The 72,089-nt window shown below is 43.1% G+C and overlaps 1 long non-coding RNA gene and 1 pseudogene across 1 annotated transcript; both read left to right on the forward strand.

Annotated features, from left to right (window-relative positions):
- The first annotated feature begins 4,687 nt into the window (after positions 1 to 4,687).
- Positions 4,688 to 14,096, forward strand: LOC123366041. Its single transcript, XR_006577893.1, has 4 exons — positions 4,688 to 4,801; positions 5,242 to 5,340; positions 12,346 to 12,420; positions 13,831 to 14,096. It is a non-coding gene; the product is annotated as an uncharacterized LOC123366041 (long non-coding RNA).
- A 35,727-nt stretch (positions 14,097 to 49,823) lies between these two features.
- Positions 49,824 to 55,302, forward strand: LOC123366144 (annotated as a pseudogene).
- Positions 55,303 to 72,089: the final 16,787 nt, after the last annotated feature.

Raw genomic sequence — 72,089 nt, forward strand, 5'->3', positions numbered from 1 at the left:
ATTAAATGAAGGCAATTTAGGGACTTTGGGGTATCATTTGACTAAGTTTTGTACTTGGGGCCCATAGTTTTGAGATTATCCTGCTGGGCAAAGTCTGGACAATGACTGGGTATGGGGTCACACTGATGAAAACTGATGTTTGCCAAGGTGGGGTAAGAGGCCCTGAACAGAACCAGAAGGCAAAAGGAGAAAGATTGCACATTCCTTGCTTGCTGCTGGGTGGTAGGGACTTGGATGGGTTCCCAAGGCCACTGATCCCATTGTATCTGAAAAAGCTGAGCTAAGAGCTGTAATTACCTACATGAGCAGAACTCATCAAAGGTTCCAGTTATCTAGCTGGTGACAAGCAGAGGTCCAGAGCCGGTTGCAGTTCTGTTCACCTGAGCAGCAGGCAAAGCAAAGCAGCAGTTGGGCCCAGTCACAGCCCCCCTCAGGAAGAGCCAAGCAGCAACTGGATTCACCCACAGGCCACAGTATCCAATAGGAGAGCAGTTGCACTACAATTGGAACAGAGGAATTCACAGCAACTGTCTGTGTCAGCCTAGTGACTCTGGTAAGGCCCCCCTGCCATAGCTGCTGAAATCACTATAGCAGAACAGGTGGTGCCCCAGAGCTGCCTATAAAATAGGGAACCTGATTTTCCTGCACTTCCTGGACTCACCAACTGTGACTGAAGAAGCTGGGGAATCCACAACCGAGAGTGGGAGGCTGGGAAGGAAAACAAACCACATCAGACATTCAGGGTCCAATTGTCTGAGACTCTGACTTATGCAGCCTGAGGTAAATGGTGGTAGAAGATGTTAAATTGTAAATATTTGTCCCAGTTCAACCTGGCCTTTCCCTTTTCTCCCCCTCCCCAATACATTTCATTTGTTTGAACCTCCGTACTTAAGAGTGGGTACAGATTTGCCTAGCAAATATGCTCAGCTTGGTTATAGATTCCCAGATTATGGGTGGGGGCTCAAGATAAAAATTAAGAAATTGTAGAAAATCCCCTAAACTAAAAACCTGGCCCATTGCTGCTGATGCTGTTGGCAGGTGGGTTGAAAAGTTATTGGCAAAGATATATACAAATGAGCTTTTTTCTCTTTTATCAGATTTCACTATACAGCTGAGCCCAAATTTCATACCATGTAGAATCTTGGCATCCACATTTCAGAATTCCTATCTTGAACAGGGAAGAGGTAGGTGTTTTTTTTTCCAGATGATGAATAGAGCTACCTGGAGATTTACATCAGATATAGTAAATGTAGAGAATACAGCTGACTCTAGACCATCTTAAAGATTCAGATAAATGCTGGACATAAACACCTCTGACATTATCTTATAGGATACATGTCACTTGGAAATGACAACTCTAATCCTCATCTTTAATACCAGCAGCAGAAGTCCTTGGATTGGGAAAATATCCAAACTGATGTATCCTTTGATTGCTAATTACAACTCCTGTTGCCATAAAAATAATCTTTATGATATGGAAATCATTATACCCTGATCAGCTAATACTCCAAATACTGACCAGTGGGCCCAGTACATATGTTGTTAGACACAGCTAGTGTAAAGTAGTGTCAATAGCAATTTACATATGTGCTACTAAGCTACTTATATATTTTCTTCTATTGCAAAGAAATACTTAGTTACCTTAGTAACTAGGAAATTATATGGGGCTTATTCTCTAGTTGAATCCCAAAATACAGTGTCTCCATAAACTGTACTGTAAAGTGACTGTAAAAATTGCATCATGGAGTTCCATATTTTTTTCTAACTGCCAGCCTTGTAAACTCAACATGGAGTCTGAAAGCTATACTGGGTCCCTTCCATCATCACCATTATGGCTGTTAGACATCGTTCAAATAAAATGAGGTTTTTCTGGTCCAAACCCAGCCTTTTTTCAAAAATGAAAGTTGCACGTTTGTTTTTGTGAAAAATGTTGAGCCTTTTTGGTTGTTTAATATTTTTTAAAAATCAAAACCAAAAATACCAACTTTTCTCATTTACTGACAATTTTTTATTACCACTTCAAATTTTTTTTAATGTTTTTGATAAAAATGTAAAATATTGACAATAAATTATCTTTTTTTTTAAATGAAGAGAAATTGTGCATGTTTTGAACATTCTGGAATAAAAAGAACTTTTTTTTTATGGAAATACATTTTCCTTTTTTGACCTGCTCTAATCACCAGAAATGAAGATTCTGTAGGCCTCAGCTATATATGTAACCCAATGGGCCCTCAATGGGGTCTTGTGTATCAAGGAGACTATAATCTGAAGACTTTACAAATTAGACTGAGACTACAATTTGGCCTGTACAATCATTAATACTAATTATGCTGTGTGAGAAGAAAAGACGACACTCACTGGGGATGTAAATACTGTATTTTCAGTATACAATATATTTTCATAGCTTTGTGTCTCACTTCAGGAAACCGTAAGTTTTCAGCATTTGGTGTGTTATGTAACGTGCAGTTCAGTGATCAGCAACACAGATTATCTCTCCATCCAAAAATACACCTGTGAAGACTAAACCTAAGGAAGGAGAGAAGTTAGGAATTCATAATGTGGAAAAGGCAAGAGCTCTTGTGACATTGACCAAAATCTAACACTTCATGTACTATTTCAAGCTGGAGTCAGAGATGGCATTTATGGCACACCCTTGAATGAAAGAGTTGATAATGGAGATGCTGTCTCACTGATTTTTGCAACTATTTATCACCAGACCTTGTCACAAGTTCCTCTGGAAGGAAACTCCATGGTTTTAAAGAGTTACAATGGAGATATTTTGGTCCCAAAAAGGATGATCCATGTGAAAGTTTAGCTAGATGGACAATCAGTTGTTTTGCCCTTGTATGTGATTGAAAGAAAGTATCCGCCATTATCTAGCAGCTCTTGGCTTGAGGAGCTCAAGAAGAATCGGACTGAGTTCAAAGCGATCACTGAAGCACCTCAAAATCTTCAAGAAATGCTGGACAGATTCTTGAAAAAGAACTTGGACAGATGAGCAACAATGTCAGAGAGGCTCACTGATGTATTTGGATGAAATTCAGGGAACAAAAAAACTGTTGACATCAGCCAAAGTTCTTACACTCTTTGATACTTCACTACCACTTCAATTGGCTTGTGATGGAGGCAGAACTGGAAGACATCAAATTGATTTGTTTCTATAGAAACAGAGATAAATAACGGTGGATGAACCTTTAACATACTGAGAGCTGGATGAACACAGAAAACCATGAATCAATGAATAAAACACCTGATTGCCTCTGCCTCTTTATCCAAGGTCAAGGCTCTGCAGCATATGTGGTATTTAGCATTTGCTTCTACTAATTTATATCTGTTTTTGCTCAGGTCAGAGGAATGAAACCTATTGTATTTTGAAATTCAGGAGTTCACTTAAGGCTGTGGTTACCTCTAGTGCACCCAGCACCTTATGTGCCATTGCTACAACAGCATTGTAGTCTTGGTTGTGCTGCAAATCCATCTGGATTGCTTGGTAAACTGCAAGCAAACAATATGTATTTTAATATGGCTAAACATAAATGTATACATCTAGGAACAAAGAATGTAGGCCATATTTACAGGATGGAGAACTCTATCCTAGAGAACAGTGACTCTGGAATACATTTGGGATTGTGGGGGATAATCAGCTGAACATGAGCTCCCACTATGATGCTGTTGCCAAAAGGGCTAATATGATCGTTGGATGCAAATACAGGGGAATCTTGAGAAAGTATAGAAATGTTATGTTACTTCTGTCTTTAGCAATGGTGCAATCACCAGTTCTGGTGCCCACAATTCAAGACAGATATTGATAAATTGGACAGGGTTCAGGGCAGATTAAAGGATTAGAAAACATGACTTGTAGTGATAGACTCAAAGAGCTCAATCTATTTAGGTTAACAAAGAGAAGTTTAAGAGGTTGATTACAGTCTATAAGTATCTAAATGGGGAAAAATATTTAATAATGGGCTCTTCAATCTGTCAGAGAAAGATATAACATGATCCTATGGCTGGCTAGACAAATTCAGACTGGAAATAAGCTATATATTTTTGACAATGAGGACAGTTGGAACAATTTACTAAGAGTCACTGTGGATTCTCCATCACTGACAATTTTAAAATCAAGATTGGATGTTTATTCCAAAAGATCTGTCTTATGTATTATTTAGTGGAAGTTCTCTGGCCTGTGTTATACAGCAGGTCAGATAAGAGGATCACAAAGGTCTCTCCTCACCTTAGAATCTATATAAGTGCTATATAATGCTTCTTACTTTGTGGAATCAGGTTAGAAATATCACATATTGGATACTCAAAATTAGTGACTATCTTCTACCTTAGTCTCTCTGTCTCTGAGTTACCTATATAGAGAATGGGAATAATAATCATTATCTCATAGGGCTATTGAGAAAATAAATGAATTAATATTTGTGAAGCACAGTAATGAGTTATATAGAAATATTCACCAAGAAGTTAATAGTTCTAGCTTCAGATCAGGGTTTGAATAGTGTCCCATAAATAAGGCACGGGGACACATAATGAATGAGGAAAAAAATATTTCATGAAGTAAGCACCATCCATCCTATGCACTGAATGAGGCAGGGAAAAATAATATGTCATCATGTATTTAAAGACTGCATCACAATGTATATGCATTATGGCATGTATGGGTTTAATGTTTTCAGGTTGCACAGGCAAGGCTCTGCTCCAACAATCTCACAGGGTGATGTTTTGTCTGGGCCAGCAGGAGAAAGGAAACCATTAGCTCCTTTAAGGATTACGTACACATCCTTCCCTCCTTGTGAAGGTGAAGAGGCGAGGGGCAGGATCTGTGACTGATTGGTTGGCTAGAAGGGGGCAGCACAGTGGTGTATTATTGCCTAGGCCAACAAGGCCTAGGCCTAGGGCGGGAAATTTGCTCACACCCCCTCCCCTCTGCCCCTTCCCCAAATCCCCTGCCCGCCTCCTCCCCCAGGTGCGCTGTGCTTCCCTCCTTCCTCCCAGGCTTGCCGCGCAAAAGCGCTGGGAGGGAGGGAGAAGCAAGTTTTGGCATGCTCGGGGGTGACCTGGGGCCGGCAGGCGCGGGGAGTAACTCTTCGGGGGGGGCAGGGGAGGGCAGGGAACCACTATCTCCTTTTTTAATCAATGGTGCTGAAGCCAGAAAGATGTCCATCATTTTTGTGCAGTCTATCTGGGGAGTCAAGAAAGTAATACAGGAACTGACATCTATTCCTTTTCTTATTTTAGGATTGAGGAGAAGATAGGACTGGGCTCCTGACACGTAGCAGGAGCCAGAGATTTTCCCTTACCCCACACAGAAACAGAGGACAGCAGTGACTGGAATGGGTGAGTAGGAAGGGTGATTGCATACCCTGGCTGAGCTCTTCACCCCACCCTCCCCAGAGCTGTGAGGGGCACGAAGGAGAAGTTGGGGAGAGTCAGGGACTTCTCCTGGTCCTGCAGTCACTGACCTGTGGGTAGCTGAAGGTTCCTGTTAAGTGACATTACTGTGATAATTCCCCTGTGTCAGGAGATGTGGAAGTGGGACCTGGAGGAGTAAGGTGGATGGATACCCTGGCTGAGCCCTGCCTGTGACTAGGATAGGACGGATAAGTGGAGGAGAGTTAAGTACTTTCCCAGGATCTGAAATCACTGACTGGTGGAGGGCCAAAATGTCCTTTCTCTTGGGGATGGCCCTGATGCTGTGGTGCCCATAAGGCTTTTTTGGGCAGGGGGTTAGGGGCTCCTCTACACAAAGATCAGGTGTTGGAAGGGTTCCCCTTTTCCCTCGATCCTCCAGGAGTTGGCAGCAGTCTGTACTACAGGCTTCACATATGGTCAGAGTAGGATGGGGTTGTGGATTTCCTGGTCCTAGTGCCCAGCCATTGGGGGGTAAAGTAACACCCTCTGCAGTGGAATCTGGTAATTGAGCTCCTGTACACAATGCATGGGTGCATGATTTGAGTAGTGGCAGCAGACAAAAAAAAGTGTTGGTCCTGCCAGTAGGAAACATCTTTGCATCTGGCTCAGAGACAGGATTTAGGGACAGGAGCCAAGGCCATTGAGAAGGCTCCCCTTGCATGAAGTGTGGTGACAGTTCCAATGTTTCAGTGAGGGCAGGCTTAAATTGGAGTGGCTGCTCCAATCATGGTGTACCATCTCAAAGTCAATAGAGATAATATTTAAAGAACCTTATATAGAAATAATCTCATTGAATAAGGAAAGATGATGGAAGTTGGATGCCTGCTCATCTCTCTCCACCAGGGCAGAGACTGAGATAAGAAGGGCATGGAGGCTAACAGAGTAATTTGGATCTGTGGAAGGAAGCATGCATGTGCCCACCTGATATATCCAGGCACGCTGTTGGATAAATATTCAGATGGCGGCTCATTCAAAATAGTCTGTTGGGCCCACAATACATTTACAGCTATGCAGGGACAATGCTTGAATACTTAGTACAGGGGCATGAAGGTGTAGCAGAACCATTATTGAGGGAGCAAGGATTATACATTATAAATATTATATATACAAATACATTATAGAATGGGGGTAAATAATGATGGTGACAATTTATTTACCTTTTTGGAGCTGGATATGGCTGCTTTTAGGAGCAGAAAATCTGTCATCAACAGACTTCAACAACACGAAGAGACTTCAACAACTTTTTTCAATAGCCATGACAACAAAGTCCGTTAATCTCTCGCTTGTCATGTGGTTCCTGAGGGAATCTTTCACCTGTCAAAACACAAGAATGCAGCACTTTACAGAGGAATACACATACCAATCACATATAATTATGTAGTTTATCAAAGGAAAGTTTATATTTATCCAAAAAAAATTAGCAGCTTCAACAAACTGTCATTCTTGGATTCTTCTCTTCTTCATAGTGTTCAATTACTTTTGGCAAGAGTTTTACCTCAGTCTCCATACTGTCTATATCACATCTGTAGTGTTCCATGAGTAGTTTTAATTCTAGAAAGTCAAGAAAGGTCTTATACTTTGGGTTAAGGCAACTGACTCCAACAACAACGGATTTATTCTTTGAAGTTCTCCATTTATTTGATCAAGCATTGACAAAAAGGCATGTTTCCTGACTCCCCCTGTATCTAAAAGGAGCTGTTCTTCATTTTACACTTCTTCAGTTAAAATGTATTGCTGACGTATTTTAGGCAACTTTTGTATATGACTGTGTACTTCTCAAAGTTCAAGTAGCTTCAAATCATTTTCTGAAGCTGTGGTAACAGCTTCACTCCATATTTCATTCAATGCCTATTCTTAATCTCTCATGTTCAGAAATGCTCTGATTAGCGTGTCCACAGATAAGCATGCCTGAGACAAGTCACACTCAACTCCTTGCTAATAGTCAGATATAACTTTAAGCAATTGAAATTTTTTTGTGAACATGCAAAGAAGGATAATATAGTCAGACTCATTGTGATGCTGTATGGAATATGTGGGGCACTTTATGATATTGTTGATAACAATATTATAAAATTGCAAGGAATCTGACCAGATATACCATGTAAAGTATCTGTGAAAATATTATGATTTGCCAAGTATGATAATCTTGTTTATATGTTTGTAACACCTTTGAATTGTAAGTTATAGATATGTATGATATATCTATGTTTCAAAACTTGTGCTGTGTTTCTGGGTGACACCCCCAGACAGATTGGCATCAGCATTGCCTAGCCTGTTTGATGGCCCATCAAGAGTCATCAACAGTACAATGAACCCACTGAAAGGAATGAGTCAGCATGGCATGTGGTATGCTTGTGGACAGAACAATAAGGCTTTTCCATGCCATGTGCTGTAAAGCTTGTGTTTGGGAACACAAGAAGTACAAACCACATGGCAAATGAATATAAAAGGCAGCTGCATCATCTCCATTTTGTCTTCATTCCTGCTTCTTACCTCTGGAGTAACTTTTCTGCAGACGAAGCTCTGAACTAAGGACTGAATGACCCATCCAAGCTGCAGATGTGTTCCAAGGGGACTTTCAAGCCAGCAAACTCACCAATACTGCTAAGAACCTGATATATGGACTTTATGGTCTTATGTATGTACCTAATTTCTTTACCATTTAACAACTCTCGCCATGTTCATTCATTCTTTTAAAATAAACCTTTAGTTTTAGGTGCTTAAGGATTGGCTGGCAGCGTCGTGTTTTGGGTAAGATCCAGACTAATATTGACCTGGTAATGTGACTGGCCCATTTGGGTCGGAAGAACATTTTGTATAGTGAGCAGAGCTTTTAAAATAACTTCTCACTGCGCCGGACCTAGGTGTCGATTGGGAGCCAGAGAACTGGAATGCAATAAAGGGGGATGTGTGATTTCTTTTTTTAGCTTCTTGATAACCCTACGGGGAATCAGAAGCACAGTGTGTGACTGGTTGGTGAGTGCACTTCAGTGTTAGCCACCAGTCTTGGGAATGCCTATTCTCCCTTTCCAGCCTGCCCCGACCTTGGCATTTTCAGTGAGGCTGCCCTAGGCACACTGGGTCACACTAATACTGAACTAAGGCCTCATCCACCCATTGCCCGGTGACTTCTTGACTTATCTTGAGATAGTACAGTGTCACAAGAATGGATGAAATATCTTTTTCACAGCATTACAAGCCGAAACTTACCACACCCATCCAGTGTCACAGAGCTTCTTCAATTCCAAAACTTTATTTTTGGGTTGTACTTTCTTTTGAATGACTATGAATTTAGTGTATATAGCTGATTCTGAGAGAAAAGGGTACAGTTTCTCCAGGATAGTGAAAATAATGAGTGCATTTGTTTCCTTTGTGTACATCAACAATAACTAAATTTAGTCTGAGGTTGAAACAGTGAATATACAATGTTTGAGGTGCTTTTTCCTGTAGGAGAGCTTAGACAACGTTACACATTTTCACCATCATAGGTCTGGTGCTGATGATATACAGTGCTGTATATCAGTACCACACTGTGACAATGTGTCCTTCACATACTAAAAGAGAACTTTGCACCAAGTGACTTGGCAGGGTGGAAACCAAGAAATATTTCATATACTGTGCCATTCATATATTATCTCAACACAATTGACACTTGCTCTACTGTGCTAATGTCTTTAGTTTCGGTAACCTTTATAGAGAAAACATTATCCTTCTTCACTGCTTGGCTTATGCATTAAAGTACCATTTCTGACATAATCTGAACGATTTCATTTGGTGTTGACAAGTGATTGTATTTTGCATTGTGTGGTACACTTTCAAATTTCTTTCTTACCACACTCTTTTATTTGGCTATTAGAGTCAGGAACTCCAGGAAGTTTCCCTTATCATTGCTGCTGTCACTCTTTTTTCTATTCTTCTTTGAGCAATCATCCCCCAGACTTCGGTGAATCACTGGACATCTGCCATGACTTCAATACATATGCAGTTTTCTTGCACTAGAGCAAAATATGCATCAGTAATTTGCAACTGAACTTAGAGACCATCAACTTTTAACAGAATATTTTTGAATGAAGCCCACACCAATTGACAGCTCTCGCGATTCTGACTATTATCATGCTGTTAGAATCCTGCACTGTTGGCATAACCATGCTGTCCATTTGCTGAAGCCATTAACAATAAACATGGATTTTTCTACAGCAAAGGATTTTGAAAAAAGAAATCTGCACAGGAAGCTGGGTTCATTATTTCGCTATATTTGACTCACTGATATAAACCGAACTATTCTCTTTGTATTTCACTAATCAATTCCACAGTCACAGCTCACATGCCACAGTAAATCTGCTGCTAGTCTACTTCTCCAGTCAGGTGGGGTGGTGAAAGAGGTAGTGGGAAAATATTTCAGGATATTTTTGCCCAATTCCCCTTGATACTCCTTGATGTTATCCCTGGGGCTCTGGCATGGGTCCATTTGGAGGAACTTAAATTGATGACCTGCAATGTATGAGGAACTGAAGCAGAGCCAGGCTGACACTGAAATATGGTAAGAATAGAGAACTTTGGCTCATCCAGTGAGATCCTTTGTACTTATGATGGTTTATAGGTTCCCAAGCAGATAAGCCTGAGTCTTGAATTTAGCAACTATGCTGGGCCTTCAGTGAGGGCACATGTTAATATTCACACAAATACAAATGTGGAAAAGTGTTAAAAACACACACACACTTTTGGAGCACACATTTTCTTTGGCCTCCAGGGGAGGTGACGCTTCATTGGAATGTGGTGGAGGGTAAGTCGGGTGCTCTCCACCTAGGTGCAGGACTGTAAGTGGCAGTGTGGGATTGGCTGTATCTGCTTATGGTGCTATGGGCTCTCCTATGGGCTTACCATGACAAAGGAGAACATAATGTTGGGAGGGGTGTTCAGCAGAACAAAAAACATCACATGAAGGACAGATAGACTGATTCCAGATTTAAAAGTCCTCAGAGGATTGACATCATATAGTAAGAGGCAATATATATATTTTTAAAAGCTCCAGAGCTTTAAGGGTATCAGATTTGCAATTTTTCCTTTTGATACAATTGCCCCCAAAAGATACTGGGGGAAAATTACCTAGAATAATGATCTTTCTCTTATTCTTCCTTTGCCCTGCTGTGAACACGGTGAAGGCTTGCAGGATAGGAATATGGTTAACAGTGAGCAGCTTTCTAGTTTCTCTCAGGCTCTAATCTACCATTTTTTATTACGAGGGTAATACAGCCAAGCCCAGGGCTGCTCATGATTGTGCTCATCCTCTAAAGGCTCAGTATACTGTCAGACTGGATAGTGGTACACAGATTGAGTTTGTGATTTATAGGTTGTGGGCACCTGGATACATTATTATTTGAATCCAGGATGGATTCAAGACAGAATACAAGCCTGTTAGCTGGTAGGTTAGGAGCCAGCAAAAGAAAAAAAAAGAGAGACCCCAACCCCATTAGGCTGGATTTGTCTGGAGACTGAGTTAGGTACAGAGATGGAGACCTCTGCTCACTGGTCCATGTTGGTAATGGCCAGTTCTTCAAGTCACTCAGAGCATGAGGTGGACAGATTTTGAGACTAGGCGCTGGGAGACAGTGAGAAGTAGATATTACTCTGGCTGCAATTAGGAAATGAATTGTTAGCAGTCTGGGAGTTTGGTAGGAGTTGGGGGGAGGCAGATAAGAAAATTGCTGGCATCTCCTGTGGCAGGTGCCCAGTGCAGCTAATTGTTCATTGGAGATCAGGTTCTCTGATAAACTGGAATTGCAAGCAGATTAGGAGAAGGTATCCCATAAAGAGGTAGGGAATGGAGTTGGGCACTGCCCATAGAAGTGGGAGACACCTGTTCAAATCCTTTCTTCTTGGGTCTCCTACATCCCAGGTGAGTGCACTAACCAGTGGGCTAAAAGTTATAAGGTGAGCACCAGCACTATCACCTCTTCATCCTCCTCCTCCTCCTCCTCCTCCCAAAATGGCATAGGTACCTAACTCCAAAGAGGGTTTCTGGCTGTGAACTGCAAGCAGTGATAAACACCTCCCTGCAGCCTGGACATACGTGACTATCTACCTGAGAGGGGCAGGTCTCAGGACACACCCTTCTTGTCCCATTGGCTACCTTAGGCATCTCCTGACCTAGCATGCTGCCTTTTGTGAATCACAGTGTGAAGTAACCATGGACGCATAGCTTGCTGATCACAGAGCGACTTGCTTCCAGCACTCATATCCTCAGAAGAGATCACAGGCAAACCAGAAAAAGAACCAGTTCAGTCAGAAATATTGTCAGATGGACTGGTGTCCAAAGAAGAGTGGAAGTGTTACAACTCTGTCACAACAGCAAAAGATGGAAAGTGGTGGCCAACAACCTCCACATTGAAGACATCACTTGAAGAAGTCTAATGGGCTTCTCTCTTCCCTTCATTGTGTAGGACCTAACTCGGGCCTTGTAAATCATAGTGATTGTCCAGGCTCCTGACTCCTTCTGTGAAACTGGACCTAGTGACTAAGGTCACACAGGAACTCTTCGGCAGAAGTAGGAATTGAACCTAGAGTCTCATGCCCTTACCTTAACCATTAGACCATTCTTCCTAACAAGCTTCTGCAATTCTTTTAAATCTGGGAAGTGCTGCGTAAGAGATGGTGTTATTTTTCTAACTCAAAATATTTACTAAAGTAAAATAAAATTAGTCACTTTTGCCCCAATCCACAAATCTATGTAGACTCCTAATTTTCACTTATTTCAGTAGAAGTTAGGAGCAAAGATACTTTTGTGGATCTGGGCCTTAAACTCTATTCTTCAAGATCAATATCAGATTAATTCATGGTTAATTAATATTTGGAAGTATAAAGCACAATTTAAGTAATTACTAGATGAAAATCAAAAGTGACCATATACTAATATGATTACACTTGTCACAGGTATGTGAAGATCACCTCCCTTTTGTTTTGGCCTCCCTTCATCTCTCTGATTTCGCTGAATCCACGGAAGAAGTTGTGAGTTAAGAACTGTGCAATTGGGTTGCATTCCAAAATCTAGTTCATAGTCTGACATTGATGCTGAAAGTGCCTATGACAAAGCTGAAATAGAATGACCATTTATAGAGATTAACTAGTTTGGTATAGTACCCTGCAAGCTGCAATTTAATGAGCTGGAAAGTCTCATTTTTACAAATACTAAAAAGTAAAAGGACTAAAGGGACAGCAGACTATATTTTATTGATGTTTTTCTAAATAAAAGACATATATCTCATAGAAAATCAGTGTTATCCAATTTATAACATGCCAGCACACCAAATAGCCACTTATTTTGAACATCAGTAGAAGGCGAGATGTCAGAACAGATTTTTTCAGCTTGCTTGTGGTGCTTTCCAAATTTGAATGAATAACTATAATACCAGCCTGTGATACAATTGGAATGATTTACTAATCTCCTTTTTTATAGCATGTGCACCAATATATATATATCTGTACAGCTCTATTCTTTTTTTTTAAACCTTTTTTTGAGCTAATACATAACTTTGGTAATTTTTAGACAAAAAGTACATTTGGCCTCATTCTGGATTCTAGCTGCTGTAAACCAGGAGTAACTGCACTGAGGCCAACAGAGTTACACCAATTTTTAGAAAATGAAACAAGAATCAGGGCCATTGCTCCTCACAATTATTCTGGTGTGCTATTGAGAGCTAGATTGTGAGTAACAATCTACTCTAGCCCTAGGCAAGGGGCAACGGATTGTGGCATTGCCCCTTGAGCTGTCCATGAGGGATATGTCTCCCTCTTGCTTTAGGTAGGGAGTGAATGTGCCGGTCTATAACCAGCACAGCTACAGTGTCTGGTGCATTAGAGGGAGCCAAGACTCTGCTGAGAACCAAAAGGCCTGGGAAAATGAAACAAAGGACTTCTGGCTAGATAAAAATGACTTTTTCTAGGGAAGGCAGCGGTTGTTTGGGAGACAGTAAAGAGCGGTTTGCCTAGCGTCCCTGCCAAGGGATGTGGCAAGCCTCTAGATAAGATAGTGTCTGGTTACCTTGTTAACCACTGGACACAGACTTCTGAAGGGAAGAACCGCAAGTACTGAACCCAGTTGGACTGGCTTGGCAAGCATGATTGACCCACCGGGTACTGCAATCTGGATTCCAACCTAGGAGTGGGAGAATTGTGGGATTCCACCCCAGGATAGGTCCACTGACACCTGGGGGGAGCAGTTGGGAGACAAGGAAGCAGGTAGTCCTGAGCTATGACACTTCTATCTGAGTTATTATGTCTTCCCATGCCTAGATAAAGTAGCCTGTGATAGGTGAATAACTGTAGCCCAATATTAAAAAAGTAAGCACGGAGCAATAACAACAAAAAAACCTCCCTCTAGTGCTCTACAGCACTGTTATTGTTGTTTGTTTATTTTAGGTTGCCCTGAGTGCTTTACTCAGGGTCTGGTCCTAAGCCAGTGTAATGGAACGACTCCAATTTTCTTCAGTGGGCTTTGGATCAGATTTAAGGACCCAAATGTGAGTAAGCTCACTGACTTCAGCAGGATATATGCCAGGGTAAGGTGAGCAAAATCAAACTCTAAACATGAAATACACTTAACTGTCCCCAGGTTAGGGTCTTTTTGACCCCAGAATTAAATTGTGCTGAGACTTGTATAATCCTGTTTAAGCAAGTGACGCCATATAGATACATAATATACATTAGAAGAACATTATTAAGGTTGCAAAATCAAGCACTCAGAATATTGGAAATGCCCCGTGTAACCATAATTCATCTCCATTGTGTGTATATTTTATTGTAAAGAGACAAGGCGGGTGAGGTAGTATCTTTTACTGGACCACCTTCTATTGATAAGAGAGACAACAGATGTTGGTCCAATAAAAGATATTACTTCACCCACCTTGTTTCTCTAATATCTGAGAACCAACACAGCTACAAGACCACCAGATATATTATTATAAAGTATTTAATTACATGATCACATGCTATCTTTTATTCCCTAGGACTCCTGCTTCATAATGCACAAGATGGATGGTACTCACTTAATGAACAGCTATTCAATACTTTGTTTTTCTCCTATTTATTCAGTGTTCCAGATAAGATCCCAGAGTCTCAAGTCAGGTACCCAGCAACAGTCAGGAACTGCTTGGCAGGGACCAAAAGAAAATAAGTTCTCCGGGACAACATTTAGTTGCCTTAACCATGAGGCCATCTTGTCTCTTCCTGCAATCCCCTGCCTCATTCATAATACACATTCTGTCTTCTGTAACAGAGGAAGCAGAAGTTCTACAGACAACAATTTCCTTCACTACCAACCCTTATTCAACCCTAGAGCAAGTCCATGTTGTGCACTGAATGAAGCAAGGGAAAATAATGTGTCACCATATAATTAAAGACTGTATCGTAATTAGATTTGACAGAATCTAATTTTTATTTTTGTATCATTTCCACAGATAATATCACTATATAATTGTAAGTTTTTTTTTCTATATTTATTGATTTAAATTTTCACTGTTGTGCAAAATTATGGTTTTAAGCTTTTTTTTTTTCAAATTTTATTGATTTAGATGTTCACAGTTGTGGGAACTTATGAGGAGAAGATAAATATTTAATTACTGTAGAAGCTAAGTCAAAAAAAGTTAAAGCTTTATTACTGTTGAAATACACATTGGCAACCTCACACATGAAAATATACCAAGTAAAGATCCTTAAATCAAACTTTAAGAAGTTCTTGAGCAGCATTTTTCTAACTTTGCCTTTCTTTAAATTTCCATTGTTAAAGACAGAAATCTTTTTTGTCCATTTCTTGTGTAAGGTGAAATCAATATTTATTGCCATTTACTAATAAAAATCTACTACCACCTAGCCTAATCATAATACATGCACACTAGAGTTGGCTGAAATTAAAAATAAATAAATTAGCCTGGGACAAACACCCAGTATGGAAAATTTTGGCCTGAACAGTTGGCTTGGCAAAGTTATAAGCAAAACAGGATCTTATAGTGAGAAGTACTCAGCAATTTTAATAATAGGCAGTGACACCAGCTCCTTGTATAATATATATGACACCATTTTCTTAAACATATATTGATCACGTCGTGAGATATGGCAAAACTATTATAGATCATACAATTAATATCTCAACCAGCTATGCGTTGTGTCTGATAATCCAAGGGTGTAACGTATGGATGGTTTGTGTATATATTTTGCCAATTTTAGTGACAGCAGAATGACATATCTTTTTTCTTTCTTCTTTGAACAGGTAGAAGATGTTCAATGTTTTCATTATAGAGATGGTAGAGAAAATCTCCCAAAGACATTTCTGGGTTTTCCCAGGACAGGTATCATATCTGGCAGTTGAAAAAAGTGATAACTCTATCATTCATTTCAGTATGCTTCTATTTAACAACTTTTATACAAATGATCAAGTACTTTGAAATGAGAGATAAATTATTGAGTTAATGCTTTGCTGAGTTCAGTGCAACAAGTTTAAATGCTATGTAGAAATGAGCCAAAGTTAGCAAAAAAAAATCTATTACCTAAGAGAATTAACACACTATGTATTCTTTCACATTATTACAGTGAGAGACAATGAGAGGATACAGGATTAGTTGATTTCACATCCACTCAAATGTCCAGAGCAACAAATTGACCTGCTGTGAGAAGACTCATCCAGACTTATCTGATCTTATTTCTGGATCCTGGAAGGCACTAGGCAATTATTGAGTGCTGTCATAGACTTCAGAAGGGACCATTATGATCATCTAGCCTGATCTCCTGCACACTGCAGGAAATCAGTGAGTGAGTCATTGAGTGCTATCAACTCTCACTGATTTTTCAGGAAGGAGGCACTTGGCACATTGCAGGACTGGGCCTGTAATTAGCAAACCATAAATCTTATTTCTCCTTAGCAGTTGTCCTTTGTTTTGTGGTGATCTTATTGTAGACTACATGCTTCAGGACAGGGGATGCAACATACTGTTCATGCCACTTTGCAGAACATGCATATGGTAAAGGATAGAACAGGTATATGTATGGGGGCTGTATAAATATTTATGCTTATTTATTGTTGTCAACTGAATTTAGGGCCAGATCTTTGTGGTAGCTGATTAACCAAGACTTTTATAAAGAAGGAGCATCATTTTATGTGAAGTGGGGGTTCCCAGATCTGAACCTGGGAGGTGCAAAGTATTAGCCTTAAGTAGTTACTTTATAACACATCTGTTACTCTATCATATGTTATGTAGAAGGTTGATTTACTTGAACTTCTTTATTTTAAACTTATTGAACCAACTCATTGCCAGTAGAATTTTGCCACTGACTTCAAGGGAAACAGAGCTAGGCTGAGCACTTTTGGAAATCATAGAATATCAGGGTTGGAAGGGACCTCAGGAGATCATCTAGTCCAGACCCCTGCTCAAAGCAGGACCAATTCCCAGACAGATTTTTACCCCAGTTCCCTAAATGGCCTCATGACCCTGGATTTGGGAGACCAATACTCAAACCACTGAGCTTTCTCTCCCCTCACCCTTCATGCTTGTTTTGTGTTTGTTTTTTCTTTCTCTCCTTTCCTTTATTTTTTAAAGGAAAAATAAAAGGATGCAAGAAAGTTTGGAAAGTAAAGCTGGGGGGAGGGGGGATTGTTTCCAGACATAGGCTAAAGGAAAGAGGCAGTTTTCAATGAGCATTTAGAAATGATGGAGTAATAGATGTATGAGGGTGGCAGAGGTTCTATAAAGAAGCACCACATTTAGAAAGTCATGGAAGAAAACAGAAAGGAGGAGGTGAAGAATGAAGGTGCAAGTGAGATCATTTAAATAGGGGAGATTGAGAACCTATGGACGGGTTGGAAAACCTGGTGGGGAATGCCAAATCAGATTCAGAAATGGATGAGAAATCATTGGAAGCGACAGGCATTGTCTGCACTATGGTGGGTCTTGCTGGCATTTGGGTCACCCTGTAGTTTAGGGTAGGGATTTTGGAAGATTGTAGAAGAGGGATGTATTTTACTGGGAATCGATAAAGCCATGGATAAGAATTTCAGGCAGACTTGAGCTAGAGAAAAAACAAATCCTGACTATTTTTCAGAAGTGATTTTTAGTGGGATTGTAGGCAGGAGAAGTGTGAGAGGAAAATGTAAGTTTAAAATAAGATAGTGTGTACCCTGACCTCTCAAAAGAATGTGCATTTTATAGGCTGACTATTCTCCACTAGTCACCTGTATACTTAGATTTCTTCCTATGTCTCTCCCTCCTTTCCATGCCTCTGGAAAGTAATTTGTTATTTGTATCTCAAACTATTGAAGTATATTAAAATGAGGGATTTATTTGTGGAGTATACCATAAGTATAATTAGTAATGGAACTACAACTTTAGTCTAAGTAAGGAACATCAAATATTCACTATGAAAGCAATTAAAGAGTTTGATGTTCACAATCAAGTACTAATATTAATGTGTGAGAAACTGCATCCAAATAATTTAGAAGTGGTTAAGAAAGGCCCCTGGGAGCATGTCTACACTGCAATTAAAAACCCATGGCTGACCTGTGCCAGCAGGGCTTGTGGGGCTCAGGTTATAGAGCTGTTTAACTGGGGTATGGATGTTTGGGCTCAGGTTGGAACCAGGCTCTAGGACCCTGCAAGGTGGAAGGGTCCCAGAGATTGGGTTGCAGCCCGGGCCTGAACCACAGTTAAACAGCTCCCTTGGCCTGAGCCCTGTGAGCCAGAGTCAGCTAGCATGGGCCAGCCACAGGTTTTTAACTGCAGTGGAGACATACCCTGTGAGTGAAACAGCCATACAAGGCGGTGACAGGATTATAGCATTGCTGGAAAATAATAGAAACAGCTACTCTCCAAGCAGATTCCCCAAGGAAAAAGGGTCTTAATATCTAAATGAGGGCAGTCATAAATGGCAGCTTTTAGGGTTTGATTTGCCTGTTGTAAAACATCATTTTACATTACTAGGTGTCTAACATCTTTGCACTCAGACAGATTGTGGCTTGTTTTCATCAGTGTCTCCAAGTCCCTTTATGGGTGGTAATAATAATGGCATACATGAAACAATGTTGCATGACAGCCAGTTACACCAGGGAGGCATAATTTGGTTTTAACTCAGAATCTGAAGTTGGGAAATCAGGTGATTCTGATTCTGACTTGTTGTGGGCCCTGGGCCAAGTCACTTAACCGCTCTCTATCTCAGTTTCCCCAACTGTAAAAGGGATATAATTTTTTCTGACCTCTCTCACAAAGATTAATCTGTGACAGTTGTAAAGCTCTTAGAAGACATAAGGGGATTTGCAGAAGTTAGATATTTTTATTCGCTGCCTCTGTTCTGGTTGCTTGGAACGGCTGCAGCCAAAGATACCTAGTTTGCAAGAACACTCTTCCAGGGGAACTAAACATTAAAGAAGTGAAAGATCTAAAAAAATGAACAAGTTTCACATCTTTGGCATAAGTTAAATTGTTTATTTCTAAGCACCTGAAGCATGATAGGCAACTAACAGTAATGAATAAAGACCTGATCCCATGCTTGTGTGTGTGCTTAAGCACATGAATAGTTCCAATTACTTGCATGAAGAATTTACAGTCCAACTTTAAGAGTGAGAGTCTAAAACAAACTGAAAATGGGAAAGTTCAATCATTAGCACACAAGAGAATGTATGATCTTTGAAAGGTGAAGAGAAATCAGCGGTTTGGGGACCTATTGTGAAATTCCTGATTTGACATGTACATATCAGATCACTGGTGCTGCTTCATCTATTTTTTCAGGTGATGCCATAAAGGAAGCTTTGGCTTGGGAAAAGAGCAGATGTTTTCAGTGAACAGTTTTCAGCATTGCTTTTTACCATTCAACAAAGTGCCATAGTTGGATAAATTTGGCATGTATTTTAACTGTGCACTGTATGTATGTTGAAATGTGTTTGTATGCAAGAATGTGTACAAGTACATCACTGATGGACAAATCTGTAAGTCAATGGAAGTGGGGAACACCGTTGCTAAGAGAACCGTGAATTACTATAGCAACAGTGCCAAATCTCGATAGGTTGAATAGAAAATTAGCAATGATTTAAAGTACAGTGGGAAAGACTGTACTTCAGCTTAGCAGAACCTCTCACCTTGTCAGCAACAAGTCAATATCAGGCTAATGTCATAGGCCAACAGATAAGTCATTTCTCATACACAAACTTCTAGCTGGAGGAAGAGGTTTGCTGCTTAAATTGTTTATGTAAAGTAAATTAGCTTGCAAATTAAAATCTCTGCAGCCTATGCTGGGTAGGTAATGATTTATATGCATTGTCATTTGTCAACTCACAACAGTTCTATTCTTAAACTATGTGTGATTTTTTTTCAAGGACAATTTTTACTTTGAAATGACATCCTTTATGGACACATTAATATGTGTTTGGCCAACATATTTTAGTTTCCCTTTCTAAAATTAAAGTTATTTTTGTTCCGATAAGGGTTTTCTGCCTCAAATGCCAGTCAACTGTTTAATTTTATAGTAAAACAAATCTTTGCTTCATGTATGCATGAAAATGAGTTTCAAGGTAACCAATTCAAAATGATTGTGCCAATTCTGCTCTCATTTACACTGGCTTTACATCAGTGTTGTTCCATTTACATCAGTGCATTTGCTTCTGATTTGAAATCAGAGTCAGACCTTCTAACACTGCTGTAAAATCAAGCTAGGAGCCAAAGATATAGAAACAGACATGGCAATTACACTGCAGAATGACACCAGTGAATTCCCAGTTCCATACTTTCCTCCATAAATATATGTCCTGTACTGCCCACTCTCTCCTGGACAATGCAAACTCATATAAAATCCATCATTTCATTAATAGAAACTGATATGCACAAATCTTTTTATCTCAAATGAAGTTTCCCAAACACTTCAGTCCAAACACACACTGGTTTAGATAAAACAATACAACTACAGAAAGATAGATTTTAAGTGATTACAAATAATGAGGCATAAAAATCAGAACTGGTTACAAAGCAATAAAAGGTAAAACACATCTAATACCTAATTTAACAAGCTAAGTGAATTCAAAGCAAAGAGTCTCTGCCATCACATTCTGTGGCAGTCTTCCTGGCTCAACTCCTTTCAGCCAAGATCTCTCCCAGTCTAATGATGCTTTCTTTATCCTTCAAGTGTTGTCTATGCCATGAGTAGAGGGAGAGAGATGATTTGGGACCTCTGATCTTCATTTTTATCCTTTTCCTCTTCTTTGAGAATCATCTCCAGCTGGGGTTTAAGTGTCAGAAAGCCTGGGGAGATGGGAATTTCCAGCTGCTTCTTTGCCAAGATTTAATTCTCACTTATACCCTTTTTCCTGCCAAAGAATGGCTGCTTAACCCTTTCATTTAATTTTGTTGACACTTGGCTGAGTCGTCAATTTGTCTTTTGTATTCAAGGACCCAGTTTGTGCCTGCTTTTCTAAACTTGGAATATGTTTTAGTAATGTTATATAGTAAAATCTTATAACTTGACATACAATGTTGCCACACATATTTTAGCAGGACAATAATGATTAGCAAATGATGAGTTTTACCTCACAAGGCATACTTCATACAAAATCTATTATAGTCTTGTAAAAAATGTGAACATACGGATATAGAGTCACAAAGAGTTAGACCGACACTGGGCACTTTTGAAAATCCTACGCTAAAAGTGCAGGTTTGGTCCCAAAATTTTCACATTTAGTAAGAAATAATTAAAAACATATGAATGATAAATGGATTAAAGGTTTTAGTACAATATCTGACTTCCCCCCACCCCGCAAAGGTCAATGGAATTGTTATATTATATTTTATAGTCAGTTTATATTACCCCTTTCATTATATATAATATATAAATTGAATTTTAATGTATTTTTATAGAACTGCATACACTAGGAATTAAAATCTCATACCTGACTCCAGATATGTTTGGCTGGAATCACAAAATCCCCATTGATATCTGGAATCATGTGTGTTCAGATCTGAGGCTTTGATTGAGCCAATTAACCAGAAAGCAGCAGAAAAAGTTAGACTAAGTTTGTCAAGGATTCTTCAACTCAATGGCCCTGACTCAGGAAATCACTTAAACACATATTTAACTTTAAGCATGTGGTTATGCACATGCATAAGTGCTTTCTGAATAAAGATGGTTTCCTGAATTAGGGCCAAAGTGATTAACTCCCTTGAGTAAAGGTTTTCAGGACTGGGTCTGTATTCAGTATATACTAATGTGATCGCTTGGATTAAAATCTTTGTTGTTGACTATAATTCCCTGGAATAACTTCTTAGTGTAGTGTCTGTCCTAATTACAGCATTTTAAACTCCATACATGAAAACAAATGTCCAGCAAACATAATATTAATATCTTCAGATAACAGCAGCCTCTGTGTAATAATTTGGAGTAAGTGATTTTAAGAAGTATAAATGTGGCACTAATAATGTATTTGTCTCATAAAAATCTCAGTCCCTTTAATGTTGGTGAATACAACTCACTGTCACCACTCTTTGCCAGTGATCTCCTGTCCTCTCATTAAGGGTTTAAGAAGTTTCAAGTAAGACAGTTGAAAGCATAAATATTTTAAAGCTGACAGTTAATAGAATGCTTCAGTGAATAATCATTCAATCTTGAGATTAATCAATTATGGACTCATATCTGTCATCACAACCCCTTAAATTCACTTACTCCTCAGGTGCAAACTGGTGATTTGTTGGCCATGCATTTGACTGTGTTTAGGGCAACTTGAAGATTCAAAGCTGTCATTGTTCCATGCTGTATGTTTATACATGCTTACTGTATGTTTCACTTCATGCATCTGATGAAGTGGTTTATAGCCCACGAAAGCTTATGCACAAATAAATGCCACCAGGACTCCTCATTGTTTTTGCTGATACAGACTAACACAGCTACCCCTCTGAAACCTGTCACATTGTTCCATATGTGACTTTAAAATAAAACAACAAAAACCCCTACCCATTAAATAATGAAGGGTCGTGCCAAAGTCCTGGCAACATGGACCTATTGGACCTGATACAAAGCCCTTCAAATTCTATATGAGTTTTTTGCTTATTTCAATAGGCTTTGGATCAGGCCAAAATGCCAGCTCTGCTCAGGAACCCAGAAGCCCAGGTCTGTTCTCAGGTCATGTGTATGTTGGGAAAGTATATAGGCAAACAGGTAATCTCATTTTTCCATGCAGGAACTCATCCACATCAGTGTGCTCTAGAATCCCTGATACCTCTTTTTAGGCCAAGTGGCTAGTTAGTATTCAGAGCCTTGTGCCCTCTGTCTTCTTTTCTCAAGACTAAACATGTCCAGTTTTTTTAACCTTTCCTCAGAGGTCAGGTTTTCTAAACCTTTCATCATTTTTGTTGCTCTCCTCTGAACTCTCTCCAGTTTGTCCACATTTTTTTTAAATGTGGTACTCAGAACTGGACACAGTACTCCATTTGCGGTCTCAACGGTGCCAAGTAGAATGGGACAATTTCCACCCATGTTTTATACATGACATTCTTGTTAATGCAGCCCAGAGCAGTGGTGGGAAACCTGCAGCCCATCAGGGTAATCTGATTGTGGGCTGCGAGACATTTTACTGACATCCACCATCTGCAGGCCCTGCTCCCCACAGATTCCATAGGCCAGGGTTCTCTGTTCCCAGTCAATGGTAGCTGCGGGAAGCAGTGGCCAGCACATCCCTGCTTCCATGCTGATGATGCTCATTAAAAAAATACGTTAATTAAATTTTGACTGAACTCCTTGGAGGAGAACAGTATGTCTCCCGCTCTGTTTTATCCACATTCTGCCATATATTTCATGGTATAGCAGTCTCAGATGATGACCTAGCACATGTTGTTTGTTTTAAGAACACTTTCACTGGAGATGTGACAAAACACAAAGAAGATGTGAGATTTCTAAAGATAGCTACAGCACTGAACCCAAGGTTTAAGAATCTGAAGTGCCTTCCAAAATCTGTTCAGGACAGCCTGTGGAGCATGCTTACAGAAGTCTTAAATGAGCAAAACTCCGATGCGGAAACTACAGCACCCAAACTAGCAAAAAAGAAAATCAACCTTCTGCTGGTGGCATCTGACTCATGATGAAAGTGAACATGTCTCAGTCTGTACTGGTTTGGATCGTTATTGAGCAGAACCTGTCATCAGCATGGATGCATGTCCTCTGTAATGGTGGCTGAAGATGAAGGGACATATGAATCTTTAGCGCATCTGGCACATAAATATTTTGCAATGCCAGCTACAACAGTGCCATGCGAACATCTGTTCTCACTTTCAGGTGACATTGTAAACAAGAAGCTGGCAGCATTATCTCCTGCAAATGTAAACAAACTTGTTTGTCTGAGCGATTGGCTGAACAAGAAGTAGGACTGAGTGGACTTGTAGGCTCTAAAGTTTTACATTGTTTTATTTTTGAATGCAGTTATTTTATGTACATAATTCTACATTTGTAAGTTCAACTTTCATGATAAAGAGATTGCACTACAGTACCTATATCAGGTGAATTGAAAAATACTATTTATTTTGTTTTTTATAGCACAAATATTTGTAATAAAAATAAATATAAAGTGAGCACTGTATACTTTGTATTCTGTACTGTAACTGAAATCAATATATTTGAAAATGTAGAAAACATCAAAACTATTTAAATAAATGGTATTCTATTATTGTTTAACAGTGTGATTAATCACATGATTATTTTTTTTAATTGCTTGACAGCCCTATTGTTAATATTAATTGTGTTAAGTACTTAGGTCACAATTTACTTTTTTAGTGAAGACTGAAGGAAAACAGGCATTAAACACCTCAGTCTTCTTGGTGTCATCAGTTACTAGCTCTCCTTCACTACTACATAGAAGACCTACACTTTTCTTCATCTTTCTCTTACTCCTAATGTATTTATAGAACCTCTTTTTATTGCCTTTTATGCTCCTTGGCAGGTATAACCCATTTTCGCCAGGATTTCATCCTGGAGTTCTAGTCTCGACTGTTCCACCACTGCACTGCAACCTTGGCAGATCACTTAAATATGTCTTTCTGAGTTTGTCCCTCTGTGCTAGTTTTTATACCCCTGCTTCCATAATCACTGACTTTTATTTTTTCAGGTGGATGCTCCACCCCCACTCTGCCCCAAATTCCCGCCCCACTCCACCCCCTCCCTTAAGGCCCCACCCTCACTCCACCTCTTCCTGTCCCTGCTCTGCCCTCTTCCTCGGGGTCCCATGCCAGCTGCCAAACAGCTGAATGGTGGCCCAGCTGAACAGCTGTGGCTGGTGGGTGTTGACCACCCCCACTATTTTTTTCCATGGGTGCTTGAGTGCTGGAGCACCCACAAAGTCGATGCCTATGCCTGATTCTCTCCTCACTTGTAGCAGTGTAAATCAGGAACAACCCCAATGAAATCAATGGAGTTACACTGGTATAAAATTAATGAACCACAGGTGATTCATCAGCCTGGGAAGCAGCCTAATAAGAGGTGCTGTGGTTCACCAGCAAATATTAACCCAATCTGACAAGCCAGAGAAGGCATATCAGACTGGCAGTGCCAGCAGGAATCTGAAACGCACTTCTTGATTTGAAGAGGGTACTAACCCGGGGTTAGTCTAGCTGGGTGAGTCTATACCGGCAAAGGTGCTGTTGTGTAAACAAGGCCTACATTAACCATGGTTTTGGGTAGTTAATTTCCCTTGTTTTTTGAGGAAGAAGTGTCAGGGAGGGAGTATGATTGGAGGGTACCTATGGGAGGGGAATGATCTGCCACTTTAGCTACCAGCTCTGACCTCCTCCTGACCTCCTCCTGAGTGTCTGTTGGGGGGGCAGTTTGGCAGTTTGACTGTGTGCTTGATTGTTTGATTGCTTGTTTGACCAGTTTGATCTGGGAGTGCTTTGTTCCAGCTGGGCCTGACTGTTATAAAAAGGCAGTCAGCTGCGAACCAGCTGAGCAGCGAACAGCAGAGAGGCAAACAGAAGGAGTTTGCCTGGAGAGAGCTCTTAGAAGGAAGAGACCATGGATGCTGAGCAATCCGCCGTTGTGACCTGCACAGGATGCGCCATGTTCGTCTTCCTTCCACAGGAGAGGAGCGACTTTGTCTGTACCAAGTGCAAGCTGATCTCCATCTTGGAAGAGAAGATTCAAGGTCTGGAGAAACGAATAACAACCCTGCATTCCATAAAAGAAAATGAGGATTTCCTGGATAGACGTCAGGATCAGCTGCAGCGGGCACAACCTTCTGAAGATTCAGAGCAGGCTACGCAGCGGGGACAGAAGGCCAGCGAGGATAAGTGGCGGCATGTGACTTCCAGAAGGGGAAAGAGTACCAGAAACATCCACGTCCCAGTAACACAGATACAGGTGAGCAACCGTTTTCATGTTCTCTCCACAGGTATTAGTGCAGAGAGTGGAGTGGATGATGCACCTGAGGGAACAGAGCAGAAGGAGACTCCACTGATTGGAAGGCATGAGATGCACCTTCCTAGGGATGGGGGTTCCACGACCACCACTCCCAAGAGGAGGAGGAGGGTGGTGGTGGTCGGGGACTCTCTCCTCAGGGGGACTGAGTCATCTATCTGCCGCCCTGACCGGGAGAACCGAGAGGTGTGCTGCTTGCCAGGGGCTAGGATTCACGATGTGACGGAGAGACTGCCGAGACTCATCCAGCCCTCGGATCGCTACCCCTTCCTGCTTCTCCACGTGGGCACAAATGATACTGCCAAGAATGACCTTGAGCGTATCACTGCAGACTACGTGGCTCTGGGAAGAAGGATAAAGGAGTTTGAGGCGCAAGTGGTGTTCTCGTCTATCCTCCCTGTAGCAGGAAAAGGCCAGGGTAGAGACCGTCGAATCGTGGAAATCAACGAATGGCTACGCAGATGGTGTCGGAGAGAAGGGTTTGGATTCTTTGACAATGGGATGGTCTTCCAAGAAGAAGGATTGCTAGGCAGAGACGGGCTCCACCTCACAAAGAGAGGGAAGAGCATCTTTGCAAGCAGGCTGGCTAACCTAGTGAGGAGGGCTTTAAACTAGGTTCACCGGGGGAAGGAGACCAAAGCCCCGAGGTAAGTGGGGATGTGGGATACCGGGAGGAAGCACAAGCAGGAGATTACAAGAGGGGAGGACTCCTGTCTCAGACCAAGAAAGCGGGACAATCAGCAGGTTATCTTAAATGCCTATACACTAATGCAAGAAGCCTGGGGAACAAGCAGGGAGAACTAGAAGTCCTGGCACAGTCAGGGAATTATGATGTAATTGGAATAACAGAGACTTGGTGGGATAACTCACATGATTGGAGTACTGTCATGGATGGATATAAACTGTTCAGGAAGGATAGGCAGGGCAGAAAAGGTGGGGGAGCTGCGTTGTATGTAAGAGAGCAGTATGACTGCTCAGAGCTCCAGTATGAAACTGCAGAAAAACCTGAGTGTCTCTGGATTAAATTTAGAAGTATGAACAACAAGGGTAATGTCGTGGTGGGAGTCTGCTACAGACCACCGGACCAGGGGGATGAGGTGGACGAGGCTTTCTTCCAGCAACTAACAGAAGTTGCTAGATCACAGGCCCTGGTTCTCATGGGTGACTTTAATCACCCCGATATCTGCTGGGAGAGCAATACAGCAGTGCACAGACAATCTAGGAAGTTTCTGGAAAGTGTAGGGGACAATTTCCTGGTGCAAGTGCTGGAGGAACCAACTAGGGGAAAAGCTCTTCTTGACCTGCTGCTCACAAACAGGAAAGAAATAGTAGAGGAAGCAATAGTGGATGGGAACCTGGGGGGCAGTGACCATGAGATGGTCGAGTTCAGGATCCTGACACAAGGAAAAAGGGAAAGCAGTAGAACAGAGACCCTGGACTTCAGAAAAGCAGACTTTGACTCCCTCAGGGAACTGATGGGCAAGGTCCCCTGGGAGAATAACATGACGGGGAAAGGAGTCGAGGAAAGCTGGCTGTATTTCAAAGAAACCTTATTGAGGTTGCAGGAACAAACCATCCCGATGTGTAGGAAGAGAAGTAAACATGGCAGGCGACCAGCTTGGCTTAACAGTGAAATCCTTGCTCGTCTTAAACACAAAAGAACAGCTTACAAGAAGTGGAAGATTGGACAAATAACCAGGGAGGAGTATAAAAGTATTGTTCAGGCATGCAGGTGTGAAATCAGGAAGGCCAAATCACACTTGGAGTTGCAGCTAGCCGGAGATGTTAGGAGTAACAAGAAGGGTTTCTTTAGGTATGTTAGCAACAGGAAGAAAGTCAAGGAAAGTGTGGGCCCCTTGCTGAATGAGGGAGGGAACCTAGTGACAGAGGATGTGGAGAAAGCTAGTGTACTCAATGCTTTTTTTGCCTCTGTCTTCACAGACAAGGTCAGCTCCCAGACTGCTGCACTCTGCAGCACGGTATGGGGAGGAGGTGACCAGCTCTCTGTGGAGAAAGAAGTAGTTCGGGGCTATTTAGGAAAGCTGGACGAGCACAAGTCCATGGGGCCGGATGCGCTGCATCCGAGGGTGCTAAAGGAGTTGGCCGATGAGATTGCAGAGCCATTGGCCATTATCTTTGAAAAATCATGGCGATCAGGGGAGGTCCCGGATGACTGGAAAAAAGCTAATGTAGTGCCCATCTTTAAAAAAGGGAAGAAGGAAGATCCAGGGAACTACAGGCCAGTCAGTCTCACCTCAGTCCCTGGAAAAATCATGTAACAGGTCCTCAAGGAATCAATCCTGAACCACTTAAAGGAGGGGAAAGTGATCAGGAACAGTCAGCATGGATTCACCAAGGGCAAGTCATGCCTGACTAACCTAATTGCCTTCTATGACGAGATAACCGGCTCTGTGGATGAGGGGAAAGCAGTGGATGTACTATTTCTGGATTTTAGCAAAGCTTTTGATACAGTCTCCCACAGTATTCTTGCCAGCAAGTTAAAGAAGTCTGGGCTGGATGAATGGACGGTAAGGTGGATAGAAAACTGGCTAGATGGTCGGGCTCAACGGGTAGTGATCAATGGTTCCATGTCTAGATGGCAGCCGGTATCAAGTGGAGTGCCCCAAGGGTCGGTGCTGGGGCCGGTTTTGTTCAATATCTTCATTAACGATCTGGAGGATGGTGTGGACTGCACCCTTAGCAAGTTTGCAGATGACACTAAACTGGGAGGAGTGGTTGATACGCTGGAGGGTAGGGATAGGATACAGAGGGACCTAGACAAATTAGAGGATTGGGCCAAAAGAAATATGATGAGGTTCAACAAGGACAAGTGCAGAGTCCTGCACTTAGGACGGAAGAATCCCATGCACTGCTACAGACTAGGGACCGAATGGCTGGGTAGCAGTTCTGCAGAAAAGGACCTAGGGGTTACGGTGGACGAAAAGCTGAATATGAGTCAACAGTGTGCCCTTGTTGCCAAGAAGGCTAATGGCATTTTGGGTTGTATAAGTAGGGGCATTTCCAGCAGATCAAGGGATGTGATCATCCCCCTCTACTCAGCACTGGTGAGGCCTCATTTGGAGTACTGTGTCCAGTTTTGGGCCCCACACTACAAGAAGGATGTGGATAAATTGGAGAGAGTCCAGCGGAGGGCAACAAAAATGATTAGGGGGCTGGAGCACATGACTTATGAGGAGAGGCTGAGGGAACTGGGATTGTTTAGTCTGCAGAAGAGAAGAATGAGGGGGGGATTTGATAGCTGCTTTCAACTACCTGAAAGGGGGTTCCAAAGAGGATGGATCTAGACTGTTCTCAGTGGTAGAAGATGACAGAACAAGGAGTAATGGTCTCAAGTTGCAGAGGGGAGGTTTAGGTTGGATATTAGGAAAAACTTTTTCACTAGTAGGGTGGTGAAGCACTGGAATGGGTTACCTAGGGAGGTAGTGGAATCTCCTTCCTTAGAGGTTTTTAAGGTCAGGCTTGACAAAGCCCTGGCTGGGATGATTTAGTTGGGTTTGGTCCTGCTTTGAGCAGGGGGTTGGACTAGATGACCTCCTGAGGTCCCTTCCAACCCTGAGATTCTATGATTCTATGATTCTGACCCAACCATGCCACTGGTAGGGCTGGAAGGACCATGGGAAGAAAGGAGGATGGTAACTGATGAGCTGTGAGGAGCACATCTACCAGTTGGAGGCAGCAAGAGGAATAGCAGGGAGCCAGTGTAAGGGAAGGGGCTCTGCAGTACAGGAGTACTGTTGATGTGTGGAATGGCCCAATCATCTCAGTGAGGTGTGCTCAGATGAATTAGGATGCTCCAAAGAGATGAATAGTCTAACACAATAGCTCTGGGTGCTGTGAAATGATCAGTTCATCTCAATGGGAGTTCCCCCTACCTCAATTTCAGTTGTGGAATACCACTGTTCAAGGTAATCTCATTATGCATGTCAGTTTTAGAGCAACTGAAATATTAAAATTTTCTTCTTATTGGGTGGGGGGACACCTGAGGAACACCTGAACCAAATTATTCCAAACTTGCACCATTGCCCCTGTTGTGGAGTACCAATATCCTAGATAATCTCATTATGCATGTGGATTTTAGAGTTCTTTGAAAATTAGAAGAATGCATGGGGAGAACATATGTTGGAAACCTCTTGATCAAATGACCTTAATTTGAACCATACATTCTACCCCAGTCCCTGAATCCCTTTTTAATTATTGCTTCCCCAGAAAGGAAGAGGGTAGGTGGAAATTATTCACGAATGGTCCCAAGAGAGTAATATCAGGATTAGAGCCATAGTTTGAGCCCCAAGTATGTGTAAAAAAAAAAGTTATAAGAAGTATGAAATTTGGATGTTACATGATTATTTTAGTGGGACTGTATCTCACTTAAATGACCTCAAAAATCTTGAATACTAAACCAACCCTGTGGCTATTTTCAAGACAAGATTTTTTTGGGGGACCTCTTTCCCCTAATCAGCTTTCTCTTATCCTAACCTATTGTGCTCCCAGTACTCTGTTCTATATGTACTTGAAACAGTGGAAAGTGATACATTTTCACACCCAGATCCAGTCTTTTGGCCCCACAAAGTCAGTGGTTACCCTGATTTGGGGGAATTAGGAATGTAAGGGATAATTTCCTTTTCAAAGGTGATCTGTAAAGGGGCAATAACTGAGACCGTGCCTTTGTTCGATTTTCACCTGATGTGTAAAGAAGGTATGAAGATTTGGGGACCTAGGTGGTTTGTTTTGTTTGTTTGTATATTTGTTTTAGTTTGTTTTGGGGAGGGAAAACACATTTATGTTGCCTCCTTTTATATTAAAAATCCAGGTCCTGTCTAGCCTGGGGGACGCATGCATCGGCTTTGTCTAGACTAGACAAGCACACCACAAGATCCATTGTCTACAGCCAAGCACTGAGGTACAACCGCATCTGCTCTAACCCCACAGACAGAGACCAACACCTACAAAATCTCCACCAAGCATTCTCAAAACTACAGTACCCGCACGAGGAAATAAGGAGACAGATCAACAGAGCCAGACGTGTACCCAGAAGCCTCCTACTGCAAGACAAACCCAAGAAAGAAACCAACAGGACTCCACTGGCCATCACATACAGTCCCCAGCTCAAACCCCTCCAGCGCATCATCAGGGATCTACAACCCATCCTGGAGAATGATCCCACACTTTCACAGGCCTTGGGTGGCAGGCCAGTCCTCGCCCACAGACAACCTGCCAACCTGAAGCATATTCTCACCAGTAACTGCACACCGCACCATAGTAACTCCAGCTCAGGAACCAACCCATGCAACAAACCTCGATGCCAACTCTGCCCACATATCTACACCAGCAACACCATCACAGGACCTAACCAGATCAGCCACACCATCACTGGTTCATTCACCTGCACGTCCACCAATGTAATATATGCCATCATATGCCAGCAGTGCCCCTCTGCTATGTACATCGGCCAAACTGGACAGTCTCTAAGGAAAAGGATAAATGGACACAAATCAGATATTAGGAATGGCAATATACAAAAACCTGTAGGAGAACACTTCAACCTCCCTGGCCACACAATAGCAGATCTTAAGGTGGCCATCCTGCAGCAAAAAAACTTCAGGACCAGACTTCAAAGAGAAACTGCTGAGCTCCAGTTCATCTGCAAATTTGACACCATCAGCTCAGGATTAAACAAAGACTGTGAATGGCTTGCCAATTACAGAACCAGTTTCTCCTCCCTTGGTTTTCACACCTCAACTGCTAGAACAGGGCCCCATCCTCCCTGATTGATCTAACCTCGTTATCTCTAGCTTGCTTCTTGCTTGCATATATAAACCTGCCCCTGGAAATTTCCACCACTTGCATCTGAAGAAGTGGGTATTCACCCACGAAAGCTCATGCTGCAAAAGTCTGTTAGTCTATAAGGTGCCACAGGATTCTTTGTTGCTTTTAGACTAGAGTTGGTGGTCCTGTTATAATCTGAGCTAATTGATCGTAAATGCTAATTGTGTTGATAACAGGCTCTGCACAAATGTTTGTTCTGGGACACAACATTTTGTGGTTTGCTTGAGGCTGAGCCACCATGTCCTGATACTTTGCAAATGTTTGTGTTTAGATTAGCATTTACAGTCACTTAACAAGCAATTGGCCATCAGCTATAACAAGGGGACATATGCTAGTCCAGACAAAACCTATGATAACATGAGAACTAGTTAAATGATGACATCACAGGAGTCAAGTGACAGAAAATTGAGCAATGGAGAGGGGAAGGGATTTTAAATCACACACTGAAAAACTCTGTTTTGTCTGATTTTGTTAACACCTATTTAACTTCAGTGCCAAATGGGTATTTTGGATTAAGAATGCATGGGTGAAAGGGAAGGATAAGAGAGACACATTTTCCCCCAGATTTTTACTATCCCGGGGGGCCAGGACAGTCCCGCCCTCTTCCTCCCCTAAATGGCACCTCTAAGGACAGACACTTCCCCACTAGGCAGAGCAGAGCAGCGTGGCAGTGACTCTGAATACCCCCCGCCCCCACAAACTGCACCCATGATGGACTCCCCTCCCCCTCTCCTGACACTGCAGCAGTCCCCTCGGCCCAGCTCCCTCTGCCTGAAACAGGACTCCCCTAGTGCTGCCTGCAGTTGGAGCCGGCTGGGAGCTGGAGCTTGCCCAGGAGATCTAGTAGCAGGCGAGGCAACCCAGGTGAGCAGGGTCTCACCGCTGCTGATCAGACTGGGCTTCTGCAGAGTAGAGGGAGCCCTGTGCTCCCCCCTCACCCACCCCTAACCCTGGCTGGAGCAGTGGAGCAGCTCCCCGAGGCTGCTGGAGGAGGAGCCCCATCGGGGCCCACCCCCCGCCGAGGGCTGAAGCAGGGCTGGGTCAGCCTCTGCTGCAGCAAGCCCAGGGGCTACAAAAGTTGAACAGCTCAGAGGTGATTAACACAGACATCTACTAGCTGATTGGTGGGGGCGGGGCTGCCCAGGAACTACTGATCCCTGGCTGGGGCTGCAACTCTATTGCCCTTGGGTGCGAAGCAACTGCTATTTTTTTTCCCCTGGCTGCTCCTGGAGCACCCACAGAGTCGGTGCCTACGCCTCCTTAGCCATTTGTGCATGTTTCCACTTTTGGTAGGATTCTTTCTGATTTTCAGGCCATTAAAGAGTTCCCAATGGAGTCATATTGGCCTCTTACTATTCTTCCTGTCTGTCCTTCTCATTGGGATAGTTCGTACCTTTAATATTGTCTCTTTGAGAAACCGCCAGCTCTTCTAAACTCCATTATGCCTTCGATTTTCTTTCCATGGGAGCTTAGCTACTACTTCTCTGAGTTTGATGAAGTCCCTTATTCAGTGCGTGCACTATCCCCCTCTTGGTGTTGAATTTTGAATGTGCTTTAAATTTATATAGCTAAACATACTCCAATAAACTGCTTCTGGCATATAGAGGTTATTCAGTGGCTATGGAGTTCATGTTTTAATGCATCTCAAATTTCACTTCAGCCTCCAAATGTGAGTGATTAAGGATAGCTCAGTGGTTTGTGCATTGGCCTGCTAAACCCAGGGTTGTGAGTTTAATCCTTCAGGGGGGCATTTAGGAAACTGGGGTAAAAATCTGTCTGGGGATTGGTCCTGCTTTGAACAGGGAGTTGGACTAGATGCTCTCCTGAGGTCCCTTCCAGCCCTGATATGTTATGAAATCATGCTGAAAACTTTAAAATCATCCCCAAAGACAGTGCTACTGACTTTGGCAAGGATGAATTTCATGTTGATGGTAATGTGCTGTTCTGTACTGTATGCAGCAAGGCTGTAGCTTGCATTGGAAGGCAGATAATTGTAGAACACATGGAAAGTGCGACACAAAAACTGAATGAAAAGAAGCAAAACAAGAGGCTGAAACAGCAGGGCCAGTGACAACAATAAAGGAACAATGCATTGTGACTGGGTCATTTCAGTGCTTTCCAACTGCCAAAGAACAGCGTGATACTGTCACTTCAGATTTTGTTCTATTGTGTGTAAAAGCAGACATTCCTCTGCAGAGAATGAATTTATCTATTGTCAGAGATTTTTTTGAGCAAGCATGTTAAGGGAGGCGGTGCCATTCCCAAATCAGATTAATTGTGTTCCCATTTATTACCAACACTTTTTTGAAGAGGAAAAACAGCACCTTCTCAATGATCTGGATGAAAACTCCATTGCTGTGATCACCGATGAAACAACCGGTTTACAAAATAGACCAGTTATTAACTTTTGTTTTAGGTGCTCAAGGTACCGGTAGATCCTCCTAAGCATGCTGACATTACTGCACCACAGCTTGTAAAGACGGCATACCTTGGAAAAGTTAATCATGTCGCCAGTCTTGATTTCTTGTATGGTGGAATTCAGCAGCCCAGTAGATTGACTATTAGCATTTGTAACAGCCAGTGCGAGCTACATTGCAAGGCTTGTAATGATGTACTTTGAAACCTGTGGTCAAACTGTGTACATATTCATTGCTGTCCACATATAGTCGCTCTGCCAGGAAATACTTGGCAAGATACCATGGGCAGCACGTGAACCCCTCAGTCAGGGAGGCTAGCCCCCTGCCCAAGGCCCTGCCCCCATTCGGCCCCCGCCCCCCCCCCCCTGCTCTTGCCCACCAAGGCCAGATGAGCCCCAAGCCTTGGACTGCAGCAGGAGGAGCCCTTGCTAGCCTGGCCAAGCAGCCTCAAGCCCTGGACGGCCTGCCTGAGCTGCCCCACCCACCTGAGCCTCCCCAAGCCCCAGCCCACCTGAATGGCCCACCCACCCAAGTTGCCCCAAACTCCAGCCACAACTTGGCCCTGGGACAGGCAGCATTAGCAGAGGCTTAGCCTCCCCCAGCCTCCTTTACGCACCAGCCATGCGAGATACCTTTAAGCAAGTGTATTGCTTTGTTGCTTTAATGAAGTCACTTTTAGTGAAAGCTCCAGCTCGTTGTGCACTGTTATTGAGATACCTGAATGAACAGAGTGTTGATTCGCCAACACATCCACCCAAACCAGTTGTGACCAGGGAAACACATAGTTCAATTATGTAAAGTACCATGCACAGTACTACCTGTTCTATCATGGGTTTGTGGATCATGAGCAAATGGAATGTGGGGATATATCTGTTCTGTGGAACTAGCCAGCCTGTTAGTGATAGAAGATGTGCACGCTAGCCTGAAATACTTTGCAGAGAACTGGATGCCTGGTGACAGTACTGGACATTTTACAGTCCCCAAAACACCAAATACACAGTGTGCCACATTGTCCTGGATTTAATTTCATGGCTGGAGCATCTTGCATCAACTGATAATGTGAATGGATTTGCAGCGGCTCAAAGCGCTGCTGATAAACTGAGACAGTGCAACCTAAAAAATAAACCACCAGCAATTGATTTTCTCCATGCTATTCGTGCACTGGATCCTAAACAAGTAGGTGCTGCTTGTACAGATTATGAAACTGTAAAACCACAAGTAAAGCTGTCTGAGGAATGCAACATGGACTGGCCAGTGTATTTAGGGATTGCCAAAGACATGTTTGGAGACTTTGAAGATCCCATTTACTTCTGGATGTCTGTTGAAGATCATGTTCCCAACCTGGCAAAACAGTGGTTCTCCTCCAACTGACTGTAAATTCAGCTGACTTGGAAAGAAGTTTCATCAAACTTGGGGTTCTTTTCTGAGCTCAGCACCAAAGTCTGAAAGAGAAAAATGTGGATGGAATCCTGCAACTCTATTTTGACAACCAGGACTAACTCAGAAAGTGAGTAATGTTAATATAAAAGCAATTTTCACTTTATTTTTTGAGCATTTAAAAAAACCAACAATTTTCTGGAAATACAGAATATAGACATAGAAGAAATGTAAGAAATACAAATTGCAACTGTATAATTTTTATTTTATTATAATGATGGCACTAGTAGGCTTTGAAGATGCTTAAATTTTAAATATATCAATAAAACATTGTGTTCAACTGATACCTATATATATTGTGGAAACTAGAGTTCAGTGTTTCATTTTAATTGGGGGAAAATGCAGCTTTTTATGTTTTTTTTAATCTGAGAATTTTTTTAGCATGGAAAACTAGGAGCCCTGTCTGTCACACACATTGTGTTGTCTTCTAGGGTTTTCTTAATGCTTTTAAAAATATAAATGTCTGATTATCAGAAAGGTTCTAAGGTAACGAATGCCACAGAGATGCTTATAAATGAATATAAATACATATAAAATTGCAGTGGTGTCTTATGTGTTTGTGCATGTTGATAGATTTGAGGGAACAATGCCAGGTAAGAAGGCAGGACAGGACTAGTGAGTGTGTCATTTCTATTCAGAAGGCTCTGTCATATGCCCCACATCTCTAGTTATATCATAAAAGAATGAATGGGTTATGTTCTTAATGAGCTATAGCTAAAGCTTTATCAATCTTTTCAGTTTTACAAGGCAGTGTCCTTGACTGAAAATAGCAGGACTTTTTATTAGTTGATTTTTTCACCAAATGGCATTGTTTACTTTTCTATACTATACTGAGTGGTCCTGCCTAGTCATTGTTAGCCGAGACCCTTTTGTTTACTCTGTACAATTACCGGCTGCTTATTTTGGAACTGTACGTACTCTTCTTCTCGAGTAGTCAGAAACGGTAAAGTGAATAGGCCAACTTCAACCTTTATTTTATTAAATGCAATCATGTGGCATTGACTGCCTTAAGTTTAGCACAGTTTCCATTAACATTATACTATTCAATGTATAGCAAGACAAGCACAAATGAAACATATTGTCTCTTTCTCTTTCATTTCCTACAAATGTTACTGGAAGAGTATAATGCTGCTTTTATGTGATGAAGGCATAGGCTTATCGCTTCCTTTTGTTAATGACAAAATTTGCTGGCTAATATCACAATTATATACATCAAATTATATGCAAGGAAATACTACAGCCTGGAATGTGGACTAGAACTAATTCATTATAAATATGTTTGAAAGAATGTTCTTGGCTCAGGTATAGAAAGTTCCCATAATAGAAAATATAAAACTGAAATTTATTAAAAAAACAACAACACACCATGGCTAATTAGGCCTGGGAGTCAAGACTGCTGGGATGAAATTTAGGACTCATTGAATTCAATAAGTTGAACACCATTAACACCAACATGGCCAGGATTTCATCCTGGGGTTCTATTCTTGACTATTCCACCAACTCGCACTGCAACCTTGGCAGGTCACTTAAATATGGCCAGTTTCTGTATTTGTAAAATGGGTTTGTGAAGAATCATTTTACTGGTGATGTCTGTCTCATGTGAGATGTAGATCTTTATTAATTAGTTAATGATTGCAAAGTGCTTTGAGATCCTTAGATGAAAGGCGTTTCCCACAATTTTTTCCTCCAAACCTCACTTATCCCAAACCCTCTTTTCTCAGAGACAGATTCACATGCACTCATCATTTTAAATTAAACCCCTTTTCAGATTAATGAAGTTTGATGTGTCGAAACATCCTACATTATTATAATATTCTGGTAGTGCCTAGGGGCAGAGCCCTTATCTGAGGTTATGCCCATTTGTGCTAGGAGCTGCACGAACATACAAGAAAGGCTGCCTCCAGGAGCTTATTTTAAGACAAGATGCAACAAATGACTGTAGCCAGCAATAGGAGAGAAGGGTAAGGGAGGACAAGGATAACAATAATAAGCTAACTCTCTCACATCCAGCTCAGTAGGAGTAAGGCATGCCTGGTAAAATGAAAGCAGTGCTGGCTGGTGGTCTGTAATCACAACTCTCAGTTCTGCAGGCGCCCAAACCTCAGTGCAGACCGTAATGCCTGCAATGCTGGCAGCCCCTATTATCTGATCACCCTAAGGTTTCAGGTGTTCCCAGAGACCTCTGAATAATTGAGCTTTTGCTGTATGTAAGTGCAAAGTGCATTAGGAGAGCTGAAGAAAGCAGAATTTTATCAAAAAAGAAACAAACATGAACTGAAAAGCTTAGAGTGGGGACTAAAAAGATCCCCCCCAGGGGTGCAGATGATGGCAAATAAGTATTTTAAAGCATGCAGTCCCCGTAAGCTCACTGCTTCACAGTCAATCATCAGAACAGGCCCTAGGCATGTTAGCTTGGCCAGACATTTGTTTCAAGGCTGTCATTACAGTGAGTCTTTAGTCCTCTGTGCCTGATTCAATAGCTTCTTCAGTTATCATTGCACATCATTCATCACTGCCCCACTGCATCAAAGAACTTACCGTTGGCAACAGCAGGATGATTGGATTGAGAACAAAAAAGTTTCTGCATTAATTTTAAGGACAGCAAATTATTCAGCACTCTTTGCACTCACTTGTTCTATAGTTATCTACTGTGCAAACAAGAGCATAAACTTGTATTCTCATGGGGCAGTCAAATGTCCTGAAGGGTTATAAAGCTTTGGGTTGGCCATCTGAGATAAAAACAAAGAATCTCCCCACAAATCTGCGAGGCAGGTACTTTATGGAAGAGACGTGAGGAGGAAAAGAAGTAGTTAGAAGAATAGTAATTAGTATTATTGGTTGCACTGCTGTAGCATCTAGAGGCCCCCAGATGAGACTGGGGCTTCATTGTGCTAGGCATGATACAGACATATAGTGGGAGATAGTCCTGCCCCCAAAAGTTAACAATTCAAGGCACCATGCGGACGGACTGCTGAAAACTGCCCCCCACTACAGAAAGGATGTGGACAAATTGGAGGGAGTCCAATGCAGGGCAATGAAAATGATTAGGGGGCTGGGGCACATGACTTATGAAGAGAAACTGAGCTTATTGGTCTGCAGAAGAGAAGAGTGAGGAGGGATTTGATAGCCTTCAACTACGTGAATGGGGGTTCCAAAGAGGATGGAGCTAGGCTGTTCTCAGTGGTGGCAGATGACAGAACAAGAAGCAAAGATCTCAAGTTGCAGTGGGAGAGGTCTAGGATGGGTATTAGGAAAAATTATTTCACTAGGAGGGTGGTGAAGCACTGGAATGGGTTACCTAGGGTGGTGGTGGTGGAATCTCCACCCTTAGAGGTTTCCAAGGCCCAGCTTGACAAAGCCCGGGCTGGGATAATTTAGTTGGGGTTTGTCCTGCTTTGAGCAGGAGGTTGGAATAGATGACCTCCTGAGGTCTCTTCCAACCCTAATTTTCTATGAACATTGGTCTATATAGGGTGTTCCTGTATCTTTCCTATTGAATCAGTTGCACTGTGGATAAATCAGTAAGAGAAAGAGAGAGACCATGAGTGAGCACAAATATGAGAATGACTCCATAGCCTGGTGGTCAGCCCACTCATTCAGGATGTGGGAGACTCAGGATCCAGTGCCCCTACTCCAATGATTCATTCATAATTGATCCACATTGCAAAAGTTTCAACAGGTGAGAGTCATCCCCTAAATCAGAATATCCGTAGACCAATGGTTAGACGGATCTGCCACCTTTCAGATGATAGATCCCTGTTCCCCTCAGGTAGGGAGGGACTTGGAGTGTGTGTGTGTGTGGGGGTCTCTCACCTCCCCGATGAGAAACAGTGACCAGGTGCCTGGAGGGACCACATTGAGAACACCACACTTAGGGCAAACTGCAAGGAATAGGGCAGTAGCACTCACCACTCCGGCACCTCCTCAGCCTGTCCTTGGAATTAGCTCTGCAGTTGAGTGCGCCCCCTGCAATTGCAAGTGCATTGCCACCATGACTCCCGCTCTTGGACCCATGTCTCTTCCAGGACCGCGGCATCCTCTTCAGCAACAGAGCCGTCTGGCTGTGCGGCACACGTTGTGTTCCCCTCTTCTAGGGTACCTGTAGTCTGCTGTTCAGCCTCTTCTGTCAGTAGTGAACTGCAGTCCATGGTCTAGCCCAGGGGGAACTGCAGTCCACGGAATAGCCCAGGGGTAGGCAACCTATGGCATGGGTGCCAAAGGCGGCACGCAAGCTGATTTTCAGTGGCACTCACACTGCCCGGGTCCCGGTCACTGGTCTGAGGGGCTCTGCATTTTAATTTAATTTTAAATGAAGCTTTTTAAACATTTTAAAAACCTTATTTACTTTACATACAACAATAGTTTAGTTATATATTATAGACTTATAGGAGACCTTCTAAAAACGTTAAAATGTATTACTGGCACGCGAAACCTTAAATTAGAGTGAAGAAATGAAGACTTGGCACACCACTTCTGAAAGGTTGCCGACCCCTGGTCTAGCCACTTCCCACCCAGCTCCGGCACCCTCTTAACCCTTGTATCAGGGCCTCAGTCTGCAACCCCCACCCAGCAGCCAGCCAGGAGCCATCTCTGGCTTCCTCAGCCCCTGTTTGCAGCACTGCTCTGTCCAGGGTGCTGGCAGTTCTCTTGTCTCGACAGACAGACAGTTCTCCCTGGGTTTCTAGCAGAAAACTACCTTCCTCTGCCTTGCAGTTCCCTTTTCATATGGGCCTACTTGGCCCTGATTGCCAAGTAGTCCCTTCAGCCCTCCTCTTATTGTCTGCCTCCGGCACATCGTCCCTATGGCTGCTTTTAACCCCTTTTTTGCCAGTGAGGGGCAGCTTCCCCATCACAGGCAGACAATCCCTAAAACTGGTGGTTTATTCTATAATTAGATTCACCTAGCCAGTAACCAAACTACTTCTGTAATACACTGGCTACCAAGAAGTCACATACAGTCCCCTTTAAGATATTTCAGCCCTTGGTTCCCAGCCAGACAAATTGGTCTCATATAGTGAGAAGTTATTGAAAACCCTATTCACCATATTTAAAGTTCTACCAATCCCAAAGGATCAGACACTTACTCTCAGGACAATCTAAATACCGTATCTTACCCACATGTCCGTAAACTAACTAAAGATTTATTAAGAAAAAAAAAGAGAGTTCTTAAATGGTGAAGGAAGCATACACATACAAGTGATTTTCAGTGTTCCTACATCAGGATCATAGTAGTGATGTTAAGTATCAGAGGGGTAGCCGTGTTAGTCTGGTTCTGTAGAAGCAGCAAAGAATCCTGTGGCACCTTATAGACTAACAGACGTTTTGCAGCATGAGCTTTCGTGGGTGAATACCCACTTCTTCGGATGCAAGAAGAAGTAGTGATGTTATATCTCTGGGCTTGAAAAAATTTTCTTTGGAATTATCCCAACAGATCAGAATCCAAAGGCAGCTTAGATATAGAGTCTGTTAGAGTCTTTCCATACATTTGGCAGCATATTCCAGTAACTACTTGAAAGATCTCAGTCCCCTGGCTTGAACTTTCCCTGTTCAAAGTTCAGCAGCCTAGAGATGAAAGGACCATGCCCAGCCTGCTCACAGAAATTGTCACAGCAGGAAGCATAGGCAATACAGATAGTTTGTGGACCTTTGATTGACTCTAAATTAATCTTCTATTTCCTGTGCCTACACGGGTAAACTAGTTACACTAATTTACATAAGACAATTAGCCAGTCCTCCATTATAATAGAGCTGAAGACAATGTAGATAATGTTATTAGTTTCCTGCAGTGTCTCACATCTTTGATCTTAAAGTTAACTGAACACAGACACATATATAATTGGTAAACTTCTAACAAGATAGGTAAACACAGAGAAATACATTAAGCAACTATTCTTTGATTCTTATCAATACAAAGTGAATGAGCTGGGGATTGCTAGCCTAATTTACATTTATTTGATACCCATACATAAGCGACAGGTTACGGAGTGGTAGCCATGTTAGTCTGTTTCAGCAAAAACAACGAGGAGTCCTTGTGGCACCTTAGAGACTAACACATTTATTTGGGCATAAGCTTTCATGGGCTAGAACCCACTTCGTTCAATGCATGCAGTGAAAAATACAGGAGCAAGTATAAATACATGAAAGGATGGGGGTTGCTTTACCAAGTGTGAGGTCAGTCTATTGAGATAAATCAATTAACAGCAGGCTAGCAAAGAAAAATAGCTTTTGAAGTGGTAAGAGAGTGGCCCATTACAGACAGTTGACAAGAAGGTGTGAGTAACAGTAGGGAGAAATTAGTATTGGGGAAATTAAGTTTAGGTTTTGTAATGACCCAACTACTCCCAGTCTTTATTCAGGCCTAATCTGGTGGTATCAAGTTTCCAAATTAATTCCAGTTCTGCAGCTTCACATTGGAGTCTGTTTTTGAAGTTTTTTTGTTGAAGAATTGCCACTTTTAGGTCTGTTATTGACTGACCAGAGAAATTGAAGTGTTCTCCTCCTGGTTTTTGAATGTTATGATTCCTGATGTCAGATTTGTGTCCAGTTATTCTTTTGTGTAGAGACTGTCCAGTGGATTGTCTTAATTACAATTGCAATGCCTCTTGTTAAGTCGTTATGGGTCATACACTGGTTAGCTGGTCTGCCAGTGTCACAGTAACCTTACCACTGAGATGAAAGCCCAGGCTGTTTTGTGTAATCTCACCTATGGAGGATGATCTGATAGACAGCCTCTGAGCATACCTACTAGAGTGGGTCCCTTAGGTGAGTTACGCAGTTGAACACTTATCTTCCCCAGCTTTGTGAACCGCTCTGAGGCTTAGGCAGGAGATAGGCATCTGGATGCCAGAGTGAGGCAGCAGTGTGTATGCCCAAAGGCAGAAACATAGGTGCCCAGGAAACTTTGATTGAAAAGACTTAGGCACCGAGTGAGCATAGGCATCTACAGGGTTTCAGCAGAAGCTTTGTGCATTTCAGTGGTCCCAAAACTGAGATTTAGAGGCTTAAAACAGGAACTTAGGCATTTAACTCCTTCTTAGCCTTTAGCCCAAAGTGACTTAGGCACTGCAACACTGAGCGGTGCAACACCTGACTCCTAGGTGCCCTGTAGCTTAGTGGAATCATCAGACCCACATTGGACTCCTACCTCCTCTTAGAATGCATGGGAAGAGTTAGACACCTAAGAAAGGGATCCTCAGAAGCCAGCAAGCTGAGTGAGAAGCTACCTAAGCCTGTCGGAGGTAAGATACAGAGGAATGGCATGGGGCATTGGCCTACATCCTCAAATATATTTAGGTGCCTAACTCTGATTGATCTGGGCCTTTGGTAGCTGAGTAGCTCACTAGGGATAGCTGCTTCCCTCTGCTTGGGATTCTCAGCTGTGAGCCCTCTCTTGGAGTTAGGCACCTAACCCCGCTCAGCCACTTAGGGAGCCTGTATTCTGGCAGTCTCAACCTACACCTTTCTCTTGGAAAAAAAGAGTCCCCTGTACAGCCAGTAGCTCTGTGGGTAGGGTACTCACATAGGATGTAGGAAACCAGATTTTAACTCCAATCCCTGCCTGATTTGGAGCAGCAATTTGAACCCACTTCCAAGGATAGCGCCCTAACTACTGATCCATACAGTCATTCACTCTCCCTGGCCTAATGACCATTTAATATTGTTGTGGTTTGTGCTAAACATCATTGGAGCTGATGAGTGTAGCCACCCCTCAGTTAGGATGACTGTGGAAACATGGTTCTTTATAGCAGTTGTCACCAAGTATAAAGAAATATGTGAGTTGAGGGATTTACTGGGTGTTGTTTGACCAGCTTTGTGTGTGTGAGTGAGAAAGAGAACAAGCTGAAGCCACACAGAGAGCAGAAGCAGTGAAAGAAAGCCAGGTAGACAGGAACACAAGGCTGATAATGCAGAAAAAATCTAACAGAAAACTTTTTTTGGGTACAGAGTGCTGGCTGGGAATGCAGGCTTGGAACAGTGAACAAAGGAACTGTCTCCTGCTGTTTGTCTCCTACTGTGTTCAGGGAAATAGACTTTGTAAATAAACAAAATTGTATGAAAGAAATACCTGACTCTCACCAATTTCTTCTGTTAACTGGAACAGCCTACAAAAGCTTGAATTTTTGGCTAACTGCTCAGGTCAAAAACAAAGTAGAACAGCTTCAACAAGAGCAATTGAGAGAGACCCACTCCAGAATAGCCAACAGCTTTGTGATTAGGGCACTCACACACACACACAAAAATTCCCAACCTGCTTGCTCCCAGCGGCCTTTGTGACAAGTATCATGTCTAAAAACACCTACAGGATCAGGTCCTGTTGGGTTGATGGTGGGGAGATCACCTAGTTTAAGCTCTGCTTCAGGCTGCCAGGACTTCAACTTGAGCAAGGGATCCAAGCAGCTTGCCAGGGAAGGGGGCAGAGAGAGGTGTCAGTGCTTAGATTCATAGATTCTAGGACTGGAAGGGACCTCGAGAGGTCATCGAGTCCAGTCCCCTGCCCTCATGGCAGGATTAAATACTGTCTAGACCATCCCTGATAGAAATGTATCTAACCTACTCTTAAATATCTCCAGAGATGGAGTTTCCACAACCTCCCTGGGCAATTGATTCCAGTGTTTAACCACCCTGACAGTTAGGAATTTTTTCCTAATGTCCAACCTAAACCTCCCTTGCTGCAGTTTAAGCCCATTACTTCTTGTTCTATCCTTAGAGGCTAAGGTGAACAAGTTTTCTCCCTCCTCCTTATGACACCCTTTTAGATACCTGAAAACTGCTATCATGTCCCCTCTCAGTCTTCTCTTTTCCAAACTAAACAAACCCAATTCTTTCAGCCTTCCTTCATAGGTCATGTTCTCAAGATCTTTAATCATTTTTGTTGCTCTTTTCTGGACCCTCTCCAATTTCACCACATCTTTCTTGAAATGCGGTGCCCAGAACTGGACACAATACTCCAGCTGAGGCCTAACCAGCGCAGAGTAGAGCGGAAGAATGACTTCTTGTGTCTTGCTCACAACACACCTGTTAATGCATCCCAGAATCACGTTTGCTTTTTTTGCAACAGCATCACACTGTTGACTCATATTTAGCTTGTGGTCCACAATAACCCCTAGATCCCTTTCTGCCGTACTCCTTCCTAGACAGTCTCTTCCCATTCTGTATGTGTGAAACTGATTTTTCCTTCCTAAATGGAGCACTTTGCATTTGTCTTTGTTAAACTTCATCCTGTTTACCTCAGACCATTTCTCCAATTTGTCTAGATGATTTTGAATTATGACCCTATCCTCCAAAGCAGTTGCAATCCCTCCCAGTTTGGTATCATCTGCAAACTTAATAAGTGTACTTTCTATGCCAAAATCTAAGTCGTTGATGAAGATATTGAACAGAGCCAGTCCCAAAACAGACCCCTGCTGAACCCCACTCATTATACCTTTCCAGCAGGATTGAGAACCATTAATAACTACTCTCTGAGTACGGTTATCCAGCCAGTTATGCACCCACCTTATAGTAGCCCCATCTAAATTGTATTTGCCTAGTTTATCGATAAGAATATCATGTGAGACCGTATCAAATGCCTTACTAAAGTCTAGGTATACCACATCCACCACTTCTCTCTTATCCACAAGACTCGTTATCCTATCAAAGAAAGCTATCAGATTGGTTTGACATGATTTGTTCTTTACAAATGCATGCTGGCTATTCCCCATCACCTTACCACCTTCCAAATGTTTGCAGATGATTTCCTTAATTCCTTGCTCCATTATCTTCCCTGGCACAGAAGTTAAACTAACTGGTCTGTAGTTTCCTGGGTTGTTTTTATTTCCCTTTTTATAGATGAGCACTATATTTGCCCTTTTCCAGTCTTCTGGAATCTCTCCTGTCTCCCATGATTTTCCAAAGATATTAGCTAGAGGCTCAGATACTTCCTCTATTAGCTCCTTGAGTATTCTAGGATGCATTTCATCAGGCCCTGGTGACTTGCAAGCATCTAACTTTTCTAAGTGATTTTTAACTTGTTCTTTTTTTATTTTATCTTCTAAACAAACCCCCATCCCATTAGCATTCACTATGTTAGGCATTCCTTCAGACTTCTCTGTGAAGACCGAAACAAAGAAGTCATTAAGCATCTCTGCCATTTCCAAGTTTCCTGTTACTGTTTCTCCCTCCTCACTTTGCAAATGCTGACTGGTGGCAAATTAGGTGCCTTGGGGACTTAGGTGCTTATGGAGGTAGGTAGCAAGTGAATGGTGGTTTTGACGATGTCCATGGCATCTAAACAGTGGACTTAAGCACCTAAATAGTTAGTTAGGCATCTAAATACTGTGGCAGAGCTCTGACCTTACTCCTGTGGGTCCTGCACTTCTAGGTGGTTTATGCTAGCCTCAGTGGCTCACTGTGACACTCCACATAGCCCTTCTCTCTCTAGGGCCAGGGTTACAGTCTACTGAGCCCTTTTCATCATAGGCCTGCAAGGAGGTTGGTGAGAGAACTCCCACAGTCTCTGTTCAGCCTCCTGTCCTGACAGGGACCTGACTTCCCCTTCCAGGAGATGTTCCTGTAGTGGTGGGTTGGGGGGAACCCAGGCCCGCCCTCTACTCCGGGTTCCAGCCCAGGGACCCTAATGGTAGCAGTTGTTGGCAGCCACCCTTTCACTGCCAGAGTTGCTACATTTCCCTGGGCCACTTCCCCACAGCTCTCCTGCTTCTCCCTTCTTCACCCTTACCTTAGGGCTCCTTTAAAGATGGTTTTAGGGTGTCTTCAGTAACCAGTCCTTCAGCCACACTTCCTCTCCTCTGGCTCCCTGGCTCCCCTGCCTGACTGGAGTGAGCCCTTTTTATAGTATCAGCAGTGCCTTAATTAGAGTCAGGTGGTCACATTAACTGAATGGCCTCACCTGACTCTTTACAGGTTAATTAGAGTCAGGTGTTCTCATTAGCCTGGAGCAGCCCCTGCTCTGGTCAGTCAGGGAACAGAAAACTGTTAATCCAGTGGCCAGTAGATCTGCCTTCTGCTATTCTGCTGTACCCAACTGGTCTGGGTCTATCACAATACCTTTGTGGATCTGGTACTAAGTCATTTTTGAAAATGGGAGTTAGGGTCATAAAGCACGTTTGAAAATTTTACCCTGGTGACTGTGACTGGGTGTCCACTCCACACATGGCAGAATAGGTTAAATTAGGTCAATTAACCCAATATGCTGCACCTGGAGGAGAGCCAGGGCTCAGTAAAGCCTAATGGAAGATGAAAGGCAGCTGGGAAGGAGCAGGTTGGGTCTGTATAAAGAGATGAAGCTGAGCCAAGAAGAGGGCTGGCCATTGTAGCTTTTCTGTATAAGTAGACACAAAGATGGACTATGTGCATTCTGTAAGGTGGAAGAAACTGTTGATAACCTTTTGTGGGTATGTAAGAGCTTTGATAAAGAAAGAGAAAAGCTTTCTGAGGAATTCAAATGTCTTAAGGTAACAAATTACATTGTTTAGTAAAAACATGAGGGAAGTGGAGTACTACTAAAAGGTGTTGTGTGAAGGGCAGAGCAAGAGACTATAAAATGCTAAGTATTGAAGAACTATAGTTGGTGGTGAGTACAGAGTTGGGAGTTGGTGACTATAGAGTAAACAATAAGACAATACTGGTCAGCTTTCCTGGTGTTGGTCTTATCATGCTGAAGCTTAACTTTTGTCAATTTTTTTTGTATGCATCATCGCAAAGAAGAGTTTGAAGGAGGGTAATGAGTTAGCTTTGTGAGTGTTTATCTGGCTTTGTTAACAAGAATTACTGAATCTTGCTGTTTTCATATTTTTAGTTAGCTTTCTGCAGAACAAATTATGTCTCCCCCTAGTCATTGTTTCTCCAGAATAAACACTCCTGGTTCTTCTCCTTTTTGCATAGGACTTGTCTTTTTCTACTTTTTTTTTTGTTTACTATTTTTCACTTCCTCCCAATTTCTGCATAAAAGGGATTTAGGTATCCTAAACTCTTAACACCTTTGCAGTGTGTGAATCGAGTTTTGATTGTTCTGGTGCCTTTCTTGAATTAGTTCTGTAGAAATTTCCAAAATTGCTGCTGCTTCTAATAGGGCGTCTCTCTTCTTATTGCTCTCAAATACTGTGTCCTATTTGTTTGGGAGATATAATTGTGACACTGCACCCCATATTCTTCACAGTAGTATTATTATTATATGATTATGACATAATCAGAATGTGTTTTATTTGAGAAGTCGTGAGGTGCCATTGGAAAGGTTGTGATTTACTGAATATGATTATCCTATTTGTATGCATGTATCATGTGTGTATCAAGTAAGTCAATTTTCCTGTGTATCTATATTACAAATGTGTTTACATCTGGGGAACGCCCCATAGGCAAAAGGGTCTTAGTCTAGATCAGGGATTGGCAACCAGAACATCCCTCGGCCCGCACTACTTCCCGCAGCCCTCATTGGCCTGGAGTGGCAAACTGTGGCCAGTGGGAGCTGCGATCAGCCAAACCTGTGGACGCGGTAGGTAAACAAACCAGCCCGGCCCGCCAGGGGGCTTACCCTGGTGGGCCATGTGCCAAAGGTTGCCGATCCCTGGTCTAGATGGCTGGCTGGGAAGGACCCATTCAGTTTAATGAGCCATTAGGAGAAAACAATAGGCCTTAGAGGAGCTTATCTCCCACTGGGGAGCCTCTCTGAAGACCCTACAGACAGCCTCTGAATTATGGCCACTGTGACACTACAGGGACATGTGACCAGGTCCCCTGGTGCTGGACTCCATCTTGGAATACCAGTGTTTTTCCACTGGCTGGTGTGGGAACCAAGCTTTGAAACAAAGGGTTCTCACCATATGCAAAAGCCATTTAAAGCATGGGAGTGACCTCATTGTGGCTTTTCACTGACTCCCTAAAGAGACTCTTGGAAACACCTAAGGAACAGACTGAACTGCAGGGAAGTTCTGGAATCAGGCTAAAGGATTTTTACCCTGTGACTAAAACACCAGGGGATTTTAAGCTGTAAGGAAGTGCAGCTGGCCCCTCAAGAATCTGCAGCCTGCTTGTATCATCGGACTTGTTGAAGTAGCTCGGAATTTACTTAGCTGGAGCTTTCCCGTGCACAGCTGATCTCAGCATCTGCATGTAACTGCAGATGGGTGTGTCCCTACCTGTATGTGTGCTGGTGAAAGTGCAGGCTGGAGCTTGGGAGAGGGTGTTGATTGCCCTCTCAAAGCCTGCAACCCTGGATTGCCATTGCTGGAAATATATGTTGGGGTGTGGGGTGGGAGGAGCTGCCAACTAGCTATGAAAGGCCATGAAACATGTCCTGCTACACAGGATTGTGACTGAGCAATATGCAGGAAATAGATTCAAATAAATGGGCTCAACCCTGCTTCTGAGAACACCAACTGAAAAGGGTGGTGGATCACCGGGGAAGTTTGAGACATTGAAACTGGATGGCCAATAAAGACTCATGATGCTTGCATCTTTAGGAATAGAGAAAATCTTGAAATGCTGCAAGAAGGGTCACTTTCCCCAGATCAGCATATTCACATTGGTGGGGTTGAATTGCTAATTGTGATTCTTAGGACCTCAGTCTGTGGGATTAGAATGTGAGATACTGAGCTGATTATGCTGGGAGTTGTGTGTGAAGGACTGGCCTTGGGCTTGTTCTCATTAGCCAGTTAATTGTAAATAGGATACAGGTGTGTAGGATAATTACCCTATGGGTTATAGCTGCAGCTGTGTTGATTTGATTAATCAATTAGTAATTGATTGTCTACCATATTGTATATAAGAGCATGCTGGGAAATGAATAAACAGAGATGTATACACACACACGCTGTCTCTCTCTGCTTGGGTTCTGTTCCTGCTCGAGTGCGATGCAACAAATGGTGGAGAAGCTGCGGGCAATAGTCTCGGTGGCCTGAGAAGAAGAAGAAGAAGGAAAAAAAAAAAAAAAAAAGGCGCACGGCTTTCACGAGCGAGCAGCTGCTGGAGCTGGAGAAGGAATTCCACTGCAAGAAGTACCTGAGCCTGACGGAGCACTCGCAGATCGCTCACGCCCTCAAGCTCAGCGTGGTACAGGTCAAGATCTGGTTCCAGAACCGCCGCGCCAAGTGGGAACGCATCAAAGCTGGGAGCTGCAGGGCGTCCGAGAAAGGAGGCGTGCCTGAGTCTCTGTGTCAAGTGGCTGGGAGCCGCAGGGAATCAAGGAGGCGTGCTTGACAAGCGGCTGGGAGCCGCAGGGTGTTCGAGCGAGTGGCTGGGAAGCTGCAGGGCGTCTGAAAAGGGAGGCACACCCGAACCCAGAGGTGAGCAGCTAATATGGGAACCACTGTGTCAGCAGATCTGATACGCATCACGGAGCGGCGGGAAGAAAAGTTCCCCTCGTTATCCCACCTGTTGCGGTGGGGACGAGGAAGGGGACTTTCCGTTCAACCAAGTATAATATTTGATAAAACTGTTTGGGAGCGGCTGGGCCGTGAGCTTTGGAAATCGGTGGCTCAGGGCGATAAGGAGGTTTTCTCCCTGAATCCAGTATGGCTCACCGCGCAGAGAAGACTGGAGGAGTTTGAAGATGAGAGAAAACAACTGCAGAAAATGGCTGATTTTGCAGTAACACTGGAACAGGTTAAATTGATTCTGCATCAGCAAGATCTGCAGTTTGAATCTTTACAGCAAGAGCATCTAGTGCTCATGAAGCAGCTCACCTTAACCCAAGAATCATTGCACACCAAAGAGCAGTCCCTAAATGACCTACAGACTCAATATGATGAGCTGGTGGCCAGGTTAGAGGAATTCCAGGGTGATGTTATTTCCAAGGATGACACGATCCAATATTTGCAGAATGAGAAGATTGTCCTAGAGGTAGCTCTGCAGGTAGCAAAAGCAAGCAAAGAAGAACTTGATGAAGGAGCAAACTTCTTAGGTGAAAGTACTGAGGCAGCATCAGAAATCTTGGCACAATTGAGCCAGGTGGAAAATCTGCAACAGGAAAGTGTCAGCCTGAAGAAACAAACCCAAAAAGTAAAGGAGCAGTTCCTACAGCAAAAGGTAATGGTGGAAGCTTATCGAAGAGATGCAAGTTCACAGGACCAGCTGATTAGTTAATTGAAATCTACAAAGAAGCGGCTGGATTTGGAAGTGAAAGAATTAAAACGGGAGCTACTGAAACTTCAAAGTGAAAAGCAGTCCATTGATGTTGAATGCTCAAGACTTCAGAAGGAAGTATGCCAGGTTCACCAGCAGATGGTGGAGTTAGAAAGCCACCTCCAGTCAGTACAAAAAGAACGGGATGACATGGAGATACAGCTACAGTCTTTGCAGATTGATAAAGAACAAATAACATCTCTTGCTGAGGTGAATGAGGTATTAAAACTACAGGTAGAACACATGCAAGAGGAAGCCAAAAAGGCCATCACTGAACAGAAACAAAAAATGAAGCGTCTGGGGTTAGATCTGACCAGTGCACAGAAAGAAATGAAGGCAAAACATAAAGCCTATGAGAATGCAGTTGGCATTCTTAGCCGCCGGCTGCAGGAAGCCCTCACTGCAAAGGAATCTTCTGAACTAGAGCTGAGCAAACTAAAAGCACAAATCGCTGATGGAGGAAATAACCAGGCTTCCCATGAAAGGATTCAAGCTTTGGAGATAGAGCTGCAGGCTGTTAGCCACAGTAAGATGATGTCGGAGAAAGAGCTGCAAGAAGTAATTTCACTCACCAGCCAGGAGCTTCAAGAATCTAGAGGTTTCAGGAGGAAGATAAAACGTTTGGAAGAAATAAACAAGAAGTTGGCCCTCGAACTGGAACATGAACGGGGGAAGCTCACTGGTCTTGGTCAGTCTAACACTGTTTTGCGAGAGTATAGCAACACCCCTGAAACAGTACTAGCAGAAAGAGAGGCAGACCTGGTGCAGCTGAATCTCCGGGTTCAAGCAGTCCTAAATATTCAAGCTTTACAGACTGCCTTAGAAAGAGAAAAGTCAAAAGTTAATAACCTTAAAAAGCAGGTTGCGGCAGCCAAAGTAGATGCAGCACATAACCGTCGTCATTATAGAGCTGCTGTTCTTGAGCTGAGTGAAATTAAGAAGGAGCTACAAGCCAAAGAACTGCTTGTCCAAACCCTTCAGGCTGAAGCAGACAAACTACAAGCTATTATTGAACGTGCTCACGCCTCTTTTAAGGCGCTCCTCTTAAGACAGAAAGGGGGGATTTGCAGTGAGCGGGCAGACGCCTTGGATAAGACGCCTGCCGCTCGGTTGCTGAAAGCTCTTTACGTGCTTAATTGGTTACATCTTGGTAAAAACAGCCAGGTGCCCCCCGCAATTAAACATGTCAGCGGGATGACTGGGGAAGAGCAGGGTGTGGCCTCCCGACCCTCGGTCAAATGGTTTGATTATCAGCAGCAAATATGGAAAGGACCAGTTGACTTGCTAACGTGGGGCAGGGGTTATGTGTGTGTTGCCACTGATGCGGGTCCCAAGTGGATGCCAGCGAGGTGGGTCCGGCCTTGGCTGCGTCCTCCGGAGCGACGGTAGGCAGATATGGAGGAGCCTTACGAGACGCGCCCAGGCGCCGTGGAACCAGAGCCCATGGAGGAGAACTGTTTATTAGCTCTGCCAGGACTTTTCCTGTTTGATCCTCCGTGAATGAGTTACTTGTTTGAAATGATTTTTGCTGTGCCTGAAAGAAATTGTGTTGGCTGTATAGCATTTAGTATTTATGTCTTGTGTTTTTGTTATGTTTCGTGTTGTTTGTTTTCTGGCCAGAATTGTTGTTGTGTTGTTATGTGGTTTGATGTGTCTAGGATCTCCCCCCACCCTCAGTGTCAGTTTGATCGCCTGACATCTGAGGGATACTCTGGTAACAGCACAAGTTGGTGTGCAACAGAGAGGGGGGAATCCTGCAGAATTTATATCATTTGTTTGTTGTGTTTTTGTTTGTTATAGAATTTGAGTGTTGAAGCACCCTTCTGAATAGGGAACTTGAACTATTTTTTTAAGGTTGTCTAAGGTGCAAGGCAGAGTTTGGACTATTCTGTTTACTGTTCTGCACTACAAAATAGAGTAACTCTTGAAAACAGGTATAAAATTTTAATTTTGATTTGTGATAGGTTATAGTGTTATGCTGTTATGAGTTGGAAATGTTTTCTTCTTCTCTTTCTTTTCCCCTCTCCTTTTGATTTTTGAATACAGGGGGGAGGTGTGGGAAAAGAAATGTGAGATAAGTTAGACAGGTGTGCAGGATAATAATTATCCCACAAGGTTACAGCTGTGCTTGTGCTAAATTAATTAACCAATTAGTTATTGCCTGATTTGATTGTATATAAGAGCCTGCTGGAGTGGAATAAAGATACTCTACAGATTATTTAGTGGTTGTGTATTGTGATCTTATTTGAAGGTTCTGAGGCAGATCATCAGCTGGTGTTACTTTACACCAGCTGAGGACCTGCACCTATTTGTTTCCATCATAATATTTATTATGATAATTTAAACTTCTTGGACAAGACTAAGATAGATTGTGGTGTTATGTTGTTATAAGTTGGAAATGTTTTGTGAATGTTTTTTATCCTCTTTTCCTTTCCCTCTTCTTTATTTTGAATAGAGGGGGGAGATGTGGGATTAGAATGTGAGATACTGAGCTGATTATGCTGGGAGTTGTGTGTGAAGGACTGGCCTTGGGCTTGTTCTCATTAGCCAGTTAATTGTAAATAGGATACAGGTGTGTAGGATAATTACCCTATGGGTTATAGCTGCAGCTGTGTTGATTTGATTAATCAATTAGTAATTGATTGTCTACCATATTGTATATAAGAGCATGCTGGGAAATGAATAAACAGAGATGTATACACACACACGCTGTCTCTCTCTGCTTGGGTTCTGTTCCTGCTCGAGTGCGATGCAACATCAGTCCACCATTTTCTTCCCTGGCTCATGAAGTCATACACATGGGCACCTGGACAGGAGCAAGGAAAGATTTAACTATCCACTGTGCAGGTGTATATGACTGGATTGTGCATTTGGCATATCAAAGGGCCAATAGAGATGTCTTATGACTAGGCTGGATCTGAGTGAGCCAAATATTCCTACCATTGTTGGTGTGTGTGTTGCATAATATTTTTGAGTTCAGTGGGGAAATGTAACTGACAGGGAGGTGGGGCGAAGTGGAAAGACTACTGACTTTTTTGTGTGGTTTGATACAAGGGTAATGACCACAGTCCAGTGTATGGATGAGAAAGGCCATTCAAGCGCACTTTGACAGCATGCCATAACCAGTGTGTTTCTTTGTGTTACTTTATGAATATTCAGTGCATGGCCATTAATTTTTATGAATCTGAGACATTAATTTGGGGGGCTATGTCTATATTGTGAAACAAAGAAATGGCTTTCACAAAATAGAACTTTATTGTGTGGTAATGAACAACAAACTACTAACAAAAGCATGCAGTGTGTTGGCTGCTCTGGGTTGTAATGCAGGTTACTGTATGTGTAATTCATAGCAGTTCTCCACTTGGATTGAGTGCATGGATATTGTGGTAGGGTGCGGAGATGTTTATGGCTGCTGGAGCGTAGGCCTTTGGATGTTTTACTCCGTAAGACACTGTAGCATCTGAGTTTGTTGTCTGAGGAGTTGCAGGATGCACCTCTCAGGCCTGGTCCACACTGGGGGGCAGTGTCGAGGTAAGATACGCAACTTCAGCTACGGGAATACCATAGCTGAAGTCGAAGTATCTTATCCCGACTTATCTCCCGTCCTCACCGCTCGGGATCGACGTCCGCGGCTCCCCCGTCGACTCCGCTACCGCCACTCGCTCCAGCGGAGTTCCGGAGTCGACGGGAGCGCATTTGGGGATCGATATATCGCGTCTAGATGAGATGCGATATATCGATCCCCGCAAAATCGATCGCTACCCGCCGATTCGGCGGGTAGTCTGGACGTATCCTCAGTCCTTCTGCCGTTCCTCCAGCGTGTGTTCCTGCCATTCCCTGGTCTCACAGGCTCTGGACTTGGCACTCTCGAGCAGCTCCAAAAACACATCTTGCCTTGTTGGTCTTTATTTCTTGGTTATCATGATCAGTCTTTCAGCAAGTATGGCTCTCAAGGATACCTCAGCAGGGGCACTAGAATGGGGGGGCCCAGAGCCATGAGGGGGGAGGGAGGGCAGTGCAGGGGATGGTGCCACAGTTTGGGCACCTGTGGGCCCCCCATTTTTAGAGAGCTTCCATCACTCCTGTACCTCAGCTGAGGTAACTGATAAACAACCAGGCAGCCAGCCATTTAGTTTAAAGGGTTAGCAGACATCAAAAGAGAAGTGTCACAATTCCCTACAATTTTTCTCATTCAGATCTGTGAACAAATATGAACAGTCACACTCACTACTGCTTGCTTCAGAGTCATCTATTGGCAGACAGCACAGAGATGGGGTTAAGATGGGGTTAAGAGTTTGAAAACTATTCTCCCTCTCCCAGAGAGAGGGTGTGGGAGTCCCGGATAAGTGTAGGAGTAGTTTAGTAAACACTGCTAAACTTACTCCAGATGATGGTGATCTTCTCAGATATCCTCACTCATGAGGATGCCAAAGGCCCAGAGATGTCAGTTGCTCAAGACGGAGGTTGCTTGGGTCCATATGCTGATGGGTTCCTCACAACAGTGGCATCCTGGAGCTTATTGCAGAGTGGCATGGGAAGGAATCTATCTGTAGCAGATAAAAGGTGGCTGCTCTTCCTAGAAATGGGCAGGCGAGGGCCAAACAACTTCAGTGAAATCATGCCAAAGGACAAAAGGATATTTGAGCCGAAGTAAACTAGAAATCTGCACGTGGACAAGATTTGGAGTAGTGGTCTAGTTCTGTGAGCCAGTCCAGGCCATGCACCCTGAACCACTAGCAGTTTCTAATGGCTTTCCTGATTCTAAGAACCGCATGCAAGTAATTTTGTTCTCTGCTTGGACTTTCACACTTAAGAACCAAATTCTTGTGTTTTAGATTACACAACCTCCATCCAGTAAGTTTACAATGTCATTTAGAAAATCATGTAGTCTGAATATCCAGTTACAGGACTGCTTGCAAGCATTCTTTTGTATTTTTGATATATTTAATTTGAATGTTCAGATATTGATTTGAACGTATTCATTTGTTCAGTTCTGAATTAATTGAAATATGCTTGGATTGTTTTTTACCAGAAATCTTTTCTACATGCAAGAGGTTTTTTTACTTGAAATGCATCACAGACTTTTGCTAAAGTGCATCTTTAAAGTATGCTTTCTCTAACTTTTTGCCTATTACTTCCCAGTACATGCTCTTAAAATAAACTGACTACTTTAAAACAGAATTCGGTTGTTCCCTGCCTGTGCATGGTTGGCCACCATTTTGAGAAGGGGTTTGAAGTGTTGCGGGGCTGTGCAAAAAGGAGTACAGTCCACTAAAAGGGACAGTAAATTACATCTACCCGAGTCCCTTCCCATTCCTTATTAGGGCCTCTCTGGCCTCAATGGGGTCTCAGAGATCCTGTCCACGGGCTCTGCATCCACTACATTCCCCTCCTCAATAAGCTCTGTCACTGAACAGTTCTGGGGAGCCTTCTAGGAGTGAAGTAAGCTCTACCAACAAAAGCACTTATCTGCCAGTATTACTGCATCTACACTGGAATGTTAGCTGGCACAGCTATGTTTAAAGAAAACAAAAACCCAACCCCTACCTAACCAATATAGCTATGCTGGCAACAGATTCTAGTGTAGCATTGCCCTGAGACAAAGACAGGCTAATGTTGTGACATTCCCCAGGGTACAGTCTGGACAGTTAAACAGCTATCCCCTCAATTCTCCAACCTGGTGTGGCTTTTATGCTGCTTCGCTGTGAGAGCCACCTAGCATGCTCACATACAGTCTCTCGCATGTAAATTAGGCCCAGCTGAGTTATGAGTGTTCTTAGCCAGGCATTTTCTGAATTATATTAGTCACACCAGCAAATTCCCAGTCCCAGACTTGTGCTCAGAAATGTGCATCTTGTACTGTCCAGTTCTTTCCTTCTGGATGATACAAGCTGATAGAAAGTCCGTCATTTAGTTAATAGAAAATGATATGCACAAATCCATGTATCTCAAATGTATTTCCCGAACACATTAATCCAAACACTCCAGTTTTGATAAAATAATAAAACAAGTTTAAACTACAGTAAAATAGATTTTTGGTGTTTACAAGTAACAAGGCATAAGTCAGAATTGGTTACAAAGAAATCAAAGGTAAAACCCAATTACTAGCTAACTTAACAAGCCAAAGTGAATTCAGAGCATGGGATCTTTTACCACATGTTCTAGCAGTCTTACTGGCTGGATGCCTTTCAGTCAGGATCGCTCCCCAGTGCAATGATGCTTCCTTTTTCTTTTAAGTGTCATTGATGACATAAGTAGAGATGAAGGGAGAGATGATCTGTGTCCTCTGTTCCTTATTCTTCCATTGTTTCCTCCTTTTTGAGAATAATTTCCAGGAGCCAGTCTGTTTACATGGGAACCTCTAGCTATTCCATTGTCAAGCAGTACATTTCTGACTCTTGCCCTTTTTCCTTCCAAAGAATGCCCACTTATTCAGGTGATAATCCATTTGATTATGCTAACACCTGGCTGAGGTGCTGACTAGCCTTTTGTCTCTGGAGAATTGGTTTCAAGCAGTTTCTCTAGATTTGAAACAAGTCTTGTATAGTAGAATTTTATAATTTTACATTAACAATATTGCCACACATTTTACCAGGACAGTAATGTTCAGCAGACTGAGCTTTCAAATTATACCTCACAAGGCATTCTTTGTACAAGATTGATCATAGTTTTATGAAAGTGGTGAACATAAGAATACAGATCATCACAGATGTCATTCCTAGTCTGAGAATAGGAATTGAGCCCCACCTCAGTACAGTGCCTTAACCTTAACCAGTGCCTGAAGTCATCTGTCATACCAGGAGGAGGAAGCTGGATGGTGGCAGGGGGGTGCTCTGTGACTGTGGCCTATTTGTTGTCCCCTCTCCAATCATGCCTCTGGGCAGAGTTCCTCTGGGCAGCGTCCACTGCTTCCCTAGAAACCTTTTGAAGAGCAGTGGGTGCTGTCAGGTGTTCTCTGCTTAGTGTACCCCTCAAGATCCCTGATTTTCAACCATTGATCTCAAACCCACTCCTATCTTTTCATTTGCTGTTCCTAGAAATCAATGGTAGCATAGGCTTAGTGGTCCCTCCTTGTTAGCCGAGAGGGCAGCCTTTTGGTTCTGGGTAGGCCTAGACCCACCTACCCCAGTACTAAAAATAGTTCACACCTTCCAACTTCCTCAACAAATGAGGGGTGGGGGGGGTCCTAATGACATCCGTTTCCTGTACTATAAAATCCTGATTCATCACTGGACCAGGTCCATCCTGTTCACTGAATGAGGCAAAGGTCCGGTGGAGGAAAAATAAGTACATGATCATGGAATTAAAGATTGTATCATAATGCATGCACAGGGAGAAAAGGGGAGGCAAAATTAGGTTGCACAGGCATCTAATTCAGGCACTTGCTAATTTTCAACTGCTTAACTTTGCAACCTTAATGTTTTTAGCATTGGTGTGTGTGTAATTTCCTAGAATTTTTTTTTTAAATAAAAAAGCCTCCTCCTACATGCTAGGATCCTATGTGCATGACAAGTAGAGGTGGCAAGTCCTGCAGTGTGATCCTCAGGAAGTGCAGCACTTGTAGTGCTGCTACTGGCAACTCCCTGCCTTCAGACCCACTGAGTGTTTTTAAAGGAAAATATACTGTGAGGTGACAAATTAATTAAAACAGCTGAGTGGTATGATGGGTTCAGTCCCTTGAGACTGTCACCAGACATGCTGACATTACCTCTGAGCCTGTTTTACCTGCAAGCTTGGGACTCCACAACCCTGTCTTGTTAAGCCAGACACGCTAGCCTGCTGCAACACAGACCCAGGGTCTGGGCCACACCCTCTGTGATTAATGAAGTTGCGTGTGGTGGTGGGGAGCTCCCTTTTATGTCAAGTATCGGCAGGTAGCAGTGTTAGTCTGTATGCACAAAAACGACAAGGAGTCTGGTGGCACCTTAAGACTAACAGATTTATTTGGGCATAAGCTTTTGTGGCTGAAAAGAATCTTCAGATGCATGGAGTGAAAATATTCTAGTTAGCTGTAAAATCCTCTTGGTATCTGTTTTCTGCTTCCTTTACCGGTAAAGAATTAACAAGCCAACAGGTAAAAGAAAAGGAGTGGGCACCTGACCAAAAGAGCCAAGGGGAAGGTTAAAACTTTTTTAAATGGGGGGAGAGGACTTCCCCTTAAACCCACAGGTAAAGCAAGCAGAGAACAGACACCAAGAGGTATTTTACAGCTAGCTGGGTGTCCATAAAAGGGAGCTACCACCCTCCCTTCATTTATCACAGCCCTAAAGCTGCAGGCTTTAAGTGAAAACAGTTTAGCAGGTTACCTGTCTCCAGCACCCAGACATCCAGCTCCCAATGGGATCCAAACCCCAAATAAATCTGTTTTACCCTGTATAAGCTTTATACAGGGTAAACTCATAAATTGTCCATCATCTATGTTACTGAGAGAGAGAGAGAGAGAGAGAGATGGATAGCTATTTGCTCCCCCAGGTATTAATCACTTACTCTGGGTTCATTAATAAACAAAGGTGATTTAATTAAGTATAAAAAGTAGGATTTAAGTGGTTTCAAGTAATAACAGACAGAACAAAGTAAGTCACCAAGCAAAATAAAGCAAAAACACACAAGTCTAAGCCTAATATGTTAAGAAACTGATTACAGGTAAAATCTCGCCCTCAGAGATGTTCCAATAAGCTTCTTTCATGGACTAGACTCCATTCTGGTCTGGGCCCAATCCTTTCCCATGGATTAAGTCCTTGTTAGTTCCAGCAGACATCTTAGGTGGAAAGCGTGGTGTTCTCATGACTGACAGCCCCCTTTGTTCTGCTCCACCCCCTTTTATAGCTTTGGCACAAAGCGGGAATCTTTTGTCTCTCTGGGTCCCCACCCCTCCTTCTACATGGAAAAGTACCAGATTTAAGATGGATTTCATTATCAGGTGACATGGTCACATGTCCTGTGAGATCCCAGCATCCATTCTTCCAGGGTCACACGTACACAGGAAGGTTTGCAAGTAAACAGAGCCATTTATAGTTCATTGATTCTGAAGCACCCTTAATATCCACTTAATATGTTTACATCAGTAATACAAGTTTATATCTTATTCTCCTAACTTTAGACATAGAAATAGTACATGAAAACAAATAGGATGATTACACTCAGTAGGTGATAAGCTTTGTAATGATACCTTACAAGAGACCTTTTGCATAAAGCATATTCAAGTTACATCATAGTCGCATTCATAAGCATATTTTCATAATGCATATGGAGTGCAATGTCACATGGTCCATTCTGTAAAGCTTTCAGGGCAATAAAAGACAAGGAATCAGACATATACTTCCTCTTACCTTGCCATTTTATTTCAGCCAATTGTTTTATCCAAAAGTCACTGTAATAAGTGAACTCATGACCTGTCATTGTATCTACACTGGGGTAGCTTTTGATGTGAAAGCTCATAGCACAAAGCTTACATCCCAGACCTGAAAAAGAGATCTGTGTGTGGCTCAAAAGCTTCTCTCACCAACGGAAGTTGGTGCAATAAAAGATATTCCCTCACTACCCTTGTATCTCATGCATGTTAGAGGTCACTCTTGAAGCAGGACAGAGGAAGAGAGGGGAGCAGGACTTATAGGGTGACCAGACAGCAAGTGTGAAAAATCAGGATGGGGGTGGGGGATAATAGGCACCTATATAAGAAAAATCCCCAAATATCAGGACTGACCCTATAAAATAGGGACATTTGGTCACCCTAAGGGCTTATGCTATTTGAGAAGCAGGCAGTGACTTTTCTTTCCCTTGGGGGTTTAATCTTTACTTTTGAATCTTGAAAGCTAGTGGAGCTGTGTGCTGAAACCCATTGCAGAGCAATTATCCTTCCTGCTCCAGCTCCCTTGCAATTCTTTCCGTGGGAGCTGATGATATACAGAACTATGAATCAAGTATCACTCACCTTGAAGCCAGCCATTCATCTATTTAGATGAGTTAAAAGTCAACATTTTGAGAACTGTCCTGGCACTAAATGACAATGAAAACAAACAGTTCAGTTTTCGGCTCATTCAAAACTAACTGCAGTTGAGCAAACTGACTTGTCAAAACAAAGCCAAACAAAAGCTTGTTGGCTAAATTGATGACCTGTCACTGAAGTGTCAGGGAAAGAGCTGTTGTTCTGAATGCCCATAATAAAAGCCGTAATATTTGATAGGCTTCACTCTTGAAGGGTGGGAGGCGGAAAGGTCTCATGCTATCTGACACATGAGCAGAGAGATTCCATTATACCGCTGGGGTTTTATCTATTCTTTTGAATCCCGAAAGCAAGTGGAGCTGAGTGCTGAAATCTATTACAGAGCAATTGTCCTTGCTGCTCAAGCTCTTACTGTTATCTTCATGGGAAGCTCATGTGACTAGGTCTGACACAGGGTGGTGAATAAAGGAGCTCTTCCTGGACCCATTTTAATGCTTCCACGCCCCTACCTGCTTAGACGGGCTTGACATTCACATGTCAAGCCCATCTACTGCATACTTAAAACAAGAGTCTTTTAACTAGCTATTCATATGAGAGATTCCTCTATTCAAGAGATTCTGTAATCCAAAGAAGATTTGGACATTAATTATTTATGGTTAAAATTGTCATTATTGCAACTATGTAGTTGTATTAAAAATCTCTCAGGCAAAACAGTAACACAACAGCTATACAGAGTTTGGAAAATGCATACAGAAGCCGCAAAGGATTCTTAAAGAGGGATATGAAGGGGAAAATATCTCAAGGACAAATAAATATAGCTGCAGAACACTTGTCAATTGAGTACAATGCTATTTGGTACAGAGAACTGAAATATGTGAAATTGCTTGACTAGGTCTTAAAAAATGTTAGTTTCAGGGAAAGAAGTTCCTGAAAGGTAGAAACTGTGAATATTTGAACTTGTGCATAAGGAGACATTGGTGGACATAGATCATACCTCAAGATCAGAAGTATATAGGGTAATTGACATGCATAGATTATATGGTGTAATACCATGCTTTCTCCTTCACATGCTCAGCTGATACTGTATTTGCATATCGTAAGAGAAATGTGCATCCAAATGATATTTTTGATTCTGATCTATGTCAGGGTAAGGTGCAATCCCTGGCTAAAAACATAATAGTGTTTTAAAATATTTAAATGGTGGTTAAAAGGCTCATCTTTCACAACTATCATTAGGTATTAACCAGGTCCTTGTTATAATTATGAAGTCAACTTCTGTAGAATCTTTTGTCCATGCACCTCAAATCACTTTACAATGGAGGCCGAAATCTTCTTTATATTTAGTCTGGCTAAGTAGCAATTACTCATATGAGCAGTCTCATTGTGTACAATGGAACTGTGTGAATAACTACTTCTCAGCAGGAGAGAGACTAGCAGAATAGAACCCTTATTAATGAAACCTACAATTCCCTTTTGTAGGTAGGTATTTTCTTATACCCAACTTGCAGATGGATAAATTTAGATACAGAATTAAGTGACTTGAGCAGGGTTATATAGCAAATCAGTGGAACATCTGGGAATAGAGTGCAAGAGTTCTGACTTCCAGTTTTATGGTGTAGACACTAAATCCCTTCAATGCTGTATGATTGCAAGCACGCAAAAGTAGTCACTAAATATCAGGTGACAATGAATGAATTACTTTTCACTCCAGAAACAGTCCTTTTCTGCCAGTCCATGCTTCTTAAAATTTATCTCATATTTTAGATTCTATTTTACTTTTGGGTTTCTGAGGAAACATTTAACTAGGGGGGGTTTGGGGTTTTTTTTGTTTGGTTGTTTGTTTTTAAGGCTGTTTTCTTTTTAATTTGTGATGGTGAATGAATTATCAATGTGGTGTTTTTTGTGGCAGGGTTAAGCAAGTTGATTGGGCAGACATTCCCCTTGCACTGTTTTAGTGAAAGAGTTAAGAACATAAGAATGGCCATACTGGGCCAGACCACATGTCTATCTAGCTTAGTATCCTGTCTTCCAACAGTAGCCAACGCCAGGTGCCCTACAGGGAATGAACAGATAATCATCAAGTACCTGGACATTGTACTCCATAATGCTTTATGGAAATATGCTAATGAGTGTGACTATAATGTAACTGGAATATGCTTTATGAAAAAGGTTTCTTGTAAGGTATCATTACAAATCTTATCTACTGAGTGTGTTCATCCTATTTGTATGAATGTATCATTCTTGTATCTGAAACTAGGAATATGAAGTATTACTGTAAGGTCCTATTGTAATTATGCAAAGTGTGGGCCATTAATGGTGGTTTGGAAGCTTGATGGCTCCCATTGACTCGGACAATTGGTTGTAAATGGTCTGTTTACTTGCAAGCCTTCCTGGGTGCATGTGGGCCAGCCCTGGAAGAATGCAGGCTGGGGATCTCACAGGACATGTGAACAAGTCACCTGATACTGGAATCCATCTTAAACCTGGTGCTTTTCCCTTTAGAAGGAAGGGTGGGGACCCAGAGAGACAAATGGTTGCAGCCTTGTGCCAAAACTATAAAAAGGGGTGGAGCAGAACAAAGGGGGCTGTCGGTCATGAACACCACTGCTTTCCACCTAAGATGTCTGCTGGAACTAACAAGGACTTAATCCATGGGAAAGGACTGGGACCAGACCAGAATGGAATCTAGTCCATGAAAGAAGCTTATTGGAACATCTCTGATGGTGAGATTTTACCTGTAATCAGATTCTTAATGTATTAGGCTTAGACTTGCGTGTTTTTGCTTTATCTTTCTTGGTGACTTACTTTATTCTGTCTGTTATTACTTGAAACCACTTAAATCCTACTTTTTATACTTAATAAAATCACCTTTGTTTATTAATTAACCCAGAGTAAGTGATCAATACCTGGGGGAGCAAACAGCTGTACATATCTCTTTATCAGTGTCATAGAGGGCAGACGATTTGATTTTACCCTGCATAAGCTTTATGCAGGGTAAAACAGATTTATTTGGGGTTTGGATCCCATTGGGAACTGGGTGGTTGGGTGCTGGAGATAGGTGACCTGCTGAGCAGTTTTTGGCTAAAGTCTGCAGCTTTGGGGGCATGGACCATATCTGGGTCTGTGTTGCAGCAGGCTAGCATGTCTGGCTCAACAAGGCAGGGTTCTGGAATCCCAAGCTTGCAGGGAAAACGGGCTCAGAGGTCATTCCAGCACATCAAGCGACAGTCCCAAGCAGGTCTCTGTGACCAAACCTGTCACACATTCCTTATCACTCATTCCCAGCTTCTGGCAAACAGAGGCTAGGGACAGCATCCTTGCCTATCCTGGCTAATAACCATTGATGGACCTATCCTGCATGAATTTATCTAGTTCTTTTTTTTTTCAAAGAACCATATGCAAGGACAAAGTGGGGAATATAAAAATATTGCTCAGGCATGCTGGAGTGAAATCAGGAAGGCCAAATCACAGCTGGAGTTGCAGCTAGCAAGGGATGTTAAGAGTAACAAGAAGGATTTCTAGAGGCATGCTAGCAACAAGAAAAAGGTCAGGGAAAGTGTGGGCTCCTTACTGAATGAGGGAGGCAACCTAGCGACAGAGGATGTGGAAAAAGCTAAGGTACTCAATGCTTTTTTTGCCTCTGTCTTCACGAACAAGGTCAGCTCCCAGACTACTGCACTGGGCAGCACAGTATGGGGAGGAGGTGACTAGCCCTCTGTGGAGAAAGAAGTGGTTCAGGATTATTTTTAGAAAAGCTGGACAAGCACAAGTCCATGGGGCCAGATGCACTGCATCTGAAGGTGCTAAAGGAGTTGGCTGATGTGATTGCAGAGCCATTGGCCATTATCTTTGAAAACACATGGTGATCGGGAGATGTCTCAGATGACTGGGAAAAGGCTAATATAGTGCCCATCTTTAAAAAAGGGAAGAAGGAGGATCCAGGGAGCTACAGACCGGTCAGCCTCACCTCAGTCCCTGGAAAAATCATGGAGCAGGTTCTCAAGGAATCAATTTTGAAGCACTTAGAGGAGAGGAAAGTGATCAGGAACAGTCAGCATGGATTCACCTAATTGCCTTCTATGGTGAGATAACTGGGTCTGTGGATGAGAGGAAAGCCATGGACGTGTTATTCCTCGACTTTAGAAAAGCTTTTGATACGGTCTCCCACAGTATTCGTGCCGGCAATTTAAAGAAGTATGGGCTGGATGAATGGACTATAAGGTGGATAGAAAGCTAGCTAGATCATCAGGCTCAATGGGTAGTGATCAAGGGCTCCATGTCTAGTTGGCAGCCGGTATCAAGTGGAATGCTCCACGGGTCGGTCCTGGAGCCAGTTTTATTCAAAATCTTCATTAATCTGGAGGATGGAGTGGATTGCACCCTCAGCAAGTTTGCAGATGACACTAAACTGGGAGGAGTGGTAGATACGCTGGAGGATAGGGATAGTGAACAGAGGGACCTAGACAAATTAGAGGATTGGGCCAAAAGAAACCTGATGAGGTTCAACAAGGACAAGTGCAGAGTCCTGCATTTAGGAAGGAAGAATCCCATGCACTGCTACAGACTAGGGACCGAGTGGCTAGGCAGCTGTTCTGCAGAAAATGACCTAGGGGTTTCGGTGGACAAGAAGCTGGATATGAGCTGACAGTGTGCCCTTGTTGCCAAGAAGGCTAAAGGCATTTTGGGCTGTATAAGTAAAAGCATTTCCAGCAGATGGAGGAACGTGATCATTCCCCTCTGTTCAGCATTGGTGAGGCCTCATCTGGAGTATTATGTCCAGTTTTGGGCCCCACACTACAAGAAGGATGTATTAAAAATGGAGAGAGTCCAGCAGAGGGCAACAAAAATGGTTAGAGGGCTGGGGCAAATGACTTATGAGGAGAGGCTGAGGGAACAGGGCTTATATAGTCTGCAGAAGAGTGAGGGAGGATTTGATAGTAGCCTTCAACTACATGAAAGAGGGTTCCAAAGAGGATGGAGCTAGGCTGTTCTCAGTGGTGGCAGATGACAGAACAAGAAGCAATGGTCTCAAATTACAGTGGGGGAGGTCTAGGTTGAATATTGGGAAACACTATTTCACTAGGAGGGTGGTGAAGCACTGGAATAGGTTACCTATGTGGTGGAATCTCCTTCCTTAGAGGTTTTTAAAGCCTGGCTTGACAAAGACCTGGCTGGGATGATTTAGTTGAGGATTGGTCCTGCTTTGAGCAGGAGGTTGGATTAGATGACCTCCTGAGATCCCTTCCGACCCTGATATTCTATGATTCTAAAAGGCAAGGACTCCTTTGTTAACTACGGAGGATCTTTGCATATTCCTGGCACTTTTTTCGCCCATGTAAAACTCCATTAATCCCTACAATGAAACGATGCATGGCTAATAAGTAGATCACCACCTTCTTTAATCCTTCCATTATTTCCATGCAAGGATAAAAAGAGTGGTCTGCCAAGCATTGTTAGGTGCAAGGGTTAAGCAAGAGACTATTTGCAGGGGCAATGCTATTTCAATAGTCAAAATCCTGGTATGGTTCTTTTATTTATGTTTGGTCTTTTGGAAAACAGGACTAATCCTTGACTGTGTCTTCACACATGATTCTTGCACTTTTTCTGGCATGGGTAAATCAATGCACCCCTTCAATGCATTTGCTAGAGCTACAAAACTGCCTATAATATAACCATGAAAAACATTAAGGACCAAATCATGGCCCTCTGAATATTAGGTTAGAGGGAGCAAAGAGGAAGATGTTCTGCTTCCAGCAATACTGTGGGATGCATGACAGAGAGACATGCTGCAGCTTAAAGATATACACTGTGGTGCCTACAGTACCACCCAGCCAGCACACACTGGTTTGTAGGCTGGGCATGCTACCAGCTTCATTATCCATCCTGCACCTCTTGCAATCCCAGCCACATTGTGGCTGTCATCTTGAGGGTTTGCTGGGAGGGAAGAGGAAGGGGCTCCCCCACTCTAATGCACTTGGGGCCCAATTATCACTTACACTAGGGCCCCTTTATACTACCTAAAGTGGGTGTAAATGTGACTTACTTTAAGGTCCCTTTACTGTCAGAGGAGTGTAAAGTAGCCTTTGTTCATAGGCCTGTCATGAGTCTGTCTGTAGAGTGCTCCCTCTAGGACCTACATGGGAAGTACACACCCGAGTCCAATTATCCCCACACTAGCAGGTGTTACAGGGCATCTTTCTAACAGGCCAGCCCTCAACCCTATGGCTGAGGCCTCTGGAGTCTGGTCCCCTCACAAGGTCCCAGGTGAAGCCACAAAATAGCCTGCAGTCAGTAAATGGGGCTAAACAAAACAGGGCGGGGGGGACCCTGTTGGCAGCTTTCTCCAGAATATGGCCCTCGCTTACTTCAGAGGGGCCATGAGGCTATCACCGTCCATTAGGGTTTCAGTGAAAGTAAATATCAGTCCTCTTTCTCCTTCATATAAGGGGTCCTGCACCTTACTTCTGCAAGGGCCAGAGCTTTGCAAGCTCCCAGTCCTCTTCAGGGTTAGAGAGGTTCAAAAAACTGTTTCCTTCCCAGGGTTGGCCAGATCTGAAAAACATTCTGTCCCTTTTAACTCTTCCTTCAGTCCTGACATAACTCGCACATGTGGAGGAGTGAGGCCTTTCTGGCCCAAGGCATCTCCTTAACCACTTGCATACTAGTCCAGGGTTTATATACCCCATCACAAGGCCTCTGCAGTGTATTATAAATGCTGAAATGGCATTAAAAGAAGATTAAAAATCCCTTCCAAAGCCCAGGTGTTGCTGGTAAAAAAACAAAACAAAACAAAAAAACCATCACAAGATAAAATAAAACACATTTGTGACACAAGTGATGAATCAAGAGGATCTGACCTGACAGGGAAATCAGATAATGGGTTCTACAAAGGTGCCTCTGTTCCTAGACAAGAAGACTAATACTTTTAAGTGGAAATGAGGTCCATGAGTGTTGGGTTATTTGAGGTATCAACTGTGAGCTGTAGTGATGTGAGAAATATTTGTTCTGGCAGAAAAGATTAAAATAAGTTTAAAAAACTACAACCATGTATAAAACATTCCCTTCTATCCTTGGAGCCCAGTGAAGAAACAGATAAATAGAACATCTTAGGAAAGATTCACATCTAGTCTTGACAACCTATTAGCATTGCTCAAGAGCAAGTTGTCCCTGTTGTCTTTGAGGATTAGGGTGATGGAGGGACTATGCTTATGAGATGATGCACAGAACACAGGGATGTTTCAATGCCAGCAAACAGTCACACACACTCCTGCAATATTTATAGCATAACTTCATTGGGCTAAAAAGCATATTTTCATATGGACCCTCTAATATAAACTTGCAAGTGCAAATGATGTATGGTAATGCTATTGGTTGCTGTTATAATCAACTTTCATCCTTTTATACTGTATGTCAGACCAACTGTTTCTCTTATCATCCATAAGTCTGCTATTAAGTTACAAAGTTTTTTAAAAGTACATAATGTCTTGTCTTATTCCTGGCTTAGAGATTTCTTAATTTATTTCTCTGTTCATCTCTCTTTCCCTTCCCCACCATACAGGCAGATACTGCACAGGTTTTGTTTAACACCTCATATTAGACATAAAGAATTGCATTGTTCCACTCTTAACTTGGATGCCTGCTTATCTGAAAAAAGCAGTAAATCTCATGAATAACAACTCCAATGCTACGGATATATTTATAACAGATCCCAAGTAATATTCTTCAATCACATTTTTTTCTGGAAACATTGCACCTATGATTGTTTCAAATAATCCATAAGATTAGTATAACTGAAATAAATTAGTCAGGGATGGGGATTAAGGGCAGGGATTTTCTATTTTTAGTTTGTTTTTCTTTTATGTATTTGAAAGCATTTTTGGTTTTAGTTAGTTTCACTGTTTTCCCTGCATAGTCAGGTACAGTGAAATTCATCATTGGTCAAATTCTGGACCTCTACACAATCTGCCAGTTACCAACTAAACCCTATTACGTGGACCTTTAAACAGACTACAGTGATGCATATGCAATGTGGCTAATTCTAGCCACTTGGATTGCAAATTTTATGATAGGTGGTATTTGTCTTGACCCCCAGCTCTGGTAATCTTGTGACTGCGAGATTCTCAGCATTCTTTAAAAAAACAAACAAATACTTGTAGCCCTTCTGGTTGCTGAGGAAAGCTGAAAATGTAGAATCAGAGGGTACGTCCAGACTACCCGCCGGATTGGCGGGTAGCGATCGATTTATCGGGGATCAATATATCGTGTCTCATCTAGACACAATATATCAAGACCCGAATGCACTCCCGTTGACTCCGGAACTCCACCAGAGCAAGCAGTGGTAGCGGAATTGACAGGGGAGCTGTGGCCATCGATCCCGTGCCGTGAGGACGGGACCACAATAGCACGCTATGGCAACAAGTACGGATATAGTGAGTCTGGAGTCCATTCTGAACATAAAGAGAATTTTGTGCATGGCTGTATGCGCACACGCACGCATACACACACGTAAACACACACAAGGGCCCAGAGCCCTGAAGATATTTAGTCATTGGTTGGCTCAGCATTGCACCACCTTACTCTGTACACAGGGTTAGAAGAGACTGCAAGGGTCATCCATTCTAACCCCCATAGCTTGCTGACCAGTGGAATTCTCAGCCCTGTGTTAAGTACTCAGGCTCCCCATAGAGTGTATGGGGAGAGTTAGATGTCAAAGGAAGTGATCTTCAGAAACTGGCCATGTGAGCAGGATGCCACCTAGGCTAGCCAGGAGTGAAATGGTGAGGAGAGGGGCTTAGGCACCTAAATGGCTGATATGTGTACCTGGTTAATGGGCCAAAGACAGGTGCCTCCCTCCACACAGGATCTTCAGCTGTGAACCCTCTTCTGGAGTCAGACCCCGTCTACACTGCGGCTTTCTGTGCTGTAACTCCTGAGGTGTACAAACTGCCACTTAGTGCACAGAAACTGTGCAGATGCAGCGCTCTTAAAAAAAAAAAACACCGATGAGAGGCGTAGAGGTTTCTGCACTGGGGCTACAGCGCTGCGGGGCCAGTGTAAACACCGTGGTGATTACAGTGCTGCGATTGGTGTCCCATAATGCCTGTTCTCACCTCTCTGGTCATCGGTTTGCACTCTACTGCCCTGCCCTCAGGTGACCAACCATCATCTGCATCCCGTAAATGCCTTTGCAAATTTGAAAGGCCCCTTCCTGTTTGCTCGGTGATGTGTGCAGTGGTCTCAGCACATCTTTCCAGGTGGCCTTGCCTGCTCCACGCAACAGGCAATCTCCCACTTGGAGCAATGCCAATCTGCTGGACCTCATCAGCATTTGGGGAGAGGAAGCTGTGCAGTCCCAGCTGAACTCCAGCCGTAGGAATTATGATACCTACAGACGGATTTCATGATAGAAAGGGGCCATGACTGGGACACATTGCTGTGTAGGGTAAAAGTGAAGGAGTTGCGGAACGCCTACCACAAGGCGCGGGAGGCAAATTGCTGCTCCGGTGCTGCACCCACAAACTGCCGGTTCTACAGAGAACTGGATGCTATACTTGGTGGCGACCCCTCATCCACTGCGAAGGCTCTTGTGGATACTTCATTGGCTCACATGCCAGTTGAGAGTGGACCAAACCAGGAGGAGGAAATCTTGGACAAAAATGGGGAGGGGAATGCAGAGGCAGAGGATGGCTCGGAGACCAGAGATGCATGCAGTCAAGATCTCTTTTCTACCCCAGAGGAGCCTGGACAGTCACAGCAGTCGGATCTTGGTGAAGCGCAAACAGGAGAGGAGGCCTCTGGTAAGTGGATCTGATTTTGGGGAATTGCTGAAGCAATTTGTTGGGGGCAGGAGGGTTGCAGAAAGCAGGCTTGTCTCCAGGGCCGGTGCAAGGATGTTTCGCGCCCTAGGCGAAACTGCCACCTTGCGCCCCCCCGCACTCCCACCCTGAGGTGCCCCTCTGCCCCCGTGGCAGCTCCCCCCCCCGCCCTGAGATGCCCCCTTGCGGCAGCTCCCCACCCTCCACCCTCCGCCCTGAGGCACCCCCCCACCCCAGCTCACCCCTGCTCCACGCACGAGCACCCCGAGCTGCTTCACTTCTCCCACCTCCCAGGCTTGTGGCACCTAAACTGGTTGATGCAACAAGCCTGGGAGGCGGGAGAAGTGAAGCAGTCACAGCGTGCTCAGGGAGGAGGCGGGGCAGGGGTGAGCTGGGGCGGGGAGTTCCTCTGTGTGCCGCACCCCCCTTACTTGCTGCAGGCAGCCCTCCCCGCGCTCCCCTGCCCCAGCTCCCTCTGCCTAAATGCCAGCGGCGACCGGGGCGGCCGAAGATCCGGCTGCCGCAGTCGCTGCCGAAGAAAATGGCGCCCTCCAAATCCCAGCACCCTAGGTGACCGCCTAGGTCGCCTAAATGGTTGCAGCGGCCCTGCTTGTCTCCCTCCACATGCCTAGTCTGAGCTACGGAACAGGCTGTTGATCGACTTCCTCACTTCATGGAAATTTCCCTCAGAGATCTCCAGGAAACTCTTGGTGAGATACTGGGCAATCCACTGCTGCAGGTTCCTCGGCAGAGCTGCTTTGTTTCTTGCCCCAATAATGGTAACTTTACTGTGCAACTTTGCCGTGATGGGGGGGAGGGGCGGGGACAGGGAAGAGACCATTGCTGCACACAGGCGAGCTGCATAGGGGCCAGGGTGGAAACCATAGGCTTGGAGAAGACCCTCCCTTGATTCCCTGCTCACCCTCAGCAGCAAGATATCTTCCATAATTATCACATCCTGTGGAAAGTGTGGGGACAGGAATGATTATCAAGCCCCCCTACAGTGCTGGCTTTCCCCAAGAGCCACATGCTCAGTGTACAGCAGGGTCTGGGAACAGTGATTCACCCCGCCTCTGTGGCTACTCACAATTTTGGGTGTCTTGTGGCTCATGTGTACTTGTCTGGGATCTTCCAGTTAGTGACAGGTATGTGAGTTCTGACTGTGCTTTAAAGCACTGAATCAGTGTTGTCTGTGCTGCAAACAATACTGCTTCTGTAAAATGTTGCATTTTAAACTTCACGGAGATGACCTTGGAAGGCCAACCTCCCGTATTGGCCGCAGAACAGCTGCGCAGAATTAGAAAGTGGCCACAAGAGCTAAGGATGACGTTCTCCGTGAGGTTATGATGCACTCTGCTGTTGAGAAACAGGAATTGAAGGAGTGGCGGGACAGCGAGAAGATGGACCGAAAGGACAATGCGACACACCAGAAAGAAGCTATGGAGTGGCTCTTAACTGTTATGGAGTTCCAAGTGGATACTCTCCAGGCGATATAAATTCTTCAAACCGAGCACGTCTGCGCCCGTCCTCCCCTGCAGCCGCTGTTACAAAACTCTTTTCCATACCACCCCCCACACACCACCAACACATTCTGATCAACCTCCTGGCTCCACTCTCTACCAGCAGTATTCCACTCCTCCCTCCTCACAGTCCACCCACTGCACTCAACACCCATCCCTCTGC

The sequence above is a fragment of the Mauremys mutica genome, chromosome 3 (assembly GCF_020497125.1).
Source record: "Mauremys mutica isolate MM-2020 ecotype Southern chromosome 3, ASM2049712v1, whole genome shotgun sequence".
NCBI classification, from domain to species: domain Eukaryota; kingdom Metazoa; phylum Chordata; order Testudines; family Geoemydidae; genus Mauremys; species Mauremys mutica.